The sequence below is a fragment of the Plecotus auritus genome, assembly GCF_963455305.1.
Source record: "Plecotus auritus genome assembly, chromosome: 9".
NCBI classification, from domain to species: Eukaryota; Metazoa; Chordata; class Mammalia; order Chiroptera; family Vespertilionidae; genus Plecotus; species Plecotus auritus.
Window position 1 is genome coordinate 149,076,732 of NC_137783.1, and position 58,166 is coordinate 149,134,897.

Sequence of the window (58,166 nt, forward strand, 5' to 3'; positions counted from 1 at the left end):
AGTGGGACTCAGCTGAGCTGCCCTCAGTCACGTCTTTTGACAGACAGCCGCCCTGCCTGGCTGGGACTCTGGGACTCAGACCTCAGGGAGCTCACCCTCCCCCCACCCCAGCTCAGCACTGGGCCCTAAGCAGGCCCACCCACCGGGCCCTCCACCCACGCGGGATGTGCTCGAGGCCTGAGTCTCGAGAGCCCCTGCGCCGCGTGGCAGTGATTGGGGGCACCCACGGCAATGAGATGTCTGGCGTCTACCTGGCGAGGTACTGGCTGCAGGCCCCGGGGGAGCTGCAGAGACCCAGCTTCTCCGCAGTGCCCGTGCTGGCCAACCCAGCAGCCACAGCCGCCTGCCGCTGCTACGTGGACCTCAGCCGCACCTTCACCAGCGCCTTCCTCACGTGAGTGTCCTTGTGGCCCCGGCCGCCAGGTGGCCCAGGCCCTTGGATTGGCACTGAGATCCTCACCTCAGACTCATCCTCCAGCCACTAGCAGGGCACACCCCTCTGCTTTCGATGCCTATTCTTCCTTTTCAGCTTAGACAAATCCAAACTGATATCACCTCCTCCAGGAAGCCTTCCTGACCTCAGGCTGGGCCAGGGCCTCCTCTGGACTCCGCATACCCAGGGCTTGCCTCAGATCAGCCCCATAGGCTGCATTTACTTTACTTTCTTTAATGGACATTCGCTGAGCCCCACCTCTGAGCCAGGCTCTGGCCAGCTCAGGTGAGAGAATGGGGAGTGAAATGAGGTGTTGTTCTCAGCTTACTGGGGGAGACAGAGGAAGAACCCAGTAACCACAACCCAGGATGCTAAATGCAGGGTGGGGGCTACAGAAACCTGACCAAAGGTAGTCAGGGAAGGCTTCCTGGAAGAGGTGGTATCTCAGCCAAGCACTGAAGGGTGAGTCCATGTTAACCAGGTGAAGAGAGGAGAAAAGGAGTTTCCAGGGAAGGGCCCAGCAGGTGCACAGGTCTAGCAGTGAGACCAGATGGAAGTGTGGCTGGAGTGAGAGCTGATGAGGCAGGTGGGCCAGGGCAGGCCAAGGGTTTGAACCTTATGGGGGCAGTGGGGAGCCAACAAGAGCTCTGAGAGGGGCAGGCCCGCTGCAGAGGCACAAAGGACGAGCCCTTGAGCTGCTCTGTCGCTCCTGCAGGGTCTCAGGGGTTCACTCCTGTCAGCACACGAGGCTCCCTCCCCTCCCCTCCTCTCATTAAACCTCTGATGATTGAGACTGGGGGTGGTGATACCCCCATCCCTGCCCCTGCAGTGCCAGGGCCCACCCGGATAACCCATACGAGGTGACAAGGGCCCGAGAGCTGAACCAGCTGCTGGGGCCCAAGGCCTCGGCCAGGCCTTTGACTTTGTCCTGGACCTGCACAACACCACGGCCAGCATGGGCACCTGCCTCTTCGCGGAATCCGCCCACAACGTCTTTGCGATGCACCTGTGCCGCCACCTACAGGTGGCCCTGTGCCGGCGGAGTGCAGAGGGGGAGGGTGGGGAAGAGAGCACGCTGGGGCTGGCGCCTCCTCAGCTGGGGACGGGGTTGGGGAAGGGTGCCTCCTGGGCTCCAGTCCCAGGGCCCCGCCACCCTCTGGACCCCCCACCGCTCCTCCCCACGCTGCTCTGTGCTTCCTCCATGCTCCCCCCTCGACTCAGCTTCCCCGCCCAGATAGGCCTGGGGCCCTGACCCACCCCTCCGCTCACAGCTGCAGAGCCCGGAGCTGCCCTGCCGGGTCTTCCTGTACCAGTTGCCGGGAGAAGAGAGTTACAGCGTTAACTCCTAAGAATGGACTGGGTGGGCCCAGAGGGTCGAAGTTCTCAGGGGCTGGGAAGGGCGGGACCAGATGATGGGCAGGGTCAGGGTCTAGGGGTCCAGAGGGCCCAAGTCTCTGGAGTACCTGCCTGACCCCTTCCCTCTGGGTCCCCAGGACTGGAGCTGGGCCCCCAGCCTCAGGGAGTGCTGTGGGCTGACCTTCTCATCAGGATGAGGGCCTTGGTGGCCGCAGCCCTGGACTTCATCCAGCTCTTCAACCAGGGTGAGACCCCAGGACTTGCCGGGAAACTGAGGCCCAGGGGCCAAGGGGCCAAGGAGCCAGGCTCTGGGGTGGGCTGGGAGCCAGCCCTGAGTGGCCCCCATGGCCCACTCCGCCGGGGCCTGGAGGGAGGGACGGGCTCACACATGCAGCCTCCCACACAGGCACCGCCTTTCCTGCCTTTGAGATGGAGCGTATAGAAAAGTGAGCAGCGTGGACTTCCCACACATGGAGGCCAGGGACCTGGCAGGCACCGTGCATCCTCAGCTGCAGGTGTGTGTGTGTGTGTGTGTGTGTGTGTGTGTGTGTGTGTGTGTGTTGTCCGGTGGAGCTCCTAGGTCACAGCTTTGGGAGGTGTCAGAAAATGGGCACAGAGGCAGGGACCACAGTGCCTCCCACAGAGTCACCAGCACCCCGGAATCCGGAGCAGGGGGCAGTAGCCTGGGCGCCCATGCCCACCCGTACTGCCTCTGCAGGAACCCTGCACGGGCCTGGGACGCTGGGCCACAGTGATGCTCACAGAGCCTGTGGAGGGCACCTGGGGCCCCACAACAGCCTGGACACACCTCCCCTGGCTGCAGAGAGGCCGAGGGAGGGAGGGGAGGGGCAGGCATGACCCTGCTTGGAGGTGCAAATACAGAGCCCTCTATTTCCCAGTTAATTCCTCAAGCATCCCTATGTGAGTTAGCAGGGAGTCCAGCATCTCCCTCTCCAGGCCTCCCCTTCCTGAATGTTCCAGGGACTGGGGGATCCTGCTTCTACTAGTCTGTCTGGCAGGAAGAAGGTAGGCAAGGTCAGCCAACCAGCTGCCATTCTCCTTGCTGCCACATGGGGTCGCTGTGGAACAAGGCCCACGCCCTCCGTGGCCTTTGCTTTCTGCAGTGCCCAGGCAGCAGGGGTGCCCCAGATGGGCGCCTTAGCCCTAGCCTCATTAGTAAATGTTCCCCAAACCACCCCCCCCCCCCCGCGCGCATCTGGCCTTCAGGTGTGACAGGGGCATCAGTGGGGCCACCTGCTCTGTGGCACAGGCCCTGCTCACTCCACCCCAAAGCTCAGCGTCTGAGCCCAGGGACCAGCCAGAACCCCTCTTCCATGATGAGCCCTTGTGGGCCAGCAGGGTCCTCTCCTGCCAGTGGAACCAGGTATCAGAGGTGACCCAGGCATTCTGAATCTCTGCCAGGATGGGTGTCTGTCTCAGGGGCCCCCCCTCCCTCGGTCAGCCCTGTCCGTGCCACAACATGGGAGCGACCCAGCACACAGACCTGGCACACACTGAGAGCTTGGCCCGGCATGGGCATGACAGAGAGAGAAATATTGGGAAGAATTTGACATTTCAAAAATACTCTGAAGGATCAAAGGAACGATTGTAGGAAAAATCAGAACTTGGTCGGACTGTTTTGTTCGGAAAGAGCTGCATGTTTCATTTTGAGGGGTTATCCTATAACCGTGTTGTGGGCGGGGGCTCCTTCCTGTCAGGGTTTAGGGCTACAGGGCCTTAGCTGCCCTGCCCATCTTCCATGCTAAGTAGTAACAGTCATTTTGATTGATTTCTTCCACAACTTTAATTTAATAAACTTTTATATTATGTTTACTAAATGCAAACGTAAGTGCTATTAGCCATTTAATTTAAACCTCAGGGTGATGGGAGGAGAGATCATTCCTATTTTAAAGCTGAGGAACAGAGAGGTTAAGTGACTTGCTCCAGGTCACACAGCCAGCAGGAATTTGCACCGAGGCTTTACTACCTGTGCCTGTAACCACTAGACACACGTCCACAATGACAAACGTCTTTCTAAGGTGACTGGTGTCTCCCTTTCGAGGCACAGGGCCAGTTGGCATCTCGGCAGACACCCTGTCATATTGATGAAGGCAGTGAGGCAGTGAGTGGGTGAGGCCATGAGGGAGGGGCATCTCTTGGACAGTTCCTGCTGGGGTCACCCCCACTGGGGCCAGGGCAGAGGTCAGCCCCAGCACCCTTGGCCCTTGACTGTCCTCCCAGGACCGAGACTTCGAGCCGCTGCGGCCTGGAGCACCCATCTTCCAGATGTTCAGCGGCAAGGACGTGCTCTATGAAGGGGAGGCCACCGTGTACCCCGTGTTCATCAATGAGGCCGCCTACTACGAGAAGGGCATTGCCTTCTTCCAGACTGAGACGCTCACGTTCTCTGTGCCTGCCCTGCCCGTGCTGGCCCCCGCCCCCGCCCCGGCTCCCTAACCCAGGCCACACCTGCCCGGCCTCAGGCCTCCCACCTGAGGTATGATCCCCAGCTCAGAGGCCCCCTTGCCACCTTCTGTATACCATGATCCTTGCCACACACCCACCTCCATGCCTCAGTTTCCCATTCTATAAAGTGGAAGATGTCCAGGAGGCCATGGTTGGTGTCCTCCATCTTGTGTGGTGCCTCTCTGTGGCCTCAGGATCTGGGGCAAGTTGGCCCCATGTGGCCTTGGACATGCTGTGTGTCCTGGGCTAGTGGTAGCTGTCTCTGTGCCCATGCATGTCCAGGGAAGATCCTAAACTGTGGGGGAAACTCTGAGAGAGGCTGTCCTCGGACCAGCAGAAGGGCTTCCAGAGGCCATGAGCAGAGGAGGGTCCCCAACTTCCTACACTCCTGCGGCAGAGGGTCAACTAAGAGAGCAGGAGTGTGTGCCCGATATGTGCACACGTGTGTGGGTGCCCATGTGCATGCCCGCCCCAGGTGTGCACAGGTGTTTCCGAGAACCAGTGCCGTGGCTGTCCTGGGAGGATCTGTATGTGATGGGCGCACAGCCCCGTGTGCGTTTCCAGGTGTGTGATGAGCTCATGGGAGCTCAGGGGAGTCAGGGCTGGGGAAGGCGTGCAGCTCAACAGAGCTCTCTCCACCCAGGCCCGCAGGTCCCGGTGCAGGCACACAGGGCGGAGGTGCCCGGGGGCAGGAGTGTGCCCAGGGGCTACGGCTGGGGTCCCTGGGTCCTGGCCAAGCTGTCCACGGCAGGCAGAACGGGGAGGGTGGACGCCCCGAGCCAGCGCAGCCCCACGGTGCCCACACCCGCCTGAGCCGGCAGGGCATGGTTCCTGACTGACAGCGGGGCTGGGAGACCCGAGCTCCGTGCTCTCGAGGCATCGCTCCCTGGCCCTCCGCACCCGCTGGCCCATCCGTCTCCCCGCGGCCACAGCTGCCACGCCGCCTCCTGCTATTGAGCAGTGAGATGAGAAGGTGTGAAGGATACGGGGACGCCAGGGACGGGCTGGCAGGCAAGATGGATGAGGGGGCAGGGGGCCAGGAGGTGCCTCCGGCAGGAAGAGCTGGCCAGCCGGGAGGGGCTGTGCAGGGAGGAGTCCGTGTGTGCCTGGTGTGTGTGCATGGGGGGCGGGTGTGTGAGCGTGTGTGTCTGTGCACACAGGAGCTCGTGCACGTGTGAACCCGGTGGTGGCAGGTTGGTATCTGTGTGCACGTGTGTTATATGGGTTGGCATGTCAGTGTGGTCATGTTCATGTTCATGTGTGGGGGTGTTTCCCAACACAGAGACCAAGGCGTGTACAAGCACGCGCGCACGCACACACACACACACACACGCACGCACACACGCACACACACATATGCATACGGTCCGACAGAACCCCAGGCTGGCCCGCCCCCAGGTCCGGGCTGAGAGGAAGCTACCAGGTCCCTCCATCATCAACCCCACCTCCCCCTCCACCCACTGTGGATCCTGGGTCAGGGTGGCATGACCCTACCTCAGGGTGGCCCCTGGGTGCCATGGGACTCTCCATCACAAGCAGAGAACTCCCACCCATCTTGCCCAGCAGCAAACCCCAGAGCCAGCGCAGCCTTCCCCCAGGGCCGGCCCACCGTCTCCCTGCAGGACCCCTCAGGGCTCAGCAGGCAGGCATCGTGGTCCTAGGGACTGAGTGCACGGGTGCCTGAGCTGAGCGGGAGAGGTGGGCCTGAGGCTCGAGGCTCTGGGCGGGGCAGCCCAACCTACTGTTGGCCCCTTGCAGGCATGGGCCTCTGCCAACCCCACATCTCCAGTGCCAACCTCTGGAGGAGGAGTGGGGGTGGGGCTGGGACGAGCTGGCCTTGGTGGAGCGTGCCCAGCCCAGCCTGGGTGCTCTGGCCTGGGGGTTAGCCTGGGATGCTCCCTCCCAGTGGGCTAACCTGGGGTCCAGCCAGGTGCCCCTTCCTGTGCCATGTGGAAGGGACCAAATGGCCAAACAGCACTCCCAACTGAGAGCAGCCAGCTTCGGGGACCCCACACCCTCTGCCTTCCTGGCCAGTGATTGTGTGTCCCCTGAATGCCCAGCACAGGGCCAGCAGGGGGCAGCCTGGAGGAGGTACCTGGTCTGGCTGGGGAGAATAGACAGACCCGTGGGCAGCGCAGACCGACCCCTGCAGCCTCGCCCGGGGCCAGCCTCCCATCCTGTGGACGCTATAGGCCTCCGCAGCCAGGGCGGGGCCGGCTCACCGCCATCCCAGGCAGGAGAGATTATGCACCTAGTTCAGTTGGGGAAACCGAGGCACAGGGATTGTCAGGGACCTGCCGGTGTAGCACAGCTCATTGGGCCAAACCATGAGGAGCACCAGGCTCCCTCCCGCCCACGCGGGTTGTCTGCAGCACTTGCTCCAGCTTCCCCGTGACTCCACCCCGGCAGCCCCAGGTCAGGGGTCTGGGTCCTGGTGAGAGGCCACTGCCTCTGCCATGCAGCCCCCGCTGCTGCTACTGCCACTGCCCTGGCCCCCCACCTCCCCGAGGCCCCATCGGCCCCAGCACCTCCAGTCAGCCAGGCCCGGGCCCCTGTGGACCACCCTGCTCGTCCTCAAGATAGGCCCCCACCCTGTGCCTGGGCCATTGATCAGGAATGGCTGGGGGCTCCTAGCCGGGGAAGGGAGGGAGCCAGGAGGGGGACCGGTGGGGGGAGAGGGAGGCTTTGCCACGTCAGAGCCTTCCCACCTGCCCTCCTCCCACACGGCGCCGCCCAGGGCAGGACAAGCCTGGCCGGTGGCCTCAGACAGTGCAGCGTGAGGTGGAGAAAGGGGCTCTGCACAGCCCACAGCCGGGGTCCCACCTGCAGAGACCAGGTGTAAAACCAAGACCCGGGCGACTAAGGAGGGAAGGACAGTCCTGCCAAGAGACCGAAGACGAGTGAGCACCTAAGAGCCGGGCTGTGTGCTGAATGAACCAGGAGACCGGGAGTGGCTGACCGCCCCGCCTCACCCCCCGGCCGGCAGGGCCCGGACTGAGCAGGGCCGCTCGTGGACATCCAGGCCGTCCGCATGGCAGGTACGGTGTGGGCAGCCAGTGTGGGCGGGTGCCGGCTCTGGAGTGAGGGGCAGAGCAGGGACCAAGGAAACCCCACTGGACCGGCCCGGGCAAGAGGGTGAGGCAGGGGCACCCCAGGCTGGCAGGGCAGGGCTGATGGACTCCCAGCCATCCAGGTGCAATTATGGGGTGCCGACAGGCAGGAGACAGAGCCGCTTCTGGAAGGCGAAAGCCTTATCAGCTTGGGTGACCTTGGGCCTGTCCCCTCTCCTCTCCGGGCCTCACCCCTTGAGCATCAAGGTAAGGGCTAGACAAGGACCTTCTCCTAGACTGACTCGGTGCCTGTGGGAAATTGGCATCTCCCGACCTGAGCGCTGCTAGTTTTAGGGGAACTGGGCTGAGGACAGGCCCCTCCCCAGTTTCTGAGGGCACTGAGGGGCAGGACATTGACTGGGAGGGGCAGGGGGCTCAGAGAAGACTTGGGGGCCAGTGACCAGCCTGTGAAGCCCCCGGGCCCAGCAAAGCCATGAGCTTCTCCCTTGGGACCCACCACCGTGGACGCTGGGGGCTGGCATCATACCTGGATGTCATACCTGCAGCGGCCCACCTGATGGTCTGGTCCCAGAGGATGGGGGACATCTGTCTATCCACCCTTCACGCCCCACTGGGGTATGCAGACCGGACATTCCACCCACCCACTCCCCGACCCCAGGAATACCGGGGGCTTTAGCGAGATGCCCCTTCTCCACTGTGGTCCCAGGCCCCACACTCTTACCAGGTGCTTCCTCAGAGCCAGTTCTGGCCAGTTTGGCTCTTCAGACGCTCCCTCCACCCACCTATCTGTCTGTCTGTCCATCCATCTGACACCGATATTCTACCTCTGCCCCGGGGGTCCCACGTTGTTCCCAGACGCTCGGCTCCTCCTGGGGCCGCTATTAACTAATCGCTTGTGTTTGGGATTTTTTTCTATTTTAAAATTTTTAATTGTGGAGAAGGTACATACCACTAACATTACCATTTTAAAGTGCACAGTTTAGGGGCATGACGCACATTCACACTGTTGTGCAGCCGTCACCACCACCATCTCCAGAACGCTTTGCGCCTTGTAACACTGAAACTGTCCCCTTTAAACACTAACTTCCCCTCCCCTCCCCCAGCTCCCGGCCCCCACCGTCCTACTTTCTGTTTACCAATGTGACAGCTCTAGGGACTTCCTGTAAGTGGACTCACAGTATTTGTCCTTCTGTCTGGCTTATTTCACTCAGCATATGTCCTCAATTTCCTTCTTTTTTAAAATACATATCTCTATATATACTTATTTCAGAGAGGATGGGAGAAAGAGATAGAAACATCAGTGATGAGAGAGAATCATCAATCAGCTGCCTCCTGCACACCCCACACTGGGGATCGAGCCTGCAACCCAGGCATGTGCCCTGCCTGGGAATCAAACCGTGACCTCCTGGTTCATAGGTCCACCCTTCAACCACTGCGCCATGCTGGCCGGGCAGAACTTCCTTCTTTTTAGGCTGGAGAATAATGAATCGTGTCTGGATAGACCACATTTTGCTTATCCATTCACGGGCACTTGCACTGCTTCTGCCACTGCCTATCGTGAACAGTGCTGCTGTGAGCATGATGCACCGGGACCTGTCCGGCCGCCGCTCTCAGTTCTTTTGGGTATATGCTAGGAGGAAGGTGGTTGGGTCATGTGGGAATCCTAAGATTAGTTTTTTGGGGAACCACCATTCTGTTCCCCACGGCGACTGCACCGTTTTACAGTCCCACCAGCAGTGCACAGGGTTCCAATTGCTTCGCATCCTCACCAACACATAATTTTCTGTTATTGTTATTGTTTTGATAATCACCATCCTCGTGGGTGTGAAGTAGTATCTCATTGTAGTTAGGATGTTTGTTTTTTAACCAGAAGGGTGGAGGGTGACGCAGCTTTTTGGCCAAGGCTTGTGCCAGGATTGCAGATCAAAAGGCAGGATCTTGAGAAGAAAGTGAGGAGGCCAGAGCAGAAAGATGGCTCCCGGAGGCAGGATTTGGGCGGGTTTTCCAGGTCAGAGACGGTAAGAGCAATTCGTGGTAATGTGGGGGATCTCCTCTCAGCTCAGCTCTTCTTCGGCGGGACAAGGCAGTGGGGTCTCCACGGAGCTGAGAAAGACCCCCACCCCCACCCCCACAATCTCAGGCGTCCTGTTATCTATAAAACGTGTCATTATGAAGGGCTAACTGTGTGCCAGGCCCCGTAGGTGTCCTCCCGGGCCCTCATAGCAGCCCTGTGAAGCAGGCATTGCGAAGCCCTGGTGGTGGATGTGGAAGCTGAGGCTCAGGGAAGTGAAACAATTTGCTCGCGGCCACCTGACAGCTCAGAGATCCCCTGCGGAGCCAGCCAGGCCTGGCCTCTGGCCTCCAGGGGCATTTTATGTATTTTTAAATTTTTCTTTATTGATTAAGGTATTACATATGTGTCCTTATCCCACCTTGCCCCTCCACGGCCCAGCTCATGCCCTCACCCCCCTGGTGTCTGTGTCCATTGGTTATGCTTATATGCATGCATACAAGTCCTTTGGTTGATCTCTCCCCATCCCTCCCCTACCTTCCCTCTGAGGTTTGATGGTCTGATCGATAAGTGAGCATTTATTTACCTTACGAGGTGATGCTGAGTCACGTTAACTGTGGGAACACACAGACCTGGCAGTCAGGGAGGACTTCCTGGAGAAAGAGGCACCTAGATGCAGCCTGGAGGCTGAGGGCTAGCTGGGTGGAGTGGGGGCGAGCAGGGTCCATGCTTCTGTCCTCTCTCCCCAGCCTTCCTCTCTGCGGGCCTTGGGGTACTTGCAGCTTCTGAGACCTACCCCCTGCCCATGAGCAGCTCCAGCTGGGAGCCCCGGCTGGTTTCTCCGTTCCCATCAGGCCTTTCCACTGGCTCCACAGGGGCCCGAGCCATGGCTGAGCCCACCGGGCAGGGCCCCAAGAACCCACACGTGTCCAGCGTGACGGTCCAGCTGGAGATGAAGGCTCTGTGGGAGGAGTTCAACCAGCTGGGCACAGAGATGATCGTCACCAAGGCAGGCAGGTGTGAGGGGCAGGTGGGGTGTGCATGTGGGGGCGGCCGGGCCAAGCTGGGGCCGCACTCAGGCCGCGGGCACCTCCCTCCCGCAGGAGGATGTTCCCCACCTTCCAGGTGAAGATCCTGGGCATGGACTCGCTGGCCGACTACGCCCTGCTCATGGACTTCGTGCCCCTGGATGACAAGAGATACAGGTGTGGGGGCCACCGGGGGAAGTGGCTCAGTCCGCAGGTGCCAAGATGGGGAGTCGACCCCTCGCTGCACTCCGGGGAGGCAGGGGCCAATCAAGCAGCATCAGGGAGGCCTATCCTGGGGCAACAGTGGGGAGTCTGGTGGCAGGGGCACCAGCCCAGCAGCCGATAGTGGGCAGTGGGCCAGCCGGGACAGGCAGAGTGGGCTAGCCCAGGACGGCAGGTGGAGCCACAGGAAACTCTCAGAGCCTCTGGTCCCTTGTGTGCAAGATGGGGGTAGTGCATGGAGGTGCTAACAGCCCCTTTGCCCCGCCAGACTTGGCTCCAGGCAGGGGCAGCAGGTGAGGGTGCTGTGTGATGCAGACGGGCACCCTCACCAGCTCGCTGTGCTCCCCAGGTACGCCTTCCACAGCTCGGCCTGGCTGGTGGCAGGCAAGGCGGACCCGGCCACACCCGGCCGTGTGCACTTCCACCCCGACTCACCCGCCAAGGGCGCACAGTGGATGCGCCAGATCGTGTCCTTTGACAAGCTCAAGCTGACCAACAACCTGCTGGACGACAATGGCCACGTGAGGCCCCGGCCATGGGGGGCGGGGCCGGGCCTAGTCAGGGGCCTGATTCTGATGAACAGGAGCCAGGCCTTGCTGCCCAGCATCCCCGCCCACTGCTGCTGGTCACCTGGCCGAGGCTGGGCCGCAGAGGGGACTGTTCAGGCAGGTGGGGGAAGTGGGCTGAGGGAGTGGGAATGTCCCAGCAAACACTGTCCTTCTCATGGACAGTGTATGGACCACCCACACGAAGCCGGCCCGTTATAGGTCACACAGGACTGGTGACACTCTGTCGATCAGACAGAGATCGTGCCCTCACAGGGCTCACCTCCTGGGGGAGGGGCAGATGGTGAGCAAAAGTCCAGGAAACACTGGATGCGGTGTCTCCGGCGGGGGAGGGGGGGGGGATAAACGCCAGGAGCAAAAAGGCCCCAGGAACGGGGCTGGGAGGCGGCTGTTCCTCGGGGCCCAGGAAGTTGCTGCGGAGAATGTGGACAGGGTGGGAAGGACGCGGAGGGAGCCTGTGCATCTAGAAGGGCAGCTGTTGCAGGTGGGCAGAGGCGCTGAGAAATGTTGGGAGAGCTGGGGGCCTGCATGGACGCTGCCATGTGGCTGCATTGGGGCGAGGAGGGGGAGGGGGAGGGAGAGGCCCTAGGCCAGGCTCACCTGCTCACCCGTTGGCTGCAGAGAGGATTCTGGCTTTTACTCTGGAGCCACGGGAGAGTTCTGAGGAGGGGGTGACATGTGGTGGCTCACTGGGGTTGCTGTGTGGAGAATGGACGAGGGGCCAGGTGGAGGCAGGGAGACCAGCCAGGAGGCAGCTGAGGAAACCCAGGTGAGATGATGGAGGCCAGATGGGGTAGAGGCCCTGGGGTGGGAGAGGTGGTCAGATATTGGACAGTCCTGAAGGCAAGGCGGGCAGCAGAGATGTGGGTGTGAAAGAAAGCAAAGCAGCAAGGATGCTCAAACCCAAAGGGCCTGGACCACCCGCAAAAGAAGGGCGGCCTCAGGCCCAGGGCATTCCCTGCCCCGGGGATGGCACTTCAGCCTCAGTGACAGCTTGCTGCTGTCCCCCCACAGATCATTCTCAACTCCATGCACCGCTACCAGCCCCGTTTCCATGTGGTCTTCGTGGACCCGCGCAAGGACAGCGAGCGCTATGCCCAGGAGAACTTCAAGTCCTTCGTCTTCACGGAGACCCAGTTCACGGCCGTGACGGCGTATCAGAACCACCGGGTGGGTTGGGCCACAGTATGGGGCACCTGCCGGCCCATTTCACAGGCATGGAGACTGAGGCTCAAGTCTCTTAGTCACCACATGCACACAGACTCCAGCCCTTCTCTCCTTCCCTGGGACTCAGTGAGCATCTGCCCAGTCATTCCCCTCCCTTCACACCCGCTGTGGTTCTGGGTCCCAGGGCCTCCTGACTGGGGGGTCCAGGGAGGTAAGGATGGGTGAGCCTGGCGCCCCACAGCCTTTCCACAGTTCAGACCCATAACTTCACTCTCTTCTCTGCAGATCACGCAGCTGAAAATCGCCAGCAACCCTTTTGCCAAGGGCTTTAGAGAGAGTGACCCGGACACCTGGTACTGACTGACTCCCGTCAGGCTTGCCCCGCTGCCCTGACCCAGCCCCTCAGCCCCATCCCCAGGCATCTGCTAGGGCTGGGCTCCTTAGGCGGGCCACGCCCATTGACTGGTCCTGGGGTCTCATTGGCTGACTCTGAACCAGATCCTTGGCATGGTTCTTCACCTTGACCCCTGCCCATCCCTGCCTGCCCCCCTGCCCCCATCCCTGCCTGCCCATCTCCAGGACTGCATCTGCACAGCCCCTGCTCAGCGTCCCGGCCCGGAGTCACAGCCTCGGCCCCTGCCTGCTGACAGGCTCCACAGAGCAGGAGAAAGGTTAGACCCCAGCGGGACCAGAGCCGACACGGTGGGTGAGAAGCCAGGGGGCAGCACCACAGGGCTTCCAAGAAGGGGCTCCAGCACACTCAGCAAGCCCACTGGGCACCTGTGTGGACAGAAGGGGAAGCAGAGATTTCTCAGGCAATTTGGGGCCCAGGGCAGAGAAAACAGGGTAGGGACACATTTCTGAGACGGGGGAGACGGGGGGTGGGGAGTGCAGGTGCGAACAGGTGAACTTCCTGGAGGAGGTGGTTCCCAAGCTGGGCCTTGCAGGACTGGGAAGGAGAAAGTGAGAAAGAAATTCCAGGCAGGCAGAGGCAAGAGCATGAGCAAAGGCTGAGGTGGGCAACTTGGGGTGGGAGAGGCAGAGAAGAGCAGGAGTGGATGTGAGGGGCGGTCTGGGGTTCACTCAGACCACTTCCTCCCTCAGATCCCAACAAAGCTCCGGCTTCCACCTCCAGGACCCCTGCTCGGCTCCACCACCCGCTGCTGGCCACCCCTGAGGCTCTGCTGGCCCCCACCACCTACCGGGCCCTCACCTATCAGGACCTGTACCCTGGAGCCTCAAGCTCTCTTGGAATCCCAAGGGCCCGGCCGACACCATATCCCCTCCCCAATATCCAGGCTGACAGGGATCAGCGGGGCCTGCCCCTCCAAGCTGGGTTGGGGCTCCTGTCCCCCACTGCCACGTGCCTGAGGTCTCACCAGGACCCTCAGTGATGATGGGTACCCTGTGGACAGAGTCCTCTTACCCTGGACCCCACGCCCTCCTGCCTCACCTCTGCAGAGACCCCTCCCTTCCCAAGGACAGCAGTGAACACAGAAGCCCAGAGAGGGAGGTTACCTGCCCAGAATCACAGCAAGGCTGGGATGGTGCCAGGCTTGGAACCAGGCCTCCTCCCTCCCAACCTGTCCCCTTCTGCCTTGGGGGTGACTCCTCCAAACCCTGCTCCCCCTCTTCCTTACCCCAAACATTAAACCATTTGGCATGGGTGGTCAGAGCACTTCTGTCCTCAGGGCTGAGGGTGGAGGGCTTAGGACCACTCCAACGCCAGAGCCTGGGCTGCAGACACCCAGAGCTCTCCCAGTGCCCCTGGCCCCGGGCTGGGTGGGAGGCGGAGTTCCTGCTCCCCACCTGTGTGCCCAGATGAGGGCTGAACTGCAGCTCAGAGAGGTACTTGCTCAAAGTCAAGGTTTGATGACACCTGCCACTCAACGTCTAGGTGCTGGGCATAGGTTGGGGTCGTCTGGCCCTCAGGGGCCAGGGTCTGGCCGAGGGTTACAGAACCACAGGAGGCAATGGCCCCACGGGCCAAGGTCGGGTGGGGGAGGGATTTGAGAATCTGATCAAGACTGACACGGGCCAGCATCTAGAGAAAGCGACCTTTAAACCAACACCTAAAGAAAGGAGTAGAAAGGAGAGGGAAAGGGGCCTGGAAGAACGACGGGAGAGAGCTCCGGGAAAAGGCCAGGCGGGAGTGGGTCCCTAGGAGCGAGAGGTCGCGGCGCGGCCCTGATATCCTAGGGAGCGCCCCATGAACCCCCTAAACACCCCCATCTTGTGAGGTGCTTGGAGAGGAACGGACACCCATGGGCGCAGAGGGACGGGAGCCGGCGGGGCCTCAGCAGCAAGACACCCCGATTCCTGAGCTCCGTGTCGGAAGGGCTGAGTTCGGTCCCCGAGCCGAGCACGACCGATGGTCGAGGACACACAAGCCTAACATCCACCCCAGCTCCTGTCCTCTGCGGGCAGCCAGGACATCGGTCCACGCCCCTTCCGGGCCCGCCCACCGCTTTCCCTTCTGGAGCCCGCCCCTTGCACAGGCCACGCCCCTCGCACAGGCCACGCCTCTAAACCGCCGGGGCAACTTCGGAGCCCCAAGGGCTAGGGCTGGGGCGGGGCGGGGCGGGGCGGGGCGTTCGGGCCCATTCCTGCGCCGCCCGCGCCGGGTCCCTGAGCTCCTGAGCTCTGCCCGCCCCCGCCTCCCGCGGCCCGGCGCCCTGGCAGTAGCGGCGGCGCCCGGCCGGACATGCTGCCCGACTGCCTGTCGGCGGAGGGCGAGCGGCGCTGCCGGCAGCTGCTGGCAAAGGCCACGGCCCGGTTCCGCGCGCGGCCCGCAGCGGCCGCAGTGCTCGTGCCGCTGTGCTCGGTGCGCGGAGTCCCGGCGCTGCTCTACACATTGCGGTCCAGCCGCCTGGCCGGGAGGCACAAGGGCGACGTCAGGTACCCCGCCCGGGACCTCCTCTCCCCTCTGGTAGGAGGCCGCCGAACCCCGGAGACGCTGGGACCGTGGCCCAGGCACTGAGCCTCTCCGAGCCTCGGTTTCCGCCTCCATAGAATGGGTCTGCGGAGAGCCCGTCGGCCCGGGCGCCGCGTGGGCTCCCTCGAAGCGCGCCCGCATCACCTCGAGCCTGCGACACCTCTCCCTGAGCTGTGACCCCCTCTAAAGAGGCAGCACCTCTCCCGGCCACTGTAGGAAGCTTTGGGTCCCAGAGCCTTGAAAGCCCGGGGGCGGGGCTTTCCGGCTTCCCGCCCTGGCCCCGCCCTCGGCGGAGATTGGGGACACCTAGGGTCAATGTCAGCGCCTGGGGGCTACCACAGACAGAATTTGCACGTCTGAGTCCCAGGCCCTCTTTCCCTTACCTCCATTGTTCAAAGAGGTCAAGAGTCTGGAGAGGCCCTGTGGCTTCCGACGGCCTCACTGTAAACTCGGGGCAGGAGCTTAGGGGTCACTGGCCCTCCACCACACTGCCTGTGCCTGTTTAGTTTCCCAGGTGGCAAGTGTGACCCGGCTGACCAGGATGTGGTGCACACGGCCCTGAGGGAGACCCAGGAGGAGCTGGGCCTGGCTGTGCCTGAGGACCATGTGTGGGGTGTCCTGCAGCCCGTGTATGACCAGGTGAGCCCACCAGGCTCTGAGGCCACAGCCATCCTCTGCCCCATTCACCCACTCTGCCTGCCCTGGGCTAGGCACGGGGACCCCAGGGACAAGGAGCCTGGTCATGGAGTCCAGCAGGTGTAGAATGCAGTGAGCACCAGGCACCTGCCTGCCCCTCCTCTTTCATCCCCCACAACCCATCAGGGCGGGGCCAGGGGTATTTTTATCCTCTTCTCACAGGGATACTGAGGCTCAGGTTCGGGTGGAAGTGGCTCTGGGGTGAGCCAGCTCTGCCCAGTTTGGTGGGTGAGGGTTGGGGAGGCTCCACAGGGTAGGAAGGGATTGAATGACAAGCGGCAGATTTTAGGGTAGTAAAAGTAAGGGACGGTTGTTCTAAGTGGAGGGAACAGTCTGCGAAGGCCCAGAGGCCTGAATGGGAACCCGAGTCAGTCAGCATGGCTGGAGGGAGCCCCACGCAGGACAGGGGCCAGATGGACCTGGCCTTGACTGCTAAAGGCCTCTGGATGGCAAGGGTGGGGTCTTCCTCTCAGCCTCCCTTCTCCAGCCCCAAAGGCCTGCCAAGGCCATGCCTCCCTTGACTGCCTGCCTTCCTGGCCCAGGCAAAGAACACCGTGGTGCCGGTGCTTGCTGGTGTGGGCCCACTGGATCCCCAGAACCTCCAGCCCAACCCCGAGGAGGTGAGTAGGGGCAAGGATGCCGGGGCACAGGGCTGTCCCAAGGGGAAAAGCTGCCATGGTCAGTCCTCTGTCCACCCTCTCGCTGCCTCCTGTCCATAGGTGGAGGAAGTGTTTGCACTGCCCCTGGCCCACCTGCTGCAGGTGCAGAACCAAGGCTATACCCACTTCTGCAAGGGTGGCCACTTCTGCTACACAATGCCTGTCTTCCTTCACGGGCCACACCGTGTCTGGGGGCTCACGGCTGTCATCACCGAGTTCACCCTGCAGGTCTTGGTACCTGGTGCCTACCAGCCCCGCCTGGATATCCCTGGGGCGTGGAGGCTCCGGAGCTGAAGACTGGTCCTCAGCAGCCCCTGCCTTCACCCTGCCAGGCCAGCTCCACCTCAGGACTGAATAAAGAACGTTTACCAACTCTTTGGCAACTGCATCTTCTGCACTAGGGCCCTGACCTCGAGCAGACCCCATGGGACAGCTGGTCTCCTGGCTGGGGCACCTCTGTCCAAGCACACTGTCACCCCCCGCAGTGGGCACTTACCCTGCACCAGGTACTTGGCATCATTTCTCTCGTTTCACCCTCACCTCAGCCCTGTGAGGTGGGGCCAACACTGTCCCTGGCTGGTGAGACTGGGCTCAGAGAGGACAGACACCTTGACCAAGCTGGGATTTGAACCAGGCCCTCTCTGACTAGAGCCCAGACTCTTAGCCACTGTGTGCCTTCCTCCATGCCTGGCTGACCACGGAGTCCCGGCGCTGGGCCGCAGGAATCTGGAGAGGAGCCCTGCACATGACTAATGAGCGCCCCCCATGCACCAGCTGCTGTGTTGGGGCCACATCTGCGGACCAGCCAGATGTTGTCCTGGCCTCTGGGGGGTTGAGGGGCCCAGACTAGGGGATACCTTAGACCAGATACTCATGTGGTTGCACATTAAACAATCACATATAAATAACAGTGGAATTATGCAGGGTTCTGTGAAAGAGTTGAGGGGGGACAGTTGGACTTTGGCATGTGGACTGGGCAGTATTAGCCAGGACAAGTGATAGGAAACTCCATCCACTGGCTGACGTGGCCAAAAGAGGAGTGGTGATTATGAATCCGGGGTTAATGTAGCTTCAGGCATGGCTGCATCCCGGGGCTCTCTCTGGCTGTGCTTTCCGCCGTGCTGGCCTCATTCCCAGGAGCAGTCTCCACTCCACAGAGAGATGAGGAGAGGGCCACAGCTCTAGGGGGCTCCAGTGTTCCATCAACAGGAAAGAGAGCTGCTTGGCCAGTGTAACCCAGAAGTGCACTGCCCTGGCCTGCTGGGTCACAGGCCCTTCCCGGAGCCTGTCGTGTGGCCTGCTGCATTTGGAATTCATTGATTGGCAGGGTCTGGGGCACAGCCCTGGGGAGGAGGGTGAACCCCTAGGCTGGGAATAGGGAAGGGGGCGGCCCCCAAAGGACCACTGGGAAAAGGGAATGCCGAGCAGGTAAAAGCCAGCCAAGTTCCCCTTCAGAGAGTGACCTTGAAACCAAAGGCAGGAGTGAGCCGGGTCAAAGGGCAGGGTAGGGCAGTTAGGGCAGCAGCTGCACATGCACAAAGCTTGGGGTGTTCAAGGAAACCATGAAGAGTAACGTGGAGATGAGGGGGTGCCTAGGGGTATGCCTCAGTGACGGGTTAGGATTTTATCCCAAGGCCGTAAAAGGAGAGAGAGGAGTTGATGTGCTCTGATCCATGTGCCAAAAAGCTTGAGCTGCAAGGAGACCAGACTGCAGATACCCTCTTCCCCAAGTGCCCCCCTCCTTCCCGGTCACCCCCCCATTCCACATGAACCCTCCCATCTCACCTCCCCTCGCACCCCTCCATACCTTCCAAAGTGCCCCCACATCCCCGCCCCTTCCCACACACCTCCCCACGTGCTCCCTCCTCCTGCACCCCTTCCCTCTCACCTACCTCCTCATCCCCACACACCCCTCCCCTTGCCCCTCACACCCCTGTCACCGCTGGGCATCCGGCCTCCTCGAGGGCCTTGGAGCAGGTCCCATGATGGTGGTAAAAATAACCACAGCATGTGAACAGGGGGAGGAGTTGACAAGGGTGGAGGGAGGCTGATGCCCCCTTGCCCCATGCTCAGTAAGGGACCCTCGGAGTTGAGGGCAGGGAAGTGCCCTCTCCTGAGCCCTGGAGGTGGGCTCTGAGCTCCGTCCCTCCCCCGCCCTCGCGGGTACCAGGAGGCCTTGGGTCACACAGATGAGTCACCTCAGTCAGGCGCATACCCAGTGCCAGCAGCGAACAGAGCCAGGTGGCGGAGCTCTCAGAGAGGTAAGTAGACCAGCAGGCACTGCCAGCGCACCGGCTCCCCTTCCAGGCTGAAGCCCCCCACTTCTTCCCCACCCACCCAACCCTGCCCTCTGTCCTCAGGTCCCCAGCTGCCACCCAGGACCCTTCTCAGCACCCGCAGTGATGCCTCTTCACCATGTCTCGGCCCAGTGTGGTCCCCTCATGTCCAGTCCAAGGGGGCTTGTCTGAGTCCCCTCCCCTTGCCTGAGCCCCCATGGAGGGCACTGAAGCAGCGGGCTGGAGGCGGCCACAGCGGGTGAGCATGCAGGAGCACATGGCCATCGATGTGAACCCGGGACCCATCCAGCCCATCCACCTCATTTCTGACTACTTCCCGCATTTCTACCCCTTTGCCGAGCCTGCCCTGTGTGCCTCAGACCCACACCCTGCAGTGTCTCCCGCCATCGGCTCTGCACCCCAGCCGCAGCCAGACCCAGAGCCAGAGGGAGACTCAGACGACAGCAGTGAGTGGGGGCAGGGGAGGAGGACACCTTGGGCCCAGGATGGGGTCTGAGGCATCCCAGGCATCTGACCTGTGAGGGGCAGGGCAGGAGGCCAGAGGAACTGACCTGCATGCCACCTGCCCTTAGCTACCCTGGGCACCCTCGAGTTCACACTTCTTTTTGATGCGGACAACAGCGCCCTGCACTGCACAGCTCACCGTGCCAAGGTAAGGATGGGCGGGGGCCCCTGAGCCGGGGGCCTGGGCCACAGGCCTGCCCCATGTCTATTGTTTCTTCCCAGGGCCTCAAGCCACCAGCCTCAGGCTCCTTGGACACCTATGTCAAAGCCAATCTGCTGCCAGGGGCCAGCAAGGTGAGGGCAAGACCCAGGCTCCTACTGCTGCCCCTCAGCCACACACCCAGCCTGGGACACCCACCCGTCCTGGCCGGATCCTCCCGCAAGGCCTGGACCTCAGGCCTGGAGACCATTGCAGGCTGCACAACTGGGGATTCTGTGAGGGAGGTGGCCAGGGTGGGGCCCTGGGGCCGAGGAGGCCCTGACCCACCCTGCCTGGCCCTCAGGCCAGCCAGCTGAGGACGCGCACAGTTCGGGGCACAAGGGGACCTGTCTGGGAAGAGACGCTCACTTATCACGGCTTCACCCACCAGGATGCTGGGCGCAAGACCCTGCGGTGAGGCTTGAGCCTGGGCCACGAGGGGACAGGGTGGAGTGGGGGCTTGCCTGCCCAGGTCTGACCTGGGTGGCCACCAGGTTGTGTGTGTGTGAGGACCCACGGCTGCGGCCGCGGCGGCGACGAGTGCCTCCCGTGGGGGAGCTGCGGGTGCCCCTGCGGAAGTTGGTGCCCAACCGAGCCAGGAGCTTCAGTGTGTGTCTGGAGAAGCGGAGGCTGGTGAGTCAGGGTGGCGCACAGGTGGGCTTTGGGGTCCAGCAGTCTTGTGATGGGGGAGCTGGAGAGGGAAGGGGCAGGGAGGGAAACTTGGGCAGTATCCGGCCAAGGTGACCAGGCTCTCTGCTCTTTCAGACCAAGAGGCCGGAGAGCCTGGACACATCCCGTGGCATGGCCCTGTACGAGGTGCGTAGGACAGTGGAACTGAGCAGGCTGTGAAGGGGACAGGCCTGGGGTACTCGGGCATCAGGCAGGCGTGAGGTGGGCTTGGAGAAACTGAGGCCAACCCCCATACGTTCTGTGAGTGCTCAGAGCCCTGGGGAACAGCCAGGCCAGAGGATATGTGGGGCACTGGGGGCCACCTGGAGGCAGATGCTGAAACTGATGGGATTTGTCTGTGGCCAGAGCAGCTGGGAGGGCAGGAGAGAATGGACAAGGTGGGGCTCCCTGGCTGCTCCCAGGGGTCAATGTGGGGCTGGTAGCCCTAGACAAGCCCTTGTCAGGAGGCAGTGACAGTAACTGGAGGGGCCCCAGGGGAGACCAAAGACTAGGGCAGAACCCCTTTGGCCTGGGAGGGGCAGGGATGCTGCAAGGCTGAGGCAGGACTGGCACAGGCCCCACTCAGACGGAAGGTCCAGTGCTGCTGCCCTGCCCCCTAGTGGAGCCACAAGTTACTGCAGCTGATGCCTAAACAAGGCCAGGCAAGTCCCACCTCTGTGGCTGGTAACCGGTGCCACCCACTTCCTGTCCCATTCACTGCAGTGCGGGGGTACACGGCAGGTGCCCACGGGACACTCCCACAGGAAGAACTAGATGCTAGCATGGTGGTTGGACTTCCTGCAAATCGAATCCTATGTTACGTATGGGAGAAACATGTCCTTCCCAGCCTCCCCACTGGACTCCTCTTGCAAGCACCAGGGGCCGAGTGTGGCAAAAGGCATTCGGCATCTGGTCCCGAGGATGGTGGGGGGCGAGGAGGGTGGGTGTTGTAGCTGAAAAGACCTGTACGTCCTTGAATGGAGAACAGCCTCTCGGAGCTGCTCCCGAGACATGGGCTTTACCAGCAGGAGGGTGGCGTGGGCACTCAGCGGGAGGCCATCAGCAAGTGCCTGGCCTGTCTGTGGCTCTCAGCATCAGTTTCCTTCCTCTCCATGGCAAAGATGTGACCTGCCCTGTCACGTGGCCTGAGCAAGCCCCTCCCCTTCTTAGGTTCTGGAGGGTACAGCTGACCCGGGAAATTCCCTTCCAGGGCACCAGGTCCACAAGTTTGTGAAACTGAACCATGAAGTTAAATCACTGGCCCCTGACTTCTTTGCAGCCAGTCTGAGCTCTCACACCCTGGCCAATACTGGTGGGTGGGTGGGCTTTGGGCCGCAGGGTCTGACCCCAGCCTACCCTGCAGGAGATGGCAGAGGTGGCTGGGGAGGAGCGCGGGCGCATCCTGCTGTCACTGTGCTACAGCTCTCAGCGGGGCGGCCTGCTGGTAGGGGTGCTGCGGTGCGCCCACCTGGCCCCCATGGATGCCAATGGCTACTCGGACCCCTTCGTCCGCCTGTGAGTATGGACAGAGGTGGACAGGTGGGCGTGGGGATTCCTCAGAGCCTCTCTGGGGCTCACCTCTCCAGAGCCACACCTAACCCGACCCCATCCTCCCCAATCAGATTCCTGCATCCAAATGTGGGGAAAAAAACTAAACATAAGACCAGTGTTCGAAAGAAGACCCTGAACCCTGAATTCAATGAGGTAAGCCAGGGCCAGGCCAAGGCAGTCCTGCTGCTCTGGGGTGGGGGAAGTCAGCATCCTGCCTCAGTCAGAAAACACAGGTCCCAGCTGACCTGAGTCCCTCACCAGCCTAAGCCTGTTTCTGAAGCTGGGGAGGACCCGAGGCTTCCTTCCTTCCTGTCTCCTTCCTGGCAGGAGTTCTTCTACGCAGGCCTCAGGGAGGAGCTGGCCCAGAAGACCCTGCTGGTGTCTGTATGGGACTATGACCTGGGCACAGCCAATGACTTCATTGGTGAGGGGGAATGCAGGAAAGCTGGGCGAGGAGCTCAGTGGGCTCTCAAACACCTCTTGACTCCTATCCCCCAATCCAGGTGGGGTGCAGCTGAGTGGCCGAGCCAGTGGGGAGCGCCAGCGGCACTGGAGAGAGTGCCTGGGCCACAGTGACCACCGGCTGGAGCTGTGGCACCCGCTGGACGGTAGTGCACCCCTCCAGCTCAGCGACTAGCTGGGGCACCTGGCCCAGCCCTGCTCACTGCTCCTCCCCCAAACTGACCCAGACGCCGCCTCCACAGAGTTGGGAGGAACCAGGGCTGCCTCACCCACCACGCTCAGCCTCTAGTCAAATTGTTTCCCTCCTCCCCTTCCAAATGTGCCCAGCCAAATCAGGAAGCAGGAATAAACCTCTCCTCTAATCCAGACTAAACCAAGCTTCTTCTTTCCTGGCCCATCACCTCACAGGGCAAACTGGACCCTGCTCTCCTTGTCCCCACCCTCAAGGGCCCAGGTGTGGACCCCAGGCCACAGCTTTCCCCTCCTCCCCACCCCAGCTTCCTGTAGGAAGGGTGGGTGTTCAGGATGGTCTAGGACAGACTCACTGATGCATAGGAGGCCAAAGTCTGGATTCACGGCATGACCTTGAGCTGGCCTATCCTTTCCAAGCCTCCCCATCTGGGAAACAGGCCCCATGAGTAATGGAGCTCAGGGGAGGGGGAGAGCAAGGCCACAGAGAAGCTGCAACAAGAGAGTGGGCAGCACTCGCTTTATTGTCCTGCCGTGTGGATGATGGACACCAGCCCAGGGCAGCAGGCTCAGGCGGCAGCTTGCCTGACCTGGTGCTGCTGGGCAAACCGCTGCATCCGGTCCTCAAGCTCCGGCCGGAAGTGTCGGATCAGGCCCTGGGAAGGGGTGGGGGCACTGTGTGAACCAGGGTCTAAAAATCCCCAAGGCCCTGGGCTCTCAGCAACCCCACAGTAGTGCCACAGAGCAGGGCAGTGAGTACCTGCACGGGCCAGGCGGCCCCGTCGCCCAGGGCGCAGATGGTGTGGCCCTCTATCTGCTTGCTGATCTCCCACAGGGAGTCAATCTCGGCTGGCCGGGCGTCCCCCCTCACAAAGCGGGCCATCACCTTGTTCATCCAGTCCACACCTGCAGCCACAGTAGGAAGAGACTGAGAGAGGCCACAGCAGGCCGGCAGCATCTGTTTATTCAGGGTCCAGAGCCCACTCCACCTTTGACCTCTGCCCAACCCAGGCCCAGGGTGAGCCACAGAGAAAGCCCCACCCTGCCTGGTGCTCACCCTCGCGGCACGGGGTGCACTGGCCACAGCTCTCGTGCTTGTAGAACTCAATGAGGCGGGCGATGGCTTTCACAATGTCCGTCTGGAGAGACAAAGGACAGTGAACAAGGACCCAAGGCCTGAGCCTCAGTCCCCAGAAGCAGCCCCTTCTGACTCCACCGTGTTCTGCCACTCCCCGACTCTCCCTGGGTGTCCTGCACTGCCCACTCTCCATGGCACCCTGCCTCAGCGCAGCCTTGCTCCCCCCTTGCCCACCTGTATCTCGGGCTGCAGGGTCTGGGACGCAAGAGCTGGCAAGAGTTCTCAGAGCAGCCACGGGAGGGGTACCAAGCAGGCTGGCAGGAGGTGGGGACTGGGTGGGAAGCTGGGGCCAGCCCTTACCGAGCGATCCATGACGATCACCGCAGCCGTGCCCAGACCCGTCTGTGCCTGCACCAGCGCGTCGAAGTCCATCAACACCGTCTCACACACGGACTTGGGGATCAGTGGGGTGGACGAGCCGCCGGGGATCACAGCAAGGAGGTTGTCCCAGCCACCCGTGACACCCCCTGGGGTACCAGTCAGTCCCCAAAATGATGGATGGTCAGGGCTGGGGCCAGCAAACGTGCCTAGTCCTGAGCCCAGGGTCTGTCAACCCCCGCCCCAGCCCCAGGCCCTTCCAGCCCTGGCTCTCTCCACGAATGCCCTGCCCTGCCCCCTGCCCCCTGGCCCCAGGCCTTACCTGCATGCTTTTCAATCAGTTCCTTCAACGGCACCGACATCTCCTCCTCCACGGTGCATGGGTGGTTGACGTGGCCAGAAATGTTGAACAGCTTGGTGCCCGAGTTACGCTCACGGCCAAAGCTAGCGAACCAGGCACCCCCTCGGCGGCAGATGGTGGGGGACACAGACACTGTCTCCACATTGGCCACAGTGGTGGGGCAGCCAAACACTCCTGTGAGGAAATGGGACAAATCAGGGCGGGTTTCCTGGCAATGGGTCTGTCCCAGGGTCCTGCTCCCATGGCAGAGAGCCCCCCTTCTATTGCTTTATCATTCTCATCCCCACTGGACCCCAAAGCCCAGCAGGTCCTGCACTGCCTTGTTCACCCCCCTGCCCTTTGCTCCCAGAGGGCTGGAGGGGACTTGGGTGTCTGGCGTGGGGGCTTAGGAGGTGGCACTGGTGGAGCCTCTGTGTTGTTACCACCTACTCTCTGTGTCTGGCCCCAGTGCAGAAGGAACTCAGAAATTCCCTAAGAAAGACCAGTGGGGACCCGAACCCAGATCCCGGATTCCGCAGGACCTAGGACAAGGCCCAGGATTGGGCCAGATCTTACCCACGTCTGCGGGGAAGGGCGGCTTCAAGCGGGGCTTGCCCTGCTTGCCCTCAATGGACTCGATGAGCGCTGTCTCCTCCCCGCAGATATACGCCCCAGCCCCGCGCACCACGAACACGTCAAAATCATAGCCGGAGCCACAGGCGTTCTTGCCAATCAGACCAGCCTCGTAGGCCTCTCGGATGGCCACCTGTGGGACAAGGGTGAGAGGTGAGGTCACTGTCCCCAAGGGCCTGGGGATACTGTGTGTGCGTGCGGGGGGCAGAGGAGAGGGGAGAATACAGGCCCATCACCAAATCCAGGGCAAAAGCCCCCTTTGACAGGAATGGAGGACGCTCTGGGAGGGGGTGAGGACTTGTACAGTGTGCATCCCATTGTAACAACAACTTAAAAATTCTCCAACTACATCTATTTTTAAAAGAAAGGTTTTAGAATAATGAAAAATTTAGCAAGCACTTTCTCTAGGTAGTGGATCTGTGTGAGATTTTTCTCTTGTGTGTGTGGTTTCCTATCTTCATAATAAGTACTGCTTCTGCAATAGAGGGAAAGACCCTAGAGGTTTAACTTTAAAGTATGTAATAACAATAAATTTTATACATGATGCTACTACGTGGGCCCTATACTGCAGGCATCACTAGGGTAAGAATCACCCCTTGATCACTGACCCTTCTGCAGGAAATATGCCCTCTTATGAGTTCCCCAGCCCACCCACACTCGAGAAGTCATGGAGCCACGGTAAACCTCCCAAGTTGAGACTCTGGAGTGTACTGGGAGGGCCCAGAGAAGGAGGCCTCTGGGAGCCAGGTCCCAATCCTGACACACGCAGGAGTGGCCAGCACTCTCCCAGTTGGACGCCAGACAGATTAGGCGCTAAAATCTAAGAATGACTATGCCGGGTGAGTGGGCGTGTGAGTACACACGGAGCACCTCCTCCTGTGTGATGTCCTTCCCCCAGCCCACCTGCAGATTGGAGGCCTCATTGTAGAACTCCCCACGGATGTAGATGTAGGCTGCACGGGCACCCATGGCCCGGCCCCCCACGAGGCAGCCTTCCACCAGCTTGTGGGGGTCGTGACGCATGATCTCCCGGTCCTTGCAGGTGCCCGGCTCCCCCTCATCTGCGTTCACCACCAGATACTTGGGCCTGTGGGGGCCAGCAGGTCAGTTAGGCTACAGGGCCACCAGGGAGGGTCTTTCAGCCCCCACTCTACCAGCCAAGCCTCAAAGATGTCTCCTGACAGCCAATCCCTCTCTGCCCTCCCAACATGTTCCCAGGGTTCTGCCTGCTCACCACCAATGACAGGCAGCTCACCGTCTATCCCACCTTTGACCTTTGACAGGAAAGGTTTGGTTCTGCTGTCCAAATGTCTCTTTGTGCTCTCCCAAGAGCCCAAATTCTGCTCTTGGTCACAAAGGGCTTTCTGAACCCCCACCATATCACTGAGCCCAGAAGGAGGTAGGAAGCTAGCTGACCTGTATTATTTGCTTTCTGTGTGCTGACCAATGAGTAGGCCAAAAGCTATACAAACATTATCTCTTTAATCCCCACAAAAGATAATATCCATTTAAAGAAAAGAACACTGAGGTTCAAAAAGGCCAAGAGACTGCTCAAGTTTAATGATTAGAAGGCAGAGCTAGGAATTGATCAATTAAGTCGCCCGAGTCAAAATCTTGTGCTGCCCTGACCAGGTGGCTGTTTGCTGGAGCACTGTCCTGTACCCCAAAGGTTTTGGGTTCAATTCCTGGTCAGGGCACATACCTATATAGCAGGCTCGATCCCCCGTAGGGGTGTGCAAGGGAGACAACTGATTGATGTTTCTCTCTCACATCGATGTTGCTCTCCCTTCCTTCCTCTCTCTCTAAAATCAGTAAACATATCCTCAGGTGAGGATTAAAAAAAAATCTTGTTCTGATTCTGCTACCCTTCAAGTCTCCCCTGAGGAACACCAGAGAGAACTGAGTCCCACCTGCTTAAGCTCCAGTAACATTTTTCCACTTTATTCACTCCAAGGCAACAACCCAAAGCCCTGGGTAAGCCAAAGCCACCCGCAGGTTTCTCCTGCAACCCCATCTCCCCTCTAAACACACCTGCCATCTGAGGGCTTATTCATGAAGCTCCACTTGAGGCCAGTGGGGAAGCCGGCGCCTCCACGGCCCCGCAAGCCAGAGGTCTTGACCTCACCCAGGATCCAGTCAGGCCCCTTCAGCAAGATCTCCTTTGTCTTGTACCAGTCACCTCGACTCTGGGCACCTTTCAGCCTGGACAGAGTAGGGAAGGTGGTGAAGGGGAGGCCGTGCCCTGCGACCCACCAGGCTCAGGGCACCATCTCACCTCCAGTCATGGCGTCCATATAGGTTGGTGAAGATCCGGTCTTCGTCCTTCAGGGAGCCAAATGAGGTTTTCTTGGGCGCTGCCTGGGGACAAAGAGGGTCAGAAGGCCCAGCAGAGCTCTGGAGTTATGAGGGGCCAGACCAGAAGCTACAGATTCTTAGGTCCGCCTGACCAGACGGGGCTGCGCTAGGGAGAGGGTAGGGACCTCAGCAATAGAACCCTGGTAGCATCATAGCTACCACCACCCCTAGTAACCACTTTCTGTTCAGCAGGCACCGGGCTAAGCATTTTACATCCAAAACCCTGTTTCTTCCTCATAACCCTGAGACAGGAATGAGTTTACAAAGGAGGAAACTGAGGCTCAGAGCAAAACGAACTTACGTAAGGGCATATAGCCAAAAGCAGCAGGGAGAATTTGAGCTGAGGTCTACCCGAGGCCAAACCCACAGCACCATACTACCGCCCTGAGCCCAGTGTAATGGCCTGTCCATGTCCGTGTCTGGCTGTCTGGCTGGCGGAACCTTGGTTAGGCCAGGGCCTTATGTTACTAACAATGCTGGAAGCCAAATGTGTTTACTGATGGAAAAGAAATGCCTCACTAGGACTGGGTGGAGGGAGACCCACTTGGGATGAAATTGATGAGGAGAGGTGGGATCTGGAATTCTACAGAACCCAGGGGTGAGCACCCCAGCTTAGAGCTCTGGGGGACTGGCTCCCAGATCCGGAAGCAGAGCGCTGAGCGGGGAATCGAGCGGTGCATGACCCTCTCCAGTTTTCTGCATCTGCACAACGGAGCAACGACACATTCACGCCCCACAAGGCTGTGGCGAGGAAGGAATGAGGCACGGACGCTTCACCAGCTTCAAAACTTCCCTAAGGGAAGCCGGAGGCAGGAGGGAGTCAGCCTCCCGTTGGGACCCGTTCCCCTTCTACACCCATGCCGGAGGGGCTACCTTCCTGCCGGACTGGGGAGACGAGGAGGGTTCTCCAGGAACCACTACACACCCACGGGACAGCGCGCGCGGAGACACGGCAGCGAACACCCCTGGTCCGAGCCAGGCCGGGCCTCACCGTGTCGCCGCTGAATCGCACAGACACCCGCGCGGGGAGCGACCCGCCGAGCAGTCGCCGTGCCGCCAGCATCGCGGGGGCCAGCACAGTCACCTCCCGCTGTCACCTTCACGGCTCTGAGGCCGAGGAACCGGCGCGACCCAAACGCTAGGCGGCGCACAGGAAGCGCGTCACGCGCCCCGGCGCCGGCGGCGCGCACAGGCATCACTGCGCCTCTCCCACCCCGCCCTTCGCCCCGCCTTTAGGGGAGGCCGGAAGTGGCCTGAATAACGCTGGGGCTGCTGGGAAATGTAGTCCGACCCGCCTTTGTTTTACCACCGGGCTGGTAAGCACTTGCTGACTGGGACAACCACTGGCCCGCTTTCTGAGCGTTTGCTTCCGGACCCAACCTTTCAAACCTCAAGTAAACAAACCTTGCGCGTCGCCTCCTGCCAGTTTCTGGTGTTTTCCACGTTCTATAGGTTCAGCATTCAGTGTGCAGCTCCTGTATGCACAAGTGCTTGCGGGGAGGAGAAAACGGCCTGACCCTCATGACTATGTTAATTCCATTTTATACATGAAAAGAATTGAGGCCCATGGAGGCTTCATGCCTTGTCCATAGGCATCCACTGAGAGTGTTAGAATTGGAGTCAGATCCAGGCCTTTCTTCCCAGAGTGCCCCGCGCACCACAAACCTACAGAACAGTTGACACACATGTGACAGTCGTGGGATGTCTGTGGTATTTCCAAAAGAGGCGCCAAAACAATGGCAACTTGTCTAATGTCTTACAGATGGGTAAGGCAGTAACAGGCCCAGAGCCCAGCAGTCCTGGCTCCCAGCCATGGCCCCTCTCCTGGCTGGGGAAAGAGATTGCCCAGACAGATCTGGGGATTACACAGCTAATCCGGAGTTCAGACTTGAGCTCACGAATGCCTCCCTCTGGGGTGGGAGCAGATGGGTCAGGGTGGAGCCAGAGGATGGATTCCTTCCTTATTCCTCGCTAATTGCGTCAAGGGGACACAAGGCCATGGGGAGAAGGCAGCCTGGGACAGGAGATGGCTGGACATGGGATGATGGGAAATGGAGCATGAGGGACAGGGTCTCCCATTCATCCAGCGCCAGGCTGTGTGCCAAGCACTTGCCATGTGTTATCTCGTTAATCCTCCTACAACCTAGGGTGTAGGAATGATGAGCCCCTGTTTTCAGAAGAGGATAGAGTATCAGCATCACTGAGTGGCCTACCCAGCACAGCATCTGCCAGAACGTGGCTTGAGGTCTCCTGACCCTACATCCCCCACTCCAACCCCACCCACCTGCTTGCCAGGCTCCACTTCATGTCACCTCCCAGGAAGCCCTTCTCTGAGGTGTCCCAGGTCCTGGCTCTCACCTCTCCCTCTGCACCTGTCCCATCCTATGTCATCATCTGCCTCCCCCACCAGCCTCCACGCCACAATGGGGGAGGTGTCAAGATCTCTCCAGATTCACTGCATTCTGCCAACTCTGCCTCCTGAACACTCCCCGTACCTGTGCCTTCAGGCCCTGCCCCATGGTCATGGCCCCTCAGCTTTCCCTGGATTTTGCATAGCCTCCTGGAAGTCACCCAGCCTCCCATCTTGGCCCCTCCAATCCCTTCTTTGCACCCTGGAACTGTGCTTCAGTTTCCTCTAATGGGAAATGAAGGTAACATGTGTCTGCTAAGGATGGGAACCGTGAGTGAGCAGTGCCTGATACACAGCAAATGCCCAAAGACTGTTGCACTGTAGCTGAAACCGGTTTGGCTCAGTGGATAGAGTGTCGGCCTGCGGACTGAAAGGTCCCAGGTTCGATTCCGGTCAAGGGCATGTACCTTGGTTGCGAGCACATCCCCAGTAGGGGGTGTGCAGGAAGCAGCTGATCGATGTTTCTAACTCTCTATTCCTCTCTCTGTAAAAAAATCAATAAAACATATATTTTTAAAAAGAATGTTGGGCTGTATACACTGGCCTGTAGATTAATTTAGAGAAGATCCAATCTGTACAATATTAAGTCTTCCTACCCAGGAATGGGATGTCATTCATTTTTTCAGATCTTTTAGGTCCTTCACTAAACATTTAGGATGTTTTCTTTTTTTAAAAAAAAAATCTGCACATTTTTTTTAATATATTTTATTGATTTTTTACAGAGAGGAAGAGAGAGGGATAGAGAGTTAGAAACATCGATGAGAGAGAAACATCGATCAGCTGCCTCCTGCACACCTCCTACTGGGGATGTGCCTGCAACCAAGGTACGTGCCCTTGACCGGAATCGAACCTGGGACCCTTCAGTCCGCAGGCCGATGCTCTATCCACTGAGCCAAACCGGTTTCGGCTGCACATTTTTTAATACAGGAATTTTGTGCGATGTTTTGCATTTCTATGTTTTTTGTGATATCTGTTCTAATAACATTTTCTAATTGGCAATTGATTGTGAATAGACAACTGTTGATTTGCCTCTATTGAGTCTGTATCTGGATCCCTTAACGGACTCCCCTGTTATAAAAGTGTGTCCATTCAAGCTTTTCTATTTGCCATGCTGATGATCATATTGTTGAGAAGTAATGAGAGTTGAGTCTCTTCCTGTCCAAGATCAGGTTTCTTTTTCTAGTTTCTTTTTCTTACCTTCTTGCACCCACTAAGAACTTCAGACGACGGGTGAGTAGTGGTGACACCAGTGAGCTTCCCTATGTGAGGTGGGGCACTTTCCACCTTTTTCCTGTACATCACAGGAGCTTGCTGAGCGTAAGAATGATCATTTCCTGAAGCGTGACTAGAAATCATGTAAGGCCATCTAATTAATATGTCTGGCCTTCCTTCCCTCCCAAATTCTGCACTCCGATCTTCTGAGTTGACTCCATTTGTGACAGGACAAGGAGGGCATCTTTGGTCCCCCATACCCCCCGCCACCACCACCCACTTCATACTGCTGGTGGAGACTGGCCTGTCACAGGGGGCTCTCAGCTTTGCTCTCCAGAGCTGAGCCCAGACGGAGAGCCTGGCCCAAGCCCTGTGCATTCACCCAGGCTGTGTTCCTGCCTCCTGGCTAAGACACGGGCTAGAGTTTTCCCTATGTCTTTCCTTCAGAGAGAGGCCTATTTCCAGTCCACACAGAATTGCCTTTTTCATTTCTGCGTGTTAGAGATTTCATTGTTTTTTCTTCTCTGAATTTGATGTGTTTGAGAAGGACAGGATGGATTTCAGGTTGTACTCTGCTACCTTGAACTGGAAATCTTTTTCCCCATTAATTTACACTTTTGAGCCCTGACTGGTTTGGCTCAGTGGATAGAGCATCAGCCTTTGAACTGAAAGGTCCCAGATTCGATTCCGGTCAAGGGCATGTACCTTGGTTGCAGGCACATCCCCAGTGGGGGGTGTGCAGGAGGCAGCTGATCGATGTTTCTCTCCCATCGATGTTTGTAACTCTCTATCCTCTCCCTTCCTCTCTGTAAAAAATCAATAAAATATATATTTTTAAAAATGTACACTTTTGAGAACGTGGAGTCAATCAGTCGTGACCGGTGGGGTGCACGCGGGAACGAGGTGTGCGCCTCTGGGGAAGCAATGCCACGATGAACCCGGCCAGATGTCCCCCTGCTCTCCAGCGGAGGGCGCCCTCACACGCTCTACAGACCTAGCACTGCCCTGAGACCCTCCCTGTTAGCCCGCCAGTGCCTCAGGGTCCCTCCTTGGCTCACACGGTCCTGAACTCTGGGCACTACCTGCACTCTCCACCAGGGGGAACCTGTGAGGTCACACAGTTGGGCAGAGGTCCTGGGCACCAGTCCAGTCCCCTCGGCCCACCCAGCCCGGCACCTCCTGGCAGCAAACCACGTTCAGCAGAGCAGGTCCAGGTCTCTGGAATGCCCCCCACGTTGGTTCTTTGCCACAAAGGCTTCAGTCTGTTCTTTTTCATCCCGTGTGGCCCTTGATGGCTATTTGGGATAATAGACGCAGAAAGAGCTCACAGCCCCTTGACTAATATCAAAAGGGTAGAAACGTGAGACTCTCCTTCCCCATTCCTAGGAGCTCAGTGTTGAGAAATGCCAGGCTTGGAAATCAGCAAAAAGAGAACAACCTGCTGAGTGTTTATTATTAGACACAGGTGAGCTGTTTGTCTTCCCTCACATCCTTCTTTCCCGTGACCACTTCAAACCTGACAAAGCCAATTTCCTCCCAATTTCCTCAACGCAGAGCTGCAGAGGACATATGGCGGGGACCCCGGTGCAGCCAGTATTTACTGCTTCCTTCCTCCTTCCTGAACCCCACGCCCCTCCCTCCGCCCGCACCTTGGCTGCTCAGGGCCTCACGGGGCGGAGGACAGGGAGGGCAGGGGGGGCGTAACAGCACAGAGATGTCACATCTCCAATTTTATCTGTAAGTTCAGTGTGAATTCCAATTAAAACCCATCACAGCCGAAACCGGTTTGGCTCAGTGGTAGAGCGTCAGCCTGCGGACTGAAAGGTCCCAGGTTCGATTCCGGTCAAGGGCATGTACCTTGGGGGCACGTCCCCAGTAGGGGGTGTGCAGGAGGCAGCTGATGGATGTTTCTAACTCTCTATCCCTCTCCCTTCCTCTCTGTAAAAAGTCAATAAAATATATTTTAAAAAAATAAAATAAAACCCATCACAACTTTTCACGGAACTGGGAAAAGGGTTACTAAAATCTAGACGAACAAACAAAGGGCCAAGAATGGCCAAGCCGTTTTGGAGATGGGGCGGGGGCGGGCGTGGGGAAGGCTGTAAATCCTCGTCAGATCGCAGGAGTAATGACCACGCTGGAGTCCTGGGGACCAGCAGGCCGTGGCTTCCCATATGTGGTGCTTCTTCACCACGGTTTGCTGGGAGTCCTGCAGTTTGGTTTTGATTTGTTCTCTGGCATGCGTTTTTTTTTTTTAATATTTTTTTTATTGATTGCAAAGAGGAAGAGAGAGATAGAAACATCAATGATGAGAGGGAATCATTGATTGGCTGCCTCCTGCACGGTGGACTGAGCCCACAACCCAGGCATGTGCCCCTGACTGGAATCGAACCTGGGACCCTTCGGTCCACAGGCCGACGCTCTATCCACTGAGCCAAATGGTCTAGGGCAGGCATGCGTTGTTTTAAGACAGATTTACAAATGTAACTATTATAACTTTATATTAAAGCTATGGACATTAGGGTCTTTTGCTTCCTGGTTCTATTTTTTGTTTTTGATTTATGGTTTTATAATGAGAGACTGCTGTCTGGATTATTTCTCTCTCCCTCTGGGAAGTTCTGAAACTTTCTGAGGCATAATAGATGGTTATGACAGAAAATGTCCCAAGAGCAATCGAAAGGAAGGCGCCTTCTCTTGTTCCCTATTGTAGAGTTTTAAATCTGTTGTTTCCAGTTGCCAAAATCTCCCACTAGCTTTTGCTTTATAAATGTGTATTGGGGGTGAGGGGACATAGAAGCCCGTGTCTCCCACCTTCATGAGAGACAGAGTGTGTGTTTTGTGTTTTTTGGGTTTTTTTTTTTTTGTGTGTGTGTGTGTGTGTGGTGTTCGTGACTTTGAGAGGATTCTGAAAGATTAGTGGGAATGCCAACGCCAACATTAAAAAGGACAGGTGGTTGCAAATAGTTCTTTTGTGTTTACCATCTATCTGATCCTCTGATAGGCAATAACCATCACTGTACAAGAGAAATCCTTAGTTTGGGTAAGTAGTAAAATGTATTCACTTGGAGACCTTGCTTAAGAACTTCATCCCCAGCCCAAGGCCCTACAGAAACCCCTTACATTTTTTTCTGGTAGTATTTTATTTCTCTCCTTCACGTGTACGTGCACCCTGTTGCAGGGTTTCTCGGTCTTGTGCTGTGGACATTTGGGGCTTGCGCTGTGGACATTTGGGGCTGTGTCATTCCTTGTTGGACAGCTGTCCTGTGCACTGTAGGGCGTCCGGCAGGATTCCTAAGTGCCAGTAGCACCCCGCAAGTTGTGACAACAACAATATCTCAGACATTGCCAAATGTAACCTGGGATTGCACCCCCATCTGAGAACTACTCGTCCACCTGGAGTTTGTTGTTGTATATGGCGTGAGGTAAGGATCCAGTGATTGTTCTCCGTATGGTGAATCCGTTTTACTTAATACTAAAGCACTTGTTCACGATGCCATGACTGTCACATACCAAGTTCTGGCATATGCATGACTCTGCCGCTGCATGTGGTAGACATGGGCACAGAGCCCCCTGCCTGTGGGTACAGGGGCCATAAGAGGAGACTGTCCCTCCCGGGTCCCGCCCAGCTTCCGGGGGAGGCGGTAGAGTGTTTGTGGGCAGGTTTCAGAGTCCCCACGAGAACTCCGATGCGATTCCAAAGTCCTTACCCCTCATGGTGAGGCCTGTTTCCCTCCTTCTGGAAGGTTGCAGGGTTTTCGCTTTCTTTCTGGGGCTCTGCAGTTTCACCATCGGCTTTTGTGTCAGTCTTTTTTTTTTTTTTTTTTCCTTTCAATATGCTTGGCTGTCATTGTGCTGTTCAGCCGGAAGCTCATCTTCTCCAGTCGGGGACGTTGCATTGTGTTGTTCATTTGATCACCTGCTCCCTATTTCTCCCCCTCCCTTCCCCGCCCCCTCTGGACCTCCTCGAATAATCTCTATTTTTCTCATCTCTCCATGCTTTTATCTTTTTATTCTGTTTTTCATGTGGATTTTTCAACTTCATCTTCAAGATTGTTCATTTCCACTGTTATCATACTTTGAAGTTCCAAGCTCCCGTTTCCCCGAGCGTTCTTTATGCTCGTGCCCTTTTCCTGTCTTCCGGATGAGGTGTCTTTTGTTATCTCCCCGAAGGTAATGATTAAAGTTTATTTGAAGTTTCTTATGCAGCCTGCACGGTCTCTATCTCCCCTGAGTTCCTTTTATTTTCCTGTTTATGATCTCTCTCTCTTTTATGTGAGAGATTTCTCTCCAATGTCGGACAGTTATTTGTTGTCCATTGGTATCTGTCGTGTGAGGAGTGAGGGGAGTTGGTGGAAGTTCTGGGTGCATTTGAAGTTGTAAACTTCAGGGCAGCTTTAGTGGGTGCAGTATCCCCGGGGTCCCCCGCTGTCAGTCTCCACCTGGGGTCTGGGCCGCTCTGCGTGTCCTGGAGGCCAGGCTGGTGGCGCATGTGGGCCCTCCCCCTGGCACGCAGGCGGCCCCACTCTGCCCACTGCTCCCTAAGAGCCCAGGCTCCTGCTCTTCACAGCGGCAAATCCGTCGTGTGAGCACCTACCGCACGTAGCCAGTCTCCCGCTGGACATTGATGCTGTTTCAATACGTGTGACCACGATGGTACGATGACTAATCTTTTTTGTGCCTCAATTCACACCATCAGCAAGGTACTTAAACTTTCTGTGACTCAGTTTCCTCCTCCACAAACGGGATAAGAGTGTCTACTCAGGCCCTAGCTGGTCTGGCTCAGTGGATAGAGCATCAGCCTGCGGACTGAAGGGTCCTGGGTTCGATTCCGGTCAAGGGCACATGCCCAGGTTGGGGGCTCGATCCCCAGTGGGGGCGTGCAGGAGGCAGCCGATCAATGATTCTCATCATTGATGTTTCTATCTCTCTCCCTCTTCTTCTCTTAAATCAATAAAAATATATTTTTTAAAAAAGAGTGTCTACTCCAGGGTGTTGAGGATTAAGGAAGGTAACATACTACAGCAAGTATGTCACACTCAAGGCCCGAGAACCCATGTGGCGCACAACGAATATTTTTGCGGCCCAGCCAATATAACAGTATGTAAGAAACGTTTTAATACAAATGTTGTAACTTAATTTTTACAATATCCTGTTATACATGATTATTTTTTAATAATATATATATATAGATTGATTTCAGAAAGGGAGAGGGAGAGATAGAAACATCAATGAGAGAAAATCATTGACTGGCTGCCGCCTGCATGCCCCCCACTGGGGATTGAGCCCACAGCCTGAGCGTGTGCCCTTGACTAGAATCGAACCTGGGACCCTTAAGTCTGCAGGCCGATGCTCCATCCACTGAGCCCAACTGACTAGGGCTGTACATAATTATTAAAAACGAACTACAACCTTCGCTAATGACTGATTACTATAACCATGTTGCATTCATTTTCCTTTCCTCTCCACTTTTCCAGCAGTGAATATTTTAGCAGCCAATTGCCACGTCATTGGTCTTGTACTGACTTGTTTGGTGTACGCAACAGGAAATATTTCGTTTTCGGAGAATAAGAAAAATAGGTTTATTTGCGTGACGCTTATTAATTTGTGCAGTTATTCAGTGTCTGATAAGTTAATGTTCAAGAAAAATATTAATTTTTGTTAAAAATGTTCTATTATTTTATGTTAATGATGACTCATTTAGCTCAGCCCTTTGTATTCAGCATGTCTCTATTGAAATAAACCTGATTCCATGCAAATTGAAGCTTTCGTTTCTCTGTGGCCCACATACACTTAAACCGTGTTACCTGGCCCGTGTTAGCCTTTGAGTGTGGCATGCCTATACTACAGCCTGTCGCATCGTGTGTGCAGGGAAGCAGTACTCAGTAAGTATTAGCAGCTACGGCTGTTATTTGCAGACGTGGCTGTAGGCGTTTCAAGGATACCTGCCTTTTCAGTTTGGATCCACACATCTTAAATCCAAAGTCCTCCCCGAGGCAATGCCTGTTCCAGCTTCTAACCTATGTTCTCAGCTTCCTGGGCAACGCCCAGGGAGTGCCCGGCACCGCTCTGCGTTCCCAGGGCTCCCCAATGGTGGCCAAGCATTCCCCAATGCCCCAGCCATGACTGCTCTGACACCGGGCATGGCCCCAAAGGGGGCCTCTGAGATGGCGATGGGTGCAGGCCTCCCTTTGCTGGCCCAACTCGGCAGCCTGAGGCCTCTCAGAAGTGAGGTTACTTCCCGAGGGACGCCCCTGTGTGAGTCCCCCTTTTGGGCAGGTGACTCTAAGGTTGGGCAAGGCTGCTCCAGGCTGCACGACAGGGGGCCTCCCGTGGCTCCTCCTCCAGCCATCCCTGGAAGCCCTGACCTGCTCACACCCCAGTGCCTCCACTTTGCCTGGACTCTCTCCACTGTGGACACGCGTGCCCCCTCCCCACCCCCAGCTCCCCCAGGCTGGTTGATCTTTCTCAGGCTCCATCCTTTAGCAACCTGGGTGGTGAGAGGAGGCAGCTGGAGAGCCCCACCTGCAGAAAAGTGACTAACCCTCCCACCAACCAGCCTGGGCTGCTCTGAGCTGTGTCCCCTGGAGGGACCCCTCAGCTCCCGCTGTCCAGGACTAAAGTCCCCTGGCAAGCTGCCTGCTGGGGCTAGAAAGCCTGCTGACATAAGAGAGCCTTTTCTCTGGAGACTGGGACCTCCAGGGTAGGGATCTCAGTTATTTCTCTTCCTGTTTCTTTCTTTTCTTTTCTTTTTTTCCTCCCCTCTTCCTGAGTTTAGCAAACACAGACTGCATTGCAAGCTCCCAGTAGACACTGATTGTGTTTTAGGATTTCAAGTATCAGGGACCCAAGACTAGTTAAACAGAGGCACAGGCCACCTCCAGTGTCTGACAAGTGAGGATCCCACAGCCCTTTCCCCAGGGAACTCAATGCCCACGGCACCACTTTTCTCTTGGAAATTTTATTGGTCCAGGGAAGGGGGAGGCAGGCAGGCAGCCCCTGCCTCCTGCTGAGGGTGCCACAGGCCCTCACTGTTTCCCATTGCCATTGATGGGGCGGTTCAGGTGCTCCGGGGAGGCCAGGAAGGCCTTGAGCTTGGGCCGGGCGCTGAGGCGAGAAACGTAGGCCGAGAGCAGCGGGAGGGAGTCCAGGCAGCCGGGGGCCAGGACCTGGTGAATCAGCAGCAAGTCCAGCAGGTTGTAGTCGGCGAAGGAGATCTGCAGGGAAGGGGCAGGGATCAGCAGGTGGGAGCAGACCAGAGGGTGAGGGGAGGAGGGGGCCCAGGGCCTGAGCCGGTCCCTAGGTCTGTCCAGCAATGAACGGCTCACATACCCTCTGCACCTTTTCCCATCTGTAAGTGAGGGTGGCACGGGAGGGGCAGGACAGGGACAGTCGCTCACCTGGTTGCCCACGATGAAGGCCTGGCCCCCCTGGTTCTGGGAGAGCAGGGTCTCAAAAGGCTTCAGGCGGCCCGGCAGCTCCTTCACATAGTCCTCCTTGCCCGCCTCCTGCCAGAAAGACGGCACTGGTCACCCTCCTGACCCTCACACTGCAGCTCGCCCCCTTCTGCTGGCCCCATCTGTGAATCACCACCCTCAGAGCCCCATGCTCTCCGGCTGACTCCCACCCCAGGCTATGCCACATCCTGTCCACGGCAGCAGCCAGTTCCTTCTTCTCTCCCTGTGACCTCTCAGCAGATCCCTAAGGAAGCCCTGGAGGATCCTTCTAGACCTCACATGTGGGCACCACCCTGCTCAGACCCCTCGATGCCTCCCAACTGCCAGCAGGAGCGGGTGTAAGCCCGGGGGTTCAGACCTTCAGGCCCTGGGCCTACTGGCCCTCCAGCTCCACCTCCTCCCACCCGTCTCTCACGCACAGCCACACGCACCCTGCCTCGGTTAAACTAGTCTTGGGTCCCTGAATGTGCTCTGCATACTGTCGCTCCTCCTCCTCCCCCACCTGCTCCAGGAAGCCCTCTGGGCCACCCACAGCCCAGGCGGTCAGGAACCACCCCTGGCTCAATGTCTCCTGTCCTTGCACTGTTCTGCTATTGCTGGTTACTGGCCCCCAGCACATGGCCACACCCCGCCCAGGCCCCCAGACCTAGGGAGGCCTCAGCCAGAGCCACTTGAGGGGTGTGGGTGGGATGAGAGTTCAGGAAGCCCCGTCTTTGCTGGTCCCGGGCCCACCCCGTGCTCACGTAGTTGGTGTAGATGAGGCTGGCGTATTTGCAGCGGAGGTCCTCCACGCCGTCGTTCACCACGTCCACCAGGGCCGCCTCGCGCTGGTCCTTCCCATACAGCCCTGGGGAAGGGAGAGCAGGGAAGGGGGTGCAGGAGAGCCCACAGCATGACTGGTCAGCTGACACACAACTGAAAGCCGATCCACAGACAGGCCATGTGGCTGCCTGGGGGCCCCAGCTAGGCAGGAGGGAGGAGGATGTGGAAGGAAGGAAGGAGCAGTCCCGACCCACAGAGGTGCTCAGAACTCCGTGGGAGGCGGCCTGGCATGGGCAAGGGCTGCAGGCGACCTGGGCAAGCCATCCACGTGCCTGCAGCTCCTCCACTCCACAGGGGCGCAGAGCACTGCACCCTCAGGACTCACCCAGGGAGCGGCCCAGGTGTCGCAGGATGGCATTGGACTGGTACAGGGTCAGGTCTCCGTCCTGGAACTTGGGGAGCTGTCCGTACAGCTGGGGGTGGCACAGCTCTGTCAGAGGTGCTCAGCTTGCCTGCCCCCCCCCCCACCTTACGTTCACCCCCAAGGCCCGGCCCCTGACCCCCGCAGGCACAAGCACTCACACAGGAGGCCTTGAGGGAGCCCTGCAGCCAGGTGTCCTTGGTCACCACCTCCTCCTTCCAGCTCTGGCCCTGGTCAGCCAGCAGCATGCGCGTGGCCTCGCAGCGCCCTGGGGAGGGGAGAGGGGTGAGGGGAGACGGGTCGTGGGGCTGAGAGACCCCAACGCGCAGTGCCATGGGGCGGGGCCTGCTCACTGGGGAGGGGACAGGCCACAGGCGGTCGGATCTCCAACTAGGAGCTCAGAGACACGGACAAGAAGGCCCGGGCTAGCAGCCCCCTGAGGAAGGATAAGCGGGGTTTGCGCCCCCCCCCCACCTGTGGGTGAGCGGCCACAGGCTGCCTCTCCCCCCCCCCTCCCAGTCACAGGCCCCTACCTCGAACAGGGAAGTAGACGATGGTGTAGGGCGCCACTGGAGGGCACAGAGAAGTTTGTTAGCGTCCTCGAGGGGGGTCCTGAGGGTCAGTGCACCCACCCGTCCTCCCCGGGGTCCCATCCCCGGCTCTGGGCGCTCCGGGCCTCCTAGGGGCCGGTCTCTGCGCCGGGGACGCCGGGCCCCTGAGAACCCCAACCCCGTGCTGGTGCCCTGGATCCCCCTCGCAACTGGGGGCGGAGGGCGGGGCAGGGCTTTGCAGGGGGGTCCCCGCCGCGAGCGGGGCGCGCTGCAAGCCTTGGGAGCCCCGCCCGCCCCGAGCCCCTCGGAGCCACGGCGTGTACTCACTGACGACCGTGCGAAACGGCGGCGGCGGCGGCAATGCCCGGGAGGCCGCGGCCTGGAGCCTTACAGCGGTGGTCCCGCCCCGTCCCGCCCCGTCCCCCCGCCCCCGGTGCTGAGTCACGCGCCGGCCCCGCCCCCCTGCCCAGCCCGGACCCGGCCCGCGCCCCCCGCCCCGCACTCCCCGCAGCGGAGCTCCGCCCAGCCCGCTGGGCTCGTGGAGGGTTTGCCGCGGGGAGCTGGTGAGAACTGGGGTCAGGGTTTCCAGAATCTTCTCCAGGCCTTGGCTTTGCCCTGGCCGGCCTCCTCCGCTTAGGTCGCAGATTCAAGAGACACAAACTCTTGCATTTGTTCCTACAGACAAAAGACGCTGCACAAAGAAGGACAGAGCCACGTGCCCTGCACACAGACATGCGTGCACGCACACTAACTCGCGTGCACGCACACTCCAGGCTGGGTTTTTCATACCTACCAGCCACTTAGATGCCACCATTTTCCCCTAAATCACCTCACTGAACTCAAATAGCCTATTGGAAATGGACCCTGTTTCATCCCTAAGTGGGAACAGGCCCCGCTGGTTAAAGGTAGAGGTCACTGGCCCAGCTGGCGTGGCTCAGTGGTTGAGCATCAACCTGTGAACGAGGAGGTCACGGTTCCATTCCTGGTCAGGGCATATGCCTAGGTTTGGGGCTCGGTCCCCAGTGTGGGGCGTGCAGGAGGCAGCCGATCCATGATTCTCTCTCTCCCTCTACCTTCCTCTCTGAAATCAATTCAAAAATAGATTTAAAAAATTGTTTGAAGTAGAGGTCACTGTAAAAATAGTCACAAGGAGAACAGTGTGGTTTCAAACCAATCGGGATAACGGGACACTGAACCCGCCCTTTCCACTGTAACAGGGAGTGTAGGTGTTTCTGGCACCAAACCCAGCTGTGCCCCTCGATGTCATTGGGACTGAGGACAACGCAGAGGGTTCCAGGATGTTTAACCCAGGCTGTCTGCCTGGGGGCCCCTTTCCAGAAGTTCACACTCTACTCTGGGACCCTCTGATGGCAGCGTTTCATCACCACCCTTCCCACAGAGCTGGCACGGGGTGCTGAGGCTGCAGCCGAGGCCCCAGGTGGGGCTGGCCTGGGCATCGGCGTGGAAGTTTCCAGACTTGGTGATTGCTGCGGAGGGAGGCTTCCTCCCCTGAGATGGGGACCCAGGAGGAGAGGCAGCCGCGGAGGGCACACTGTGTTCCCTGGACGACAAGGGACTGATTGACAGGGGGTCCCCAGGAGGCAGAAAGGAAACCCAGTCAGGAGCTTAACAAAGAGATGGGGTCAAGTCAGAACCAGACTCCTGCCTCGGCCAGTGCTCTCTTCATCTTTGAGCCCCTCCTGCCCAGAGCAGTGATTCTTCGGGAGCCATAAGAAGCTTGAAAACACCATCAATATGATATATAAGGAAACGTTATATGTGGACAAGGAAATGAGCATTTCCTTACAGTGCCTAGGCAGGTACAAGCAGGGGTGGCACCCTCCGGACCGGCCCAGCCAGAGGCAAGGGTAGGCGCTGTTCTGGGGCAGACGGTCCTGGCCCACGGAGGGCTGGGCCAGCCGCCATCAGCACAGTGCCCTGGGCCTTACCACACGCTCCAGGGTGCAGGGTCTCTGCTCCTCCCCACCCCTGGTGGCCTTCTTCCCTCGGGTCCTGCCAGCACCCTCCTTATCCCTTCACAGGCAAAACCCTTTTCTTATTTTTCTCCCAAAAGAGCCTAATTTGCTCATTTTCCTTATGCTAAAAGCAACCTGAAATCTGCCTTCGCCAGTCCTGCCTGGCTGGTATTCAAAGAGCTACAAAAGAACAAAGAGAAAAGCAAAGAAACAGTTGCAGTTTTATCTTCCGGGAACAGTGGGAACTGCTCCCTTTCTGCTACATTCTCAAACGCCATAGCCCTGTCAGGCACTCCCCATCTCCAACAACACACTCACACCCATACTCACACAACTCTTCCCCCCTCCCACCCCCCCCTCTCTCTCTCTCTCTCTCTCACACACACACACACACACACACACACACACACGAGAATCTTGCAGGCAACACAGAGGTTTCCCATCTCCAGGGCCTGACAGGGACAGAAAGACCTCAGGGTCTGCCTGTGTGGGCAGGGGACTGGGTCTGGGCTGTAGAAGTGGGCGTGGCTGTGGCTGATGCTTCTCCTCCCCACCCTCCTACCACTGCCCCAGCCCCAGATCTCTGTCCCCTTCCCACCTCTCCGAGCCTAACTCACATCCCTGATTGCCCTGGGTGTGCAGAAGCCTTTGTTTACCCTCACCTCCATCCCTGTGCCCTGTGGACCACAGAGGTTTCTGGGGTTGTTTTAACTTGCCTGGTCTCTCTCTCCTACCATAGCAGGGTCACCGGGTGGTCTTGGGCTGTTCCTGCATGCTGGACCACAGGCGTGCGTGTGTGTGTGTGTGTGCATGTGTGTGTGTGTGTGTGTGTGTGTGTGCGCGCGCGCGCACGCGCATGCACGCGTGTTCCTCAGTTCCTGGTGCAGCATTACTGCCAGCTCTCCCCCTGCCTTGTATGCATGCATGTACACGGTGGGGCCAAAGCAGGTTCCTGGTTGTGAGGATGTGAACAGAATTTATTCTTGTGTCATTATTAATGAATTCTTGTGTTATTTTCCATATGAACAACTGTAAACCTACTTTTGCCCCACTCTGCATTTCTGTGTTCGCTTTATCCCCACATCCTAGTCCCACTCCCTGGGTGAGACTGTTCGCAGGCTCCCAGGTGTGTGAACACTGGATTTGCATCAGCAGAGCCAGCTTGGCCTCCCAGGCGCTGCCCTGGTTGGTGGAGCCACACGCCCAGCTGTTGCTGCAGCCCCACGCGCCCTCCACCCCTCCACGTGGCAGGAGCGGCCTGGGAATGTGCCCCAGGCCAGGGGGTGTAAAGTGAAGGGCCTTTGTTGTCAGCTGCTCGTCCTCATTACTAAGGATTTCCATCATCTCTTCGTGGGCTCACTGGGTTTTGTTTCCCTCTTCTGCAGGTCACGCCCCTTTGTATCCTGGCCAGTTTCTATTCGATTTGCTGGAGTTCTTCATTTATTCTAGATCTTAATGTCTTGGCTTTAGACATCACACATGCCGTCTGCTATTCTGTCAACTCTCTCAACTCTGTCCAAGGGTCTTTCATTGAACAGACTTCCTTCTTCCCAGTGTAATCAAATGCATCAGGTTTTGGGAGGGGGAGGAGGGTGCTTATATTTTGTGCTTTTGAAATTTTGCTTAATTGGTGCCCTCCCTCCTGTACCTCTCCCTCCCGCCTCTCCCTCCCCCTGGGCACGCATTACCTTTGCCTTTCTCTCTCCTAAGCTCCAAGGGCCCTTCTTTTGTTTCTGTAACTTGTTTCCTGAACCCACCCAGCCCAGCTGGCTCACTTCTACTGCCTCTATAACTAACTTTCTCTTATAATTTGGGGGGGGGGGAAGTCTTTTATTACTGCCCTGGATCACAGCATATTCTCCCGTGTGGTCTTCTACTAACTCTGTTGAGTTACTTTCTCATTAATGAATCCATCTACAGGCCACCTTGCCTGTGCTGTTCCATAGGAATCCTCCCTTCCCCCCCATCATCTACTGGATCATCGGATTTATCATAAGTTAAACCCCTGTAGATGCTGGGTCTGCCTGTCAGTTCTCTGTCTCTGCCATTGTCTATGTGTCTGTCCCTGAGCCAGTACTACATTTTATTATTATTATTATTATTATTATTATTATTACCATGGTCTTATAAAGCTGGTAAGGAAAAAACACAGCTTTCTTCTTCCCCTCCCCCCTCCTCTGCTTCTTTGACTAAGACTGCATTACATTTACAGATGAATTTGGAGAGAACTCTCATCTTTATAACTTTGTCATCCTACCCTTCGTTATGATCAATGTCCCTATTCAGAACCTCCTCTATATCCTTTATTAAAGTTTTCTCCCAAGAAGTTTTGCATATTCTTATACATTGTATCTAGCTGCCGGGAATACTGTTATTTTTTTTTAGTTGGGCATTAGTACCTGAGATGTAGAGAAATACTAGGAATACATGGGTTTTGTGGGTTTATATCTGGCAATGTTGCTGAAATCTCATGGATTCCAATAGTGAGCTGGTTTGATTCCAGCGGTCCTTTTAGGTACATGACCACACCACCTGCAATAGTGAGAATTTTCTCTCCTCCCTTCCAACCCTCACATCTTTTCTTTTCTTTTTTTATCATTTTGATCAGGACCTCCAGAATTATATTAAATGATAGCAGCTGATCTTAAAGGGACATTGTGGGCATGAATGAAGAAAGGGGGTGCCTGTATTCACACCCCACCTTCCATGGCGCGGGCTGCTGTGACCTTGGTGAGGGTGTCTGGGCTGGAGACCCAGGGGCATTATGGGTAACATTTGGTGTAGATTTTTGGCATCAGGTTCAACATGTTCCCTTCTGTTCCTAGTGGAGTAAGAATTTGTATCGGAAATAAGTAACAAATCTTACCAAAGGCTTTTCTGCATGGCTGTGTTATCCCTGCTGCTTCTCCTTCATTCTCAGTGGCGTGGAGAGTGACAATGATACACTTTCTGGGGCAGTTCTGGGATAAGCCCTACCGGGCTGCGATGTATTACTTTTGATACAATGTTGTGTGTTTTGTTTAGGGCTTTAACATGCGTTCACAAATGAAATGGGCATGTCATTTTATTTTATTTTATTGTTTTGTCTTTACCTGGTTTCTGGAATCAAAATTTCACTAACCTCATACAATTTGGGGGGAAATCTTCCCCTTTGTCTATTGTGACTTCCAGTGTCATCGATTTTATCTTCACCAAGACTTGCTACATGGCTAGGCCCCGCCACCCCCTCACAGTGCCCAGCTTCTGCCTGACATCCTGGCACCAGTGGGTGACTCCAGTCCAGTGTGGGAGCTGCTGAGGTCCTGGGACCTGGCCCAGGGTGCTGGGTGCCCTGTGAGGCCCTCCCACCTCAGAGCCCATCTCTCCCCGCCTCCTCGTTACCTGTGCTCCGTCAGAGGAGCCCTTCTGTCCCGGAAGAAGCGGAGGCACATCCCAGAGCTGGGTCAGCCACTCTGCAGCCACAGAGCTCCTCAGGCACCTCGAGATCTTAGAAAGCTCTGGTCCCTGTAACCTGCAACGTCCCGAACGGGCATCCAACTTGGCGCTTCTCTCACATAGAGGTTCCCCATGGGCCATCGGGGCCAGCGGCCTGGGTTCAAGCCCAGCTCCCCTGCACTCTCAGGAGCCCTGGCCTCGCTATTAGAGCCTCCTTGTCCTCACTTTCTGTGAGGATTAAGCCAGATGACACTGACACCTAGTGAGTGCTCAGTAAATGCCACCCTTTGTCCTTTCGCGCTCTGCCTGCCTGGTCCCCCCCCTTCCCCGCCCCTGCCCCACCCCATGCTGAGCCACCTTCGAAGAGGGGAGTGGTCTGAGGCCACTGGGCTGGCTTCAGACCCATACCTCTGGTCCTCCCGTCTCCCCTGGGATATTCCCAGATGCCTTTCCTGCTCCCCTGAGGCTGGCCCCCAGAGTGTCCCCACACCTACCAGGGGGTGCTGAGCTCCACCCTGTGTGGGAGAAGAAGCTGGCGGCAGGACTTAGCCCAGGTGAGTTTTCCCCCTTCCCCCTGGGGACACACGCCCTCGGACCCCAGCCAGGGACCTGGCAGGCACGAGTCCTGGGGCAGTGAGGAGCTTGTCTCCAGGCTGCCCGCAGCAGACACTAAGGTTCTGGCGCCCTCCTGAGGCCTAACCGGGGAGTGCAGCGGCCGGGACGGGGGACCAGAGAAAGCCACCAGGAGCTGCAGGACACGCGCTCCTTCCACAGATCTCTCTGGAGCTCCTGCCAAGTGCAGGTGCTGCCCAAGGCTCTGCGAACTCACCTGCGAATGAGACAGAGCCCCTGGGCCGCGGAGCTGGCTTGGGCCTACCTCCCCGTGTACTGAAAGACTGTCGGTAAACGTCCTCAGAAGCACGCCTGCCAGCCACTCCCTCCTCAACAGCAGGAAAACCCACGACACTATCACTAGCCCCTGCTGTCTTAGGCTGGGTCTCCCCAGACGGCAGAGCCTGCGACCAGGGCTTATTTTGGGGAGAGGTCCCCGGAGCAGGAGGAGGGATGGGGCGAGTGGGACGGCAGGAGGATGAACCCGCGTGCCAAGGTCAGAAGCGTCCGATCTAACGGAGTCAGTAAATCCGCTTCTGTCTGACTGGGGTTTCTGTGGTTGGCGGTCAAAACGGTCCTGGCAAATGCAAATGGAAGAGGGAGGATTAGGAGGGAGCCCTGCCCCCCTGCGGTGTGGGGGGCACCTGTGGCCCCATGAGATGCCAGCGGAGTGTGGGACCACGGTGCTGCTACACCTGCAGCATGTCACAGAGTCGGAGCAGGTCTCGGCAGAGGCCACCAGGCGTGTCCCAGGGGCCAGGACAGGAAACCGAACTGGAATAAAGCGGTTATAGAGCAGCCAGTGTACCTACCGCCGCCCCCGCCCCCCCCCCCCCCACACACACATACACACACACGTTCCTTAAATAACTGCTTAAATCTGCCTCGGCCCCGCCCCACCAAGGACTCGAAGGTAGAGAAAAGCATTTGATAACACTGGCCTCTCTTCGCTGAGTACTTTTGCGAGGCATGTTCGCTAGAAATCACTGCCAGGTGAAAGCCAGAAATCCAAAGCAAGGGCCGTGGGGGTCACGGCGTGTGTTGGCAAGTGACTAGTTTCATCACGCGCCTTGTAAACCCCAGATGAGCCTCCCGGCCAGGTGGCTTCCCCTGGCTGGAACCCGGAGCAGGCAGGGCCAACACCCTTAGTGTGACAGATGGCTGCAAGGAGCCTGGGCCCCCAACACCGCAGAGCGGACACCAGCCCCGATCACGTGACTCTGGGCTTTTACCTGAGCGAGAAACCCTTCTAGCTCGTTCCGCTGCTGCTACTTGGACACTTTGTAACCTCAGCTGAACGTGCAGCGAATTAATACACAACCTGAAGCGAGAAGGAGACTGCAGAGAAGCAGGAAGTGGTTAAAAGGTGTGTTTTTTTCAGCCTGGGAGAGTGAATGCTTCTGTAAACAACCCTTTTAAAACAAAATTTTTAAAAAGCAACTTCTGTGCAGCCAAACTAAATACATGTTGAGCAAATATTTAAAGACTTGGTTGGAAGGGGGAGCAAATGACACGTTGAGCCTACCTGTGGCCACATTTCACGGCCCAACCCTCGACATTAATAAAAACGTTTCCTGTCTTAAGGTATTTTGTGTGCCAGTATTATACCGCCATTAGGCATATGAAAAGGCACTCAACGTCCTTAGTCATCAGGGAAATGCAAGTGAAACCGCAGCCCCCATTAGGAAACCTGCAGCATGGACAACAGCAAGTGTTAACAGGGCCTGGATAACTGCGTGGCCGGTGGGAGTGCTGAAATGGTTCAGCCACTTTAAAAACCTGTCGGCATTATTAGCTACTAAAGCTCCACTCCCAGGTGACGGTTAATCTGATGTGTCAACTTGGGTAGGCCACAGTACCCAGAGAGGCAGGGAGAGGGAGAGAGAAACATTGATCGGTTGCCTCCCGTATGTACCCCAACAACCGGGGACCAACCCACAACCTGGGCATGTGCCCTGACTGGGAATCAAACCGGGACCAACCCACAACCTGGGCATGTGCCCTGACTGGGAATCAAACCGGTGGCCTTTTGGTGCACAGGACGACGACGCTCAACCAGCTGAGCCACACTGGCCAGGGCTGTGAAGGTACGTTTTAGATGACACCAGCATTTCAGTCTGTAGACCAGCCTTGGGCAAACTACGGCCCGCGGGCCGGATCCGGCTGTTCTATCCGGTTCTCTTGCTCTCCCCTCTGCTCCTTTACTTTGAATTTATATTAGTTCACACAAACACTCCATCCATGCTTTTGTTTCGGCCCTCCGGTCCAGTTTAAGAACCCATTGTGGCCCTCGAGTCAAAAAGTTTGCCCACCCCTGCTGTAGACCGTGAGTAGCGCAGGTTACCCTGCATAAGGGTGGGGGAACGTGAAGGAGCTGTGCTGGAGAACTCGTTATTGGAACGTGGGGTGGCGGCTCGGCCACACGGGGTCCACAATCAGAAATCGAGGTCATTAAAGGAAAGACTCCTGTGGAAGGATGTGCCTTTGTCCCAAGCACTGACCTTCAGCCCTGCTGAGCGGCCTCAGGGACCTCAAACCTCAACCAGGAAACCTGGAAAACAAGCTCATTAAAACTCATGAGCTCAAACCAAAAAACAAACAAAAAACCAAACTCAGAGCATCTGCCTCCTGAGCCTTGAAATCCACTCCCCTTTGTCCCGCACTGTGGACAGATGGTGTCCCTTGGTTCTGACTCTGTATCTATTGCTGCCAAATAAATCACCTCAGCATTCAGCTGCTTAAAACAGCAAGCAGCCCTCGCCGGTTTGGCTCAGTAATAGTGTCGGCCTGAAGGGTCCCAGGTTCGATTCCAGCCAAGAGCACATGCCTGGGTTGTGGGCTCGATCCCCAGTGTGGAGGGTGCAGGAGGCAGCTGATCAGTGATTCTCTCTCATCATTGATGTTTCTATCTCTCCCCCTCCCTTCCTCTCTGAAGTCAATAAAGAAGTAAAACAAAACAAAACCCAAGCATTTATTATCTCTGTTTCTGCGTTGGAACTTTGGGAGGGGGTTGGCTGGGTGGTGGTTGCACAGGGTTTCTGTTTTATTATTATTGGGTGTGGCGAGGCTAGCAGGTCAGGGAGGGGCGTCCCTCCAGGGTCAGCAAAGCCCCAGATGTTAAAGCAGCCGCTTGAACAGAAAAGAAAGCCGCCATCGCAGGGGTGCACCTGGCATCTGGCCAGATGTTGCTGTCGGGGACCAGTCGGGGAGGACTCTGATGGACCCAGCTGTGCTCACGGACTCGCCCCTGGGACCAAGCGCTGGGTCTGGGGCCGGCGCTCGGGGAGTGGCCTGACTTGGGTGGCACGTGTCTGGAGGACAGGGCCTTCCCAGCAGAAGACGACCGGGTCTGTGGGTCTGGAGCTGAGTGGCCATCCCGGATCGCAGCCCTGCCTTGGCTGGGTTTACGAGCCAAAGTCGCAGTGGCCCTATTTTGGGAACAAACAGGAAAAAACAACCGCTTCAAACTGTCAGAATGGTACCTTTCCACAGGTGTGGCCTGATCAGTGGGTCTAACTGAAGACTTGAGTGCCCTGAGCCTGGGTCCGCTCTCAAGAACAAGGCCCAGGGAAAGAAGCGGAAGGGGCTGCAAACAAGACTGGCGCCGGCAGGACGCACACTGCGCGCTGTCCTCCGGAGCCTGCCCCAGCTGCAGGCGCCAAGGCTGCCCCTCGCCCGTCCAGTCCTCCGGCGGCAAGGTTTGGAGCTCAAGTTTCATTGCCAAAACCACCCCCCAGACAAACACTGGGCAGTTCCCGGGGGTCACTGTCCCCCAGGTTCGGTGAGAGGAGCCTCAATGGTGCATGCTCACCCCAACCTCGTCCCCAGCGTCGGCAGAGCTGGTGGAGGCAGGCCAGGGGTTGGACGTCAGGATAGTTAACATTTAACTAACATTCGCATGTTAAATGAGCACGTCCTTTGTCCAGAGCACAGCTGAGAGCATTTTCTGGGGCTGTTTGGGAAAGAAAGGAGGCTTGGCAGTCAGGCAGGGTCCAAATTCCAGCTCTGACCTCAGTTTTCTTTTCTTTTTTAACAAATATGTTCTTATTGATTTCAGAGAGAGGAAGGGAGAGGGAGAGGGAGATAGAAACATCAATAATGAGAGAGACTCATTGATCGGCTGCCTCCTACACACATCCTACTGGGGATCGAGCCAGCAACCCAGGCATGTGCCCTGACCGGGAATCAAACCTGTGACCTCCTGATTCATAGGTCGATGCTCAACCACTGAGCCACACTGGTGGGGCTGACCTCAGTTTTCTCATCTGTAAAATGAGGTCTTTAGGCCTGCCAAGTGTCTGGCACCTAGGAGGTGCTCAGTAAACAGTGTGGTGCTTTGTGACCGCCAGGGATGTCAGAAGAGGAAACAGGGCTCAGAGAGGGTCAGCCACTCGTCCCAGGCAGCACAGCTGGGGAGGACAGGCAGGATCCCGACCTCTAGTCCCAGGTCCTGGACCAGGGCAGGGAAGAGAGTCCTCAGGCAGCTCACAAGGGGGCATTGGGGGCCGAGAGTGGGTGGAGGCAGCCACTACCTTTTGAAAGGGAGAGGTGGGCTGGGAATGGGCAGTTGGGGGGCAATCCTACCCGGGGCTGCCTGGCTCCCTGAAGCTGAGAGAGGCCCTTGACCCTCCACTGGGGTCCCCAAGCAGCAGGGGGCTGACCAGAGCTCTCCACTTCCAGTTCTGATCCTCTTCTCACAGAGCATGAAACTGAAACAGAGAAGTTAGGTGACGGTGCCAAGGCCACACAGCTAGCGAACAGGATTCAAACCCAGGCCTGCAGCGTCAGAGGCCTCGCTTTTACCCGCATCCTTTCTCCTGCAGGGTCTCCTCTCCGAGCCGTTTTCTGACTGAGCCGAAGTGCTCTGCACTCTTCAAACACAGGCCGGACCTGGGGATACGGGTGGATGGAAAGACAGAAAGACCGGAACGAGCAGGACCTCCTGAGACAGCATAGGGACTTGAGGAAATAGCAGGCAGCCAGGAAGCCAAGTTACGACTAGGGGGCCAGAAGGAACAGGGGACAAGCGGACTGCAAACATGTCACCACCTCCCCACTCCCTGCTCAAACACGCAGAAGCAGCTGATTTCATCTCCCTCGACCTGCGAGCTTCCTTGCAGCTATTTGAACCTCTGGCCCTCACACGCCGCTGATCAAGGGGTGACAACGACAGGACCTTCCTGAGGTGGCGCCAGCGAACCACGCCTCCAGTCGTGCCCCCACGTCGCAGGTGCACAGTTACCGGGTGACGCAGCAGGAAAATGAAGCCGTGGGATCCTGAAATGAAAAAGACTTCAAAAAGCCCGCCTTTCTGTGCAAGCCCGCTCTGCCCCCCCAGCCCCGTCCCCCCACTGGGGCTTAGGAAACCAGCCAAGCAGAGCCAACCCCCAAGTCAGCTCCGAGCACTTCCTTTCCTCTGGGCTCCCTCCCTTGTGCTCAGGCACAAACTTAATAAAATCTGTCAGGAAATTTCTCTGGGGCTTCCTCTGCATGTTTGTCTTGGGGAACCCAAGAACCCCAAAGCCAGGAACGCCCCTGGACCTGGGAGGGCTGTGTCCTTCCAGGCAGTGCCCGGTGCCGGCTGCGCTGGCAGCCCAGGTCTCCTAGATGCCCTGCGCTAGGAGGCATGGGGTGGCGCTCAGTGGGCGTGGCGGTCTCCCTGGGGAACTGGGGCCTGACAGAGCTCACCGTCTCAGCCTGGTTTTCTTGTCAGAGCTGCAAGGAGAGGAAGGTATCCCTCCCAGGGGCGTAAGTCCCCACCTGAAGCATGGGGGGAAGCCATCATGCCTAATGGCCAGCATTCCTTAGCCCCATTTGAGCTCACAGCTGCCTGGGACTGGGAGGGCGTGGGGGAGGGGAGCCAGAGTTGAGTTCTAGCCCTGGTCCACAGCTGGAGGAACATCTGCCTGGCAGCTTCCAAAGAGCGTTCCTATAAATGGTGTCATTTCATCTCCACCGCACCCTGGGAGGGGAGGGAGCCTTGTTCCCATTTTACAGACGAAGACACCAAGGCTCAGAGAGGTTCACGCACCTGCTCTGGCCTGGAGCATGTACACCCTCCCCGTGTGCACACGCATCGCAGACCTGGCAGAATGGGAGACGCCCTGCCGTGCAGTGGGCCAGCCTCCTGGGCTCACACCCTCCAGCCGTCACACTCAGGCCCCGGTGGGCTGTCACCAGGACGGCTCGGTACTCTGCTGCAGTGCTCCAGGCGGCTGTCTTACCCACAGTCCTCTGGCTCCGGGCCCAGCCTGTGGTCTAACCCCCTGGCCACCTGGGGCCTCCTGCTCTGGGGCCCAGATGCCCAGTTTTCCCAGCCCAACTGGCCAGGCACCTGCCCATGTCTAAGTCCCACCTCCAGTGCATGTATGTATCAGCATCTGTCTTTGGTGGGGTTTAAGTATATATATATACAGCTTTGTTTCTACATAAAATTCACCCCTATAAAGTGTATATTCTGTAGTTTTTAGTATATTTGGTGTTGTGCAGCCATCACTACTATCTAGTTCCATGTTCATGACCCCCAGACCCACTAGCAACCACTCCTCATTGTCTCTCCCCCATCCGTTGACAGCCACGAATCTATGTTTGTCGCTGTGGATTTGCTTATTCTGGACGTTTCATATAAATGGAATCACACACTATGTGGTCTTCCGTGCTTAGCAGGTGCCAAACCTGGGTTTGGCTTGTGGAGAAGGAGCCATCATCAATGTCATCAGAGGAATCACAGCTGGTGGGGGGGGGGGGGGGCGGGGGCGGAGATAGATAGACACAAGTCTTCACTCACATACTGGTTACTATGTATCAGGCAATGTGTGGCTTAGACATCATGAGAGACACCAAAATAGGTAAGATCTGCCTCATGGTACCTTTATGAATATTAAATGATAAAGAATCTTGCAGGTTCCTGATAGAGTCCTAGTGGACTCTTTTAATAAAGAGTACAAGACCTTCACCAGCAGTTCATCTGTCTTTATGTCCATCTATACATCCATCTACCCAATAATCCATCCATCCAGTAACCAAACATTTGACCAGCAATCTATCAGAACATCCACCTATCCATTTATCCACCCATTCATCCAACTACCCACCCAATAAACCCATCTATCCATTCACCTTTTTACCTATTCACCTATCCATCCATCCTTCCATCTGCCAACCATTCAAACACCAATCTATCAAATGACCCACCCATCCATCCAACCACCCACGTATCCACCCAACCATCCCGCCATCTACCTGTAGGGTGCTGAGGATGCTGAAGGCTGAGCCTTCAAATGATCAACATGAAGGAACACAATGAGCCCTTCCCGCCCTTGACCACCTGGCCAGCGTCACTCGCCTCTCAACCCTGGCCTTTTCTCAGGCCCTCGGACCCACTCAGGGCTGTGTGGCAACTGTTCTCTGCTTTTGGGGCCACCTGCCCCTCCACTCGGCCACTCCCACAGTCCCTATGGCCTTGGCTCACACATCACGTCACTTCCACAGGCCCCCCACTCACAGCCAGGTCGCCACTCGCTTCCTTCTCAGCATCCTCGGTTTGCTGAACGTGCCTCTCCCGCCTAGCGGAAGGTTCCGGGAGGCGGGGACCGGGTCCCAGCTCCGGGAAGGCATGCCGCAGGTGCTCCACGAACATTTGCTAAAGATTCAGCCCCTCTGAGATGGTCCCCAACCCCGCACCACCCATGCCTCTCCAGGAGCTACTGCCCCTCCTCCCTGCGGGCCTCCGCCCAGCTCATCCTGCGGATTCCGGCACCGGGGCACGCCAAGCTCACAGCCCACCCCAAGCCCAGGCTAAACGTGGGTGAGCAGCGCCAGGAATGGTGCCCCATTCCCGCGTCTCCTCCGGGAAGCCCCCCACGCACTCGGGGACTTGGTCTGTGGGCCCCTTTCTGAGGGAGCTGTGCCTGCGAGCAGGCCCCTGGGCAGCTGGGTGTGCATGTGGCCCCAGCAGCCAGCCAGGTCTGGGTCTCAGCCGGCCACGATGCTTGCAGAGCAATGCATGAATGGACGGGCACGCGGGCCGAGAGAGGCCAGCGCCAGCAGCTCAGGTGGCAGGCCTCTGGCAGGATCTGGTTCCCTCGGACAAAAGCTGGGGGGGTGGGCAGGTAAATAAATCATGAGGGGCCCGGAGCAGGGCCGGACAGGACAGCTGACCTCATTCCGGGAGGGAGGAGCAGGCGCTGGGTGGTAAGTGGTCTGGGGACACAAGGGCACAAGAGGCAGTGGGGCTGCCTGGTCACCCCCATCCTGTTGGCTGAGAAGCAGGGGGGTGGAGGTCAGCAGCGGCTCAGCGGGAGGTGCTGGCCGGAGGGGAGGGGGGAAGCGCAGAGGTGCCATGGGAGGGGAGGAGGGTGTGGAGTGAGGCTGGGGGGACCTGTCTTTCCACAATCCAGGAGCCATGCTGGGAGGGGTGGGGAGAGGAGGAGAACAAGGGTGGACAGACAGAAAGAGCACTGTGAGAGGAGCCCACGCACAGAGGGAGGAGGACGGAGAGATGGGTCCGAGATCCACGGACCACTGGGCAAATGTCAGCAGGGGAGGGTGGAGAGAGGGACTGCCGGAGAGACAGAAAGAGACCACCACGGAGCAGAGGGCGGCCAGGGGCCGGCCAGGAGGTTCGGAAGCCGGAGCCCAGAGCCGGCGCGGGTCTGCACTGGCCGGTGCGGCCCAGGTGCGGTGGGGCCAGTAGGAGGCTGGAGGGGTAGGGGAAGGCGAGGATTGGAGCGAGGCCTGTTTGAGAGGCCTGGGCAGCTAGGGGAGATGGGATATGGGACTTGGGGCAGCCCAGGCACAAAGATGCCTGCTGGTTGGCCCCCAGTGGAGGGCGGGGCAGGAGGAGAGAAGCGGGGACCCACAGCTGCCACTAAGCCCCCTCCCGCAGGAACGGGGAGACCAGAGTGGGGCGGTGCCCCTCAGCCAGCAAGAGGGGCCAAGCCCTCGTCTCCATGGCCCTTCCTCAGGGCCCAGAAGGTGACAGCCTCCCCACGGGGGACCCCAAGGCCTCTGAGGACACTGCGGGGCCCAGCCAGGCCCCTGCCAGCCCCGCAGTCACCAGGCGGCAGCTCCTCCTGCGGGAGCTCGAGGCCCAGGTGCAGGCGGCCTACGGGCAGGTAAAGTGGGCAGGGGTGTGGGCTTATCCCCAAATGAGGGGATCATGAGCGAACAGAGGGGATCCCATGGCCCAACTGGGGCCCTGCAGGACAGACCCAGGCCGCACCGAGCGGGGAGAAAGCCCTGAAATGCGTGCTGACCCAGGAGTCCCTCGCTCACAGGGAGCCTGCGCCCCTCCCTTTCCTGTCCTCACTGAGCCCTCCCGCAGGCCCTGGGCCCCAGAGCCGGCTCCCTCAGCTCCTCATCCAGCTGCGAGGGGCGGGGGAGCTGGTCCAGAGGTGCCCAGGGCAGGCGGGCAGGCAGGTGCTCCGAGGTGAGAGCCGGGGTCCTGGCAGGAAGAGGCAGGGGCTTCCCAGGCCACCTTTCAGGACAGGCAGCGTGTGGAGGGTCTGCAGCGCTCACACCACCGGGTACCCGTTCAGACGGGAGGGATGCCCCAGCCCGCCCTGCACAACAGGCTCCTGGCGTCCTCCTCCCAGGTCCAGGCCCTACTTCTGAAGAAATCCAGTCTCTCCTGATTGGGAGAGATTAGGGGGAGGGAGAAGAAGGGGGATGCCGAGAGGGGTGTCTGGAGGACCCTCAGGAGTGAGCCAGAGGAGACTGAGCATCCAGGGGCCTTGGGGCCCTAGTGGCCCCCCTCACCAGCAAAGACACTCAGAGATAATCCCGGATTAGGACCCGAGCCCCTGTGCCAGGGCTCCCCGCCTGCCCACCCGCCCCCGATCTTCCCCACAAACCCTCGGAAAATCCCCTGCCCGGCTCCCAGACTCCCTGGGAGCAGCCGGGGCTGGCGGGAGCCCACGGCCTCCGGCCTCCGAGAGGCCCAGCCCCGCAGCCCCGGACTCCAGGCCTGGCATGGTTCTTGGGCCCATGGGAAACTGTGCCAAGCGGCCCGGACGCCGGGGACCTAAGGTAGGGGGGCGAAGGGGGCAAAGCCACGGCCAGGAGCCTGGGCTGGACCCTGGGAGGGTCAGGTGGGTGGGCAGGGTCCTGTGTGAGGCCGGGCAGGGCTCAGAGGTGGGCAGGGCGGGAGGATGGAGGTTGGGTCCCACTGGGCCTCCCCCGCCAAGCTCAGCAGGCCCCCAGCTGCCCATCCTGCTGGCCGACCCTGCTCTCTGCGGGGGGACCCAGAGCTTGAGCTCAAGGTCTCCCTCTGCCACTGGCGCTCTGAGTGACCTTGGCCAAGTCCTTTGCCCTTCCCGAGCCTCAATTTTGCCCAACTGAACAGTAAGGGGTGGACCCCTCCGCCTAGAGTGGTAGTAGGTGAGGGCCCCTCTCTCCTGTGCCAGGTGCCAACGGCCGGAGAGGCTGGTGGGTAGGGGTGCAGAGGAGCCACTGCCCCAGCTCATGGCCGGCTCTGCTGCAGGGCAGTTGGCTGTGGCCCGGCTTCCGCCCAGGGGGCTCCCCCCACAGCCCCAAGGAGCCGGGGGGCCCCAGACGGGGCGTCCAGGGCTACTCGGTGCTCAGCAGCCTGGTGGGGCCTGCCTGCATCTTCCTGCGGCCCAGCATCGCTGCCACCCAGCTTGTATGTACAGCCGCCCGCCCGCCTGCTGCTGCCCTTGTTCCCTCGCCGTGCCTCTCCCTGAGTAGGGGGAGAGGATTGAGGGGGGAAGTCGGAGCAAAGGCACACAGATTGGGGGAGGGGGGAGGCAGAGAGAGACCCAGCGAAGCGTCAGAGACAGCCACCCAGGGGATGGGCAGGGAGGTGGCAGGGTCCCTAGGAGACAGATGGTGACATTGAGGCCACCAAGCTTGGGATCTGCCCAAACCAGACCCCCCTCTGGCCAATGGGCTCCGTGCCCTAGAAGAGGGTGGCAGGGGGTGGGAAGGCCCTGCGAGAAGCCTGGCAGGGTCAGAGGAGGGGAACCCAAGACCCCAGGTCCGTCAGCAGGAAGGGGGGGAGGAGCCAGGCCTGAGCAGTGTCAGACACAGGCCCTGTGCCTGGGTGTTGTGGGGGCTGATCAGAGAGCCCCAAAGAACAAGAAACAAGGGCTCCAGGGAATTCCTAACCCCTCTGTGCCCCTCAGGACCGGGAGCTGCGGCCGGAGGAGATTGAAGGTAAAGGGTTTGAAAAGAACTAGAGTTTCCGGAGGGGTGGACGTGGGGGGTGCACACGGAGTGGGGGGTCGGGCGGGGGCCTCAGCAGTCCCCAGGAGGAACCAGGAGCCTGAAGGAGGCTGCAGGGGACCTCTGAGAGGAGCCTGGGAACAGACTGAGCAGGGGTGAGTCCACACACCGCCCCCCCCGACCCCCGGCTGTCAGTTGCCTGGTCTCACTGGCCAGGTGGGTCTTGGGTCCCTTTCACATTTGTTCAGCGAGCACTTCCAGGCACCCACCTGGCCTGAGCTGAGCACTGGGAAGCACGGCCAACCACACAGGCGTGGCCTGTGTCCTCTGGAGACAGACGTCAGTCAGTCAGTCAGCAAGCACAGGGGTGCTCAGTGCCTCCAGCACGGGGACAGATGGGCGGCAGGGCTCTGAATTTAGAGGGAAGACTGCCTTGAGTAAATGACGTGAGGACCAAAGGGGCGGGGAGAGTGTTCCAGAATGTGAGCTCCTCCCTCCCTCCCTCCTTTCCTCCCTCCTTTCCTTCCTTCCTCCCTCCCTCCCTCCCTTCCTCCCCCCTTACTTCCTCCCTCCCTCCCTCCTTTCCTTCCTTCCTCCCTCACTCCCTCCCTTCCTCCCTTCCTCCCTCCCTCCCTTCCTTCCTTCCTCCCTCCCTCCCTCCCTTCCTCCCTTCCTCCCTCCCTCCCTTCCTTCTTTCCTCCCTCCCTCCCTCTCTTCCTTCCCTCCCTCCCTCCCTCCCTCCTTCCTTCCCTCCCTCCCTCCTTCCTTCCCTCCCTCCCTCCCTCCCTCCCTCCCTCCTTTCCTCCCTCCTTTCCTTCCTTCCTCCTTTCCTTCCTTCCTCCCTCCCTCCCTCCCTCCCTTCCTCCCTCCCTTTCTTCCTCCCT

At 58.3% G+C, this 58,166-nt stretch overlaps 7 protein-coding genes across 10 annotated transcripts in view; 5 read left to right on the top strand and 2 right to left on the bottom strand.

Annotated features, from left to right (window-relative positions):
- Window positions 1-164: 164 nt before the first annotated feature.
- On the top strand, window positions 165-4,246 carry ACY3 (aminoacylase 3; the record flags this gene model as incomplete). The annotated part of the gene is given in 9 exon segments (XM_080687943.1): window positions 165-394; window positions 1,263-1,336; window positions 1,339-1,457; window positions 1,705-1,778; window positions 1,780-1,793; window positions 1,927-2,034; window positions 2,196-2,222; window positions 2,225-2,304; window positions 4,031-4,246. Coding segments are annotated over 9 exon segments (942 nt in total).
- Window positions 4,247-7,286: 3,040 nt separating this feature from the next.
- On the top strand, window positions 7,287-13,714 carry TBX10 (T-box transcription factor 10; the record flags this gene model as incomplete). The annotated part of the gene is made up of 8 exons (XM_080640736.1): window positions 7,287-7,293; window positions 10,087-10,354; window positions 10,441-10,542; window positions 10,937-11,108; window positions 12,168-12,323; window positions 12,606-12,673; window positions 12,900-12,991; window positions 13,425-13,714. 8 exons carry the CDS (start codon window positions 7,287-7,289, stop codon window positions 13,712-13,714), a joined length of 1,155 nt encoding a protein of 384 aa, XP_080496862.1.
- A 1,152-nt stretch (window positions 13,715-14,866) lies between these two features.
- Window positions 14,867-17,116, top strand: NUDT8 (nudix hydrolase 8). 2 transcript variants are annotated; one of them, XM_080687917.1, is made up of 4 exons: window positions 14,867-15,218; window positions 15,762-15,894; window positions 16,494-16,571; window positions 16,671-17,116. In XM_080687917.1, the coding sequence occupies exons 1-4, from the start codon at window positions 15,025-15,027 to the stop codon at window positions 16,902-16,904; spliced, it is 639 nt and encodes a 212-aa protein (XP_080544043.1). In that variant the 5' UTR covers window positions 14,867-15,024; the 3' UTR covers window positions 16,905-17,116. The 2 variants fall into 2 exon arrangements, with proteins under 2 accessions (XP_080544043.1, XP_080544044.1); XM_080687918.1 differs by having other exon boundaries at window positions 14,882-15,218; window positions 16,839-17,037.
- Window positions 16,984-22,662, top strand: LOC308257834 (double C2-like domain-containing protein gamma). 3 transcript variants are annotated; one of them, XM_080687914.1, is made up of 12 exons: window positions 16,984-17,116; window positions 18,781-18,871; window positions 18,971-19,353; window positions 19,480-19,559; window positions 19,634-19,705; window positions 19,915-20,024; window positions 20,105-20,243; window positions 20,376-20,426; window positions 21,643-21,794; window positions 21,902-21,983; window positions 22,158-22,254; window positions 22,334-22,662. In XM_080687914.1, exons 3-12 carry the CDS (start codon window positions 19,104-19,106, stop codon window positions 22,465-22,467), a joined length of 1,167 nt encoding a protein of 388 aa, XP_080544040.1. In that variant the 5' UTR covers window positions 16,984-17,116; window positions 18,781-18,871; window positions 18,971-19,103; the 3' UTR covers window positions 22,468-22,662. The 3 variants fall into 3 exon arrangements, with proteins under 3 accessions (XP_080544040.1, XP_080544042.1, XP_080544041.1); XM_080687915.1 differs by lacking the exon at window positions 16,984-17,116 and having other exon boundaries at window positions 18,634-18,871; window positions 18,971-19,145; window positions 19,248-19,353; XM_080687916.1 differs by lacking the exons at window positions 16,984-17,116; window positions 22,158-22,254 and having other exon boundaries at window positions 18,631-18,871; window positions 22,334-22,661.
- A 325-nt stretch (window positions 22,663-22,987) lies between these two features.
- NDUFV1 (NADH:ubiquinone oxidoreductase core subunit V1) lies at window positions 22,988-28,486 on the bottom strand. The gene is made up of 10 exons (XM_080642979.1): window positions 28,257-28,486; window positions 27,186-27,268; window positions 26,942-27,112; window positions 25,814-25,997; window positions 24,854-25,043; window positions 24,260-24,472; window positions 23,920-24,086; window positions 23,539-23,620; window positions 23,242-23,387; window positions 22,988-23,137 (listed from the first exon to the last, which is right to left on the bottom strand). Exons 1-10 carry the CDS (start codon window positions 28,326-28,328, stop codon window positions 23,051-23,053), a joined length of 1,395 nt encoding a protein of 464 aa, XP_080499105.1. The 5' UTR covers window positions 28,329-28,486; the 3' UTR covers window positions 22,988-23,050.
- A 9,340-nt stretch (window positions 28,487-37,826) lies between these two features.
- Window positions 37,827-40,495, bottom strand: GSTP1 (glutathione S-transferase pi 1). Its single transcript, XM_080640811.1, has 7 exons — window positions 40,403-40,495; window positions 40,058-40,093; window positions 39,686-39,792; window positions 39,489-39,576; window positions 39,085-39,188; window positions 38,285-38,392; window positions 37,827-38,101 (listed from the first exon to the last, which is right to left on the bottom strand). Coding segments are annotated over exons 1-7 (633 nt in total). The 5' UTR covers window positions 40,404-40,495; the 3' UTR covers window positions 37,827-37,912.
- A 15,575-nt stretch (window positions 40,496-56,070) lies between these two features.
- Window positions 56,071-58,166, top strand: part of CABP2 (calcium binding protein 2) — a gene marked incomplete at both ends in the record, with an annotated part of 4,454 nt that continues 2,358 nt past the window's right edge. The window contains 3 exons of the mRNA XM_080640083.1: window positions 56,071-56,127; window positions 56,582-56,740; window positions 57,243-57,273. Coding sequence (XP_080496209.1) covers window positions 56,071-56,127; window positions 56,582-56,740; window positions 57,243-57,273 — 247 coding nt within the window. The remainder of the gene's footprint in view (window positions 56,128-56,581; window positions 56,741-57,242; window positions 57,274-58,166) is intronic.

What these genes read in the sequence shown, in the direction of transcription:
- NUDT8 (XM_080687917.1), top strand. Translation starts at nt 15,025, where the DNA reads ATGCTGCCCGACTGCCTGTCGGCGGAGGGCGAGCGGCGCTGCCGGCAG. An exon ending in AGGCACAAGGGCGACGTCAG is followed by an intron (nt 15,219 to 15,761) that starts GTACCCCGCCCG and finishes GTGCCTGTTTAG; the next exon opens with TTTCCCAGGTGGCAAGTGTG. An exon ending in TGCAGCCCGTGTATGACCAG is followed by an intron (nt 15,895 to 16,493) that starts GTGAGCCCACCA and finishes TTCCTGGCCCAG; the next exon opens with GCAAAGAACACCGTGGTGCC.
- LOC308257834 (XM_080687914.1), top strand. Translation starts at nt 19,104, where the DNA reads ATGGAGGGCACTGAAGCAGCGGGCTGGAGGCGGCCACAGCGGGTGAGC. An exon ending in GCTGGGCGCAAGACCCTGCG is followed by an intron (nt 20,025 to 20,104) that starts GTGAGGCTTGAG and finishes GGTGGCCACCAG; the next exon opens with GTTGTGTGTGTGTGAGGACC. An exon ending in GTGGCATGGCCCTGTACGAG is followed by an intron (nt 20,427 to 21,642) that starts GTGCGTAGGACA and finishes CCTACCCTGCAG; the next exon opens with GAGATGGCAGAGGTGGCTGG.
- NDUFV1 (XM_080642979.1), bottom strand. Translation starts at nt 28,328, where the DNA reads ATGCTGGCGGCACGGCGACTGCTCGGCGGGTCGCTCCCCGCGCGGGTG. An exon ending in TATGGACGCCATGACTGGAG is followed by an intron (nt 27,113 to 27,185) that starts GTGAGATGGTGC and finishes TACTCTGTCCAG; the next exon opens with GCTGAAAGGTGCCCAGAGTC. An exon ending in GGGCCGCCTGGCCCGTGCAG is followed by an intron (nt 23,138 to 23,241) that starts GTACTCACTGCC and finishes ACCCCTTCCCAG; the next exon opens with GGCCTGATCCGACACTTCCG.
- GSTP1 (XM_080640811.1), bottom strand. An exon ending in CGTCTACTTCCCTGTTCGAG is followed by an intron (nt 39,793 to 40,057) that starts GTAGGGGCCTGT and finishes TCCCCTCCCCAG; the next exon opens with GGCGCTGCGAGGCCACGCGC. An exon ending in ACACCTGGGCCGCTCCCTGG is followed by an intron (nt 39,189 to 39,488) that starts GTGAGTCCTGAG and finishes TCCCTTCCCCAG; the next exon opens with GGCTGTATGGGAAGGACCAG.